Genomic DNA, 58704 nt, shown 5'->3' with positions numbered 1-58704 from the left:
ATTATGCATAGCACATGCGGTGGTGAGATTCTGTATGTGTATTTGTTCCGTTTGTAGTGAGAAACTATTGTAAAAGAGACATTGTAACAATAGAAATAGGGAAAATGTTTATCAATGAGCACATAGATGTTTATTTCCAGCACATGTGGGTTTGATGTTTATATTTATTGGTTTGTCTGCCATTTTTATAAATTCATACATGTCATGTTTGCATCCACCTGAAAGAGAGGACAGAAAATTGTAATGCACACTGTATAAGACTGCTACTTACCTATGCAGGAAAAATGAAAGTAACTAAGATAATTTTTGGAATATTGTCTTAGGACCATTGATGATTGTTACAGTTTTTATACTGATGTTTTGTACCTGTGTATATTTTTCAACAGTATTAATTCTCAATGAAGCTGCTGAGAGTGAAGCATTGTGTCAGAGCATCTTTATTGATTTAACCCCCTTTTTCAGGGTGTAACACTAGCTGGTCCACTTTATCCACCAAAGAGCTAACTAGCTGACACTTAGCACAAACACAACCACTATCATTATCACTAGAGGTGGAAAAGGGGGTTAAACTAAACATGCCATACTCTGAGCAGGCAAAACAGCCATCAGTAGCCATAGTATTAAAGGTACTTACTGCTTTTGGTTGATTTAGGAACTTGCAGGTGCATCTGTAATAAATAATCCTGTGGAGATAATCTATAAAATAGATCTATGGATGGTTAGTAAGTGATAAAGACAGAAATAAGTACAGAAATAGCAGTAGAAACAAGTAACAGGAAAACATTTTAACTTTTGTATAAAAGCAAAAGGACACTGGAGGTCATGTGTTATCATGAAATCCCAGACAGCGAGCATATATCGGTCCACTGGGGTAAAAAGGCTGGCACACCACTGACTGTAGACCACTGCTGGTCCACTATTGGACCACTCAGATTACTGTCCTGTACAGGATTTAACTCATTTATAATCTCCTCACACAGATTTTACATTCACAGAGACTTTTATTCTGGAAAACAAACTAATACAAATATTACCAACAACTGTGAAAGATATAATAATGAATATAAGCTGTGTAAAACACTAGTGGACCTCCAACTCTGACCCCTGAGTTAGAAGAATGTAATGCCTATAAGTGTGAGGCAGTCACAGTTTGGAGGGTCTGTGTTCTGTAACTGAAGATGATTGAGACTGGAGGCTGCATTGAGGTGTGGTATGTTTCTGTTGGAGAGGATATTGTTCTTTGAACATGTTTCCATTATCTTTACTCCAGGTCGTTGAAATGTCGTTTTAACAGATAAAACGTGTTGTGATGTTTGTGCTGTGTTCCTGACCGTATTAAAAACAGGATGTGGGGACTGTGGTGAACTTTATTCTAGGTTTTAACTTCTCCATCAATGTGGACTTGTGAGGTGCTGTGGTGAGCATCAGTATCTCTGAGTGAAAAGGTGCTATACAAGTGTAGCTATAAACACTCACACTCACTCGATACACACTCACACTTACATCTCACTTGTCTGTCTGACGTCAGTGTCAGGTCAGAGTACACTGGCGCCCATCTGGTGACTGCTGCTTCTGCCCGAATTGTTGTGTTTAATTTATTGCTGTTTGTCTGTGTGGGTGCCTGAGTGAGCTGGTTTCTCTGTCGCTGGCCAGAGGTTAGCTGATGCTAACAGCTGGACCGCTGACCAGAGGAGCTCTGTGGTTGATGTCCTGCTCTCACTGTTGTTGGCTGTGGCTGATGTTGACTGAGGGAGTTTGTTGTGTTTTACAGAGGAGCGCGTCCATGTACTGGTTCTCAGCAGTGGGACAATCTCCTGTCAAATCTCTGATATTTACAACATTTAAAGTCTGTGGCTCAGTGCTGCTCACTGGACGCTATGTATTTTAATTTTATTTATTTATTTATTTAGTACCTTTGGATTGCTGTCTTTTGATGTTCTTTGTACCGTGTATTTTTGGGTTTTTGAAAATGCTATAAAAATGTAATGAATAATTATTATTATTATTATAAATAAAAAAATATATATTTCACACAGAGATCCTGCACGTGACTCTCGTTCTCAGAGATGTACTGATGCTCACCACAACACCCCCATTCTGGGCTGCACAGTGGCTTAGTGGTGAGCACGTTCACCTCCCAGCGCTGGGATCTTGGGCTCAATTCCCATCTGGGTGGAGTTTCCATGTTCTGTGTCCATGTTCCCCGTGTCTGCGTGGGTTTCCTCCGGGGGCTCTGGTTTCCTCCCACAGTCCAAAAACATGGAGGGTAGGTGAATTGGCTTCTCTAATAACTGTCCTGCTGTGTGAGTGAATGAGTGTGTGTGTGAGTGAATGAGTGTGTGTGTGAGTGAATGAGTGTGTGTGTGAGCCCAGATATGGATTGGCGCTCTGTCCTGGGTTAAACCCTAGTGCCCGATGCAGTCCTCCAGGTGGACGGTCGTTCCTGGTTGAGAGTACGCTGTGCGCGTTTGGCTGCCGCTTCTCGCCAGTGTGTGTGTGGATTGAGTGTTCTGAGCGTTCTGAGCAGTGTGGATTGTAAAGCATCCTTGGGTGTCTAGAAAAGTGCTATATAAATGTAAAGATACAGATACATTCTATATTCAGTTGAAATGTTAAAATGAAGTGGACAAACTCCGGTCTGTGTTTATCCTCCAGCTGCTGATGTGTGTGTTGACGGAATAATCACAGATGACCTGATGTAAAGAACAGATTCATGTTTCTGGCTCTGGCCTAAAAGCCACAGATGAATTTTAAAAACCTGGGAGCTTCATATCATCATGGTTTTTAAGAAACCTTCATGTCTCCAACATATAAAATTTAACAGGAAAATTAAAAATGTCCTTAATTTTTAAATGAAATTTAGAGAAGAGGAATTTTCCTGAAGACTGTTTCTATTCTCTGTTGATCCTGAAACATCAGCTCAGTGCAAAGAACTGTGGACATTTCTTAAATATTAAAAATGAACAAAATGGAGGTTTGTTCTGAAGTGGGGATAAATAGTGTGTTTAAGGATCACTGACACATCCCTGACACACAGGGTTTTAATAAACAAAGCATTGTATTATTATTATTATTATTATTATTATTATTATTATTATTATTATATTATTAATAATAATAATTGGTGTAGGACTGAGATAAACTGAATGTCCAAAAGTTTGTTGACGCGTGTTATAAAGAGTGAATTCTGTAAGATTTCTTTCACATTCTCACCTTTTCTCCAGTGGAACACAGCTCTTGGTTCTTCATGAAATGTCTGAAACCTGCTTTTGTCAAAACACACAAGCCCCACAGCAGTGTACTCCCCCTGTTCAGGTCTGGTTCAGCTCTCCACATGAACGTGGGTCCAGGGCTGTGATTGGACATATTCAGATGAGGGGGTGCGGCAATTCTAAAGTCTCTTCCCTTGAGGTCAGGAGGTGAGCAGAATCTGAATGTCTCGTTTTGTCCCATGTTTTCTGACTTAAGCAGCCCAAGGCAAGGCTGCAATATGGAGAGAGATTAGTCTCAAAATACTTTACAAATGTGTAAATGTTAATCCACAAATTAAACACAAGTCACAAATATGTTTCACTGTTCACAAATGAACACATCCCAATCTGTGTCTCACGGTCTGCAATTTGTATAAATACAGTTACATACATGTTTTTTGTTTTTCATAGATATATCACAATTTTATGCAAAAATAAATACATTTGTTTAAATTTACATTGCAAATAATTGTAAAGTCGAAGTCTTGAAATTAAAAAGTATTTGTATGTTGTTTAATCTGCGTTTGGGAATCAAGTCACTCACGTGTTTTTCGTGACGTGCATTTGTTCATTTTCTCTTGCGGGTTTTTGGATTTTGAGACTTTTTTGAGATTTGTTTCAAACAGATGCTCTCCCTCAGACGGAGGGAGGGGCAGATACCCCACGGTTCCGAAACAGAATATACGCTTTTCATTGGTCATCACTTTTATTTAGCCAATCAGCAGCCAGTGTTAGCTGTCTAGTTACTGCGGCAGCCAATGGAGTCATAGTCCCGCCTACAGGGGGTTGCTTCGCTGCGGCCCTGAGAGAAACAGGTCAGTCCTGAGACACTGGGGAAAACAACAGTGCCACCTAGGTGTCTTGTTCGCCTGCTGGCCACATTTATGGATCAGGCTGCATTTGTATTTGGAGCGGGTGAAATGCGAGAGGAAAGTCTCAAAATCCAAAAACCCACGAGAGGAAATGAACAAATGCACATCACGAAACTTGATCCACAAATGCAGATTCTACAATTTACAAATAAATTTTAAATTCGAGACTTTACAAATATTTGCAATGTAAATTTATACAAATGTATTTATTTCCACATCAAAGTATGATATATCTATGGAAACCAAACACATGTATTTATGGATGTAATTGTATTTGTACAAACTGCAGACCTAGACACAGAGTGTGATGTATTCATTTGTGAACAGTGAAACATATCTGTGACTTGTGTTTTATTTGTGGCAGCCATCACCATCACCAGGGAGCAGTTGTGGGTTTGGTGCGATCCTCTAGGGTGCCTCAGCTGTGGATCACTCCCACCGCCCCCAATTTTCCTGCCGGAAAAAACAGTGGAGGGGAGGATGTTCTGGCTCTGAAATGGTGTCATCACCTTGTACTGTTCTCTCTTCCCAAAAAAACAAGTTAAAGTTATCAATGAAGTTCAGTCCATTTGACCTGCAGCTGTTCTGTAGCCAGGTGTTTAATCCCAGTAAAACTTGAGAACATATTGGTGCCTCCTGCAGGTAGAGGTCCACTGATGAAAGACTGTATGTTGAACTTACTGAGTGTGTTAAAGAGCTCATTAAAGTCTCTTTTTAAAACTTCAGACTTCTGTTTGACAGTGTCACTCTTTCCAACACGTGAATAATCCTCTTCAGCATCGTGTACTCAGTCAGTAGAAGCTCAGGGACTGTGCTGTTTGGTTCATATGGCACTATGAGTTTCAGGTTCATCACCCCATTAACAGTGTCCTCTCCAAAGAGCTGGGTGTCTGCTGTGGGTTTGTTAAGGTGCTGTGACCTGCTGACACTTCTGGCTCTTTCTGTGTTGTGTTCACTGTATTTGTGATTCTCACGAAGGGCAAGCAGTGGTTCAAATCTGTTTTTCAGCTGAAGGAAGTAAGACTGATCTTCTGGTCTGGTTCTGAGCTGTGGACTCTGATCAGCAGTGTTAGGTTTAACAGTTGAATGGCATTGTTCCCATCCACACAATCCTCTGCTCCGTGTCTTCTGTGTCTAATTATTAATCTGTTAGAGTACTGTTCCTTTTCATGTTGTTTTCTCGACACGTGCTTATTAATAAAACCTCACTGGAGCGTGAGCTACTTCAGAGTGAAGCCTGATGACTGATGTGTGAAACCTTATCACCTCTCACCACAAAGCCCTAGTAATCACCACAGTTTTCAGTTTCAGTTCTATATCTATGTGTGGTCCACTCGTACCAGCACAACACCCACTAACACACCACCTCTACATCAGCTCTGAGAATGATTCACACCTGCTCTGTGGAGGCTCAGTGAGGTTTCTGACAGTGAAAGAACAGGGTGAAAGGAGTATGCAGAGCAACAGATGGACTGCTGTCTGTAAACGTGAAGCTACAATGTGCTCCTGCCTTTGTCACAGTTTTATTTTCAAGAAAGAATAATGAATAAAAGAAAAAGATGGCTGACTACAGCTGCTGGTGCCTTTCTCTCTCTCTATGTGCGTGTGTTTGTTTCTTTCGGCTGTCAGATATATATATATATATATATATATATATATATATATATATATATATATATATATATATATATATATATATATACACAACAATAGAACATAACCATAGATATTAAATACTGTATATATTTAGAAGAACATTTGTTTAAAGATGAGTTTTTAGATTTTTATTATTATCTAATGGAGAGTCATTTTCTGAAATTTCTCCTGAAGTTTAATGATATTTGAATGTTCCAACTTTACTGATGTGATATGTATTCAAGTCTAAATATAGGATCAAAGTGTGCTGTCTCAAAGCGTTCTTTAGGGCATCTACAAGTGTTTTTTTTTTTTTGTTAAAATAATAATAATAATTCTGTATGTTTTATGAATGGCTACAAATATACGTTACATGGCTTATGTTTGGACCATGACAAGCCAATATTAGGCTCTAACAAGCGATAATGGACTTACTAGGTGTGTAACTATGTGACCTTTCAGCAAAATGTGGTTATAAATCCCGTGTCAAAATTGTATTAAGCAGTGCTCTATTGCCTTGAATTAGGTGTCGAATGAAAGCTTAGGCCGCCCTCTTGTGGCCAATATCAGATGTCACATGATTACTCGTCATTTACCTGGTTTGAGTAGTCTGTATAAATAAGGTCCTCATTTAAAGGTTGTATTTTATTACTGATGAATACTGTGAACTGTATTTGAAGGGAAGGTTGTAGAAGGACATTAAGGGTGTGTTAGTTTCAGGATAATCTCAGGAATTCTGTGATGCCTGCTTTATAAATGTTTATAAAACCACAGACATACTTTAGAAGTGAAATTCTATTCTTCTATTTGGAAATAAATAGTAATTTTTCACATAATAAATAAAATCTAAACAAATGACGGGTTTAAACTTCACAAATTAATAATCCTCAGAACCAGCGCTTTAATTAGATGCATAATTTATTGCAAATAGATGCATAATTATTTTATTATTTGTACAAATGAACAATGTTCATATTTGCTTTCATATCTCTTTCTTTTATTTTTGGGCATGTAGTTCCTTTGAGGCAGATTCCTCATTAGTGTTTTAATATTTACATGAATTACACCACTCCAGTGGAAAGAGGACATTTACAGCGTTCATATTCCACCTTCATTTTGTTTATATTACAAACAATATAAAAGTTATTAAGAGGAGAATGTGGAAATGACAAGTCTGAAACCACCAGAGGTTCAGTAGAGTATAGACATTTATAATTGTAATTTTATTTTAAAGTGGTACCCATTTCTTACATAATATAACCATGAACTCTTATGTGAAAACAGGAACATTTTAGTCAAATATAAATTTATTGAGGAATGACAACAGCTAGAATTGGCTTTCAGCAACAAATTAGGATTAATATGGAACCATCAATTAGTGTGAGTAATTAATTTAAACTGTAACATCAGATTATATTCTCAGAACTTTGGACTTTATCAGAGTTACAGATTTAACACAGTACTGCAGCTGGATGTGGCGCCCCCTCCAGGGTGTGTTCCTGCCATGTGCCCAGTGATTCCGGGTGGGCTCCAGACCCACCGTGACCCTGTACTGGATAAAGGTTAAAGACAATGAATGAATGAACGTAGCTGTATGTTCTGTGACATAAATATGATCTCATTTCTAACAGTAAGTGGTTTAGCATTGCCTCTGTGTTAGGGAGATCATCACTATGACCCCCAGTGATACCCCAGCTGTCTCAGGTGGAGAGTGTAAGAGAGCACACGTCTCCCTCTGCCCTTATCACAAGTAAAGTGCTAGAGCCACTCGGTGTAGTTTGGTGAATACCACTGCTGAATATAACTATGTAGAAAACCAGGGGTTATGTCCCCGCTCGGGTAATCACACCATTCTACACCAACAGGAGTGTCTGTGGAAGACTCCTAATACTGCAGTCGCTCACCACTGTAACTGTTATTAAATCTAGAGTCATTCTGAATTGTAGGAGTTTTCAAACACCAGATAAGAACATGTAGATATAAACTGAGGAGTCTGGGACCAGACATGTCATAAAAATTAATGAATTAATGAATATGTACACACACACACACACACACACAAGGTGCCGCCTGCGCCTTGGTCAGTCCACCTCTAGAGGGAGACCGAGCTCCAGTCCACCTCAATCAGTGCTAGTGAGAACAGCTGGTGCTGACCCTTAATAAGGGCTCCACCTCGCTTTCCCAGTGTGGAGTTTTGTTTTCTTTGAACTAGACCATGCTGGTGTTTGGGTTTCTCTTCTTTTTTTTTTTTTTTTTTTTTTTTAATTAACACTTTTACTGAGAAAACACATGATATTACAATAACATGAGAATTTACTTGCATTTGCTTTTATATTTTTAACTTGTAACTAGGAGAAAAAAAAACACATTTTAGAACTTTATTGATGGGGAGATCTCATTTTAAAGACATTTTTTACATTTTCATTTGTGTAGATCTCTTGTACAACATTTATCTAGTCTTCAGTTGTTGGTGATTCAGGTTTGAGCCAACTCCTCGTGAGCACTTTTTTACTTGCTGCCAGTAAGATGTACAACTATTTTTTTATCATTCACATTGTCCCTCAATACATTACCAAGAAACATGTTTTCAAATGTTAAAGGAAAGACAAATGAAATGACATTCTGTATATGATCATGAATTTGAGACCAATATTGGTGGATGACTTGACAGTCCCAAAAAATATGGATATGGTTTGCCCCTTTGCCCCCACATCTCCAACAAGTATCATCCATTCCCTGATATCTTTTCTGAACCGGAGTAATAAAGTACCTCATTATGCTTTTCCAACAAAATTCATGCCAAACATTTGATCTCGTTGTTTTTCACTGTATCTCACATATGTGATCCCAACTTTCGTCTGTAATTGTCAGGTTACCTTCTTTTTCCTACTTCCTTTTAACATAAAATGTGTTCTCTTTTTACATGTCAGGATGCTGTTGTACAATCTGGAAATTATTTTATTGTGCACTTCTGTTTTTGTTATTTTTGTAAATGTTTCCACAAATCCTATGTCTTTTAAATTCACTTTTAGATCCTGATTAAATAATTTCTGACTACTTTCTGAATATGCTTGCTGATCTCACCTTTCCCCACAGCAAAAGTTCTTTTCAGCTCCATGCTCCCTGCCGGACCATAAAACTGAAAAAGGGGGGAATGTAGTGGAGTATGGACCAGATCAAGAAATAAAAAATTAAGACTCTCCACTCTGATGATAAGTTTTGGGACAGAACCCACATTCCACAGAATGTGTGTGTGTTGAAAGACTCTGCACCCCCCCCCCCCCCCACACACACACACACACTCACGCACAGACCTATGTCTACAACAAAGACTAAGCAGAACGCACTTCAGTGACCCCAGGATGAATGAGTCACCATCTTCAAATTTACGACGCCAGATGACTACTCCCCCTTCTTCTTCTGGACAGTAAAAGCAGAAACCCCAAGTTTATGACTCCATTAAGTGTAAAGATCAATCAGAGCCTTGGAGACCAGGATTAAAGAACCCCAGTTTTATGGCCATCAGAGTTGAGATGGTGACTGCTTATCTTCTACAAAATCAACAGATGGCCCCAGAACTGAACCTGTGGTGACCTCTCGCAACCCTGGTTCAAACCAGACAAACAGCATGGACCAACAGTGCCCCCAACTGGACAACTGCGAAATCACGTCTCGCCCCCTTTCCCTCTAAACCTCGTATCATAAATTATAAACATGTTTTATGCAATGTGTATTAATGTTACCCTCTGTTATTATCAGGTGAATGTCTACTAACTAACAAAGTGATGTGTATTACTGTTTCAATCATGAGGAAAAATTCCTGTCTCCATTTAGGAAGGCGGATTAATTTCTAACGTCTAGAATAGTTGGCAATGTACTCGATATATATATATATATATATATATATATATATATATATATATATATATATTTTTTTATAAAAATAATCCAGTACACTCCATATGCTATATTCAAGTATGTATGAAGTATATTCTATTCATTATATTGTATTAGCCAAAAATATGTGATTTCTCTCTCCTCCCTGAAACGTGAAGAAAGTCACGTGAACCTAAGACCCAGGATCCAATCAGAGAAAAGAGACCTCCCAAATGCGCATGACCGCGCCACATCTGAAAAGGGAGTTGCTCAGCCCTCTTTTTAGCTTCTAACTTCTGCTCTTCACTTCTGATCTTCTCTTCTGGACCTCTTCTCGTACGGCTCTCGTACGCTTTTTCCGTTCTTTTGTCTTCTCTCTACACCGACAAGCCGACTCTCAAAAGACTCTTAAGAAAAGGACTTCACGCAACTTCCAAGGAACACCTTGTGTCAGTTAGCAGTGCAATACAGAAACTACATTATAATCCCTAAACCGACTATATTTGTCATAAGTATCAAAAACAGAGTGGGTAAACCTCAATTTCCAGAAGATGTAGGTGCTATCCTCTTGAAGGCTCTAAGTTTTCCTTTGTATCTGGGTTTCTGCCTCTTGTCTGCTGCGCTGTTCCCTGGTCCTCTGCCCACGTTGGTCCAGGTCAGCTGCTTTATCTTTTCCATAGTCGTCTCTGGCCTTTCACAATTAATATTTTTTAATGTATACATTTAGTATACATTAACTAAAAACAGTTTTTAGATTTTCATTTCAGATTTTACTCTTGAGAGAAGACCCAACAGTTTATATATATATATATATATATATTTTTTTTTTTTATGTACACCAGCCTTTGAAACTCATTTCCCTGAGAGCAGTGGACTGAAGGCTGGAGAAAAAAGAAAAGAAATGAACTTGAAGCCTGAGTACAGTGGAAAAAATATTATACTTGAATAAAAACCAAAGATGTCTCTAACACATGTTCACATTCACAATCAGGACCATTCATTCATTCATTCATTCATTCATTCGTTCATTCATTATCTGTTGCGGTTGGTGCAGAGCCTACCTGGAATCATTGGGCGCAAGGCGGGAATAAACCCTGGAGGGGGCCAATCAGAACCATCCAGCATTAAATAAAATGATTACTGCCCTGTCCACACACATCCACAGTGTCCTGTCCAGGTTAATAGCCCTTATGAGCCACACCTGTGGAATTACAAGAAATGGACCAGGGCTGTGATTAATGTAAATGGGTTATAAAAGCTCTATTTAAGTGTTTCCTGAATTTTAAAACTTCTGAACAGTCTCTGTATTAACAGAACTATTATTACATTACAATAAGTGAGAATCAGCAAAAGTGTGAATGTAATAATTACACCAGAGTAGTTTTTCCAGTGTGCCGTGTCCAGATGAGTTCTGAATATATCCTGATTTATTTTGAATACATTATTATTTTGTGCACTGTAATAGAATACATTACATTATTAAGCCATTACTATTTTTTAAGCATTCTGCCCAAGCTTCTGTATAATTTTGGCAACAGATGCCACTACTGTATTTTCTCTGTAACTAAACCCTTTTTCGGTTTAGATAGGAGCAAAGCTTCAGTGCTTTCAGAAAGATGTGGCTGTCATCATTAATCCTCCACAGCTCAACGTCCTGACGACATCGTCCCAGGTCCCAAAAGACAACGACAATAACAATAATGAAACACCTTCTTAGCGCAGACTGGAAATGGCTTTCATGTGGAGCTCGACCCCTCCTCCCTGAATAAAAACAGGAAAAATGTTTGGTAAAGCCACGCCTCCATGGAGCTGGAATAAAGAGGTTACTTTCTGTTTCACCTCGAGTTGAAGTTCGTTCCAGTGTGAGGTAAGTTTCAACTGCTACAAAAAACACACTTTCATCCACTAAGATCAGCAGCAGGTTTTAACACTGCATGCCGTTCTCTCCGTACAATGCAGTGAATAATAACAGATTATAGCTCCATGCAGAGAGTGGGCAGATCTTATTGTCTTCTGGTGCATTTACTACATTGTGCTTGTTTTGTGTTTAACACTGAATCATGTGCACAGTTTTGCAGTGTGTTCTCTGCAGCGAACAGAAACATGACTTTATTCTGTATTTTTTTGTTCAGTTTCTGAAAAAGAGGAAATAATCAGAAATATCTGATTAACGAAACTCATTTCTTCACATACAGATTCCAAATCGCTCACCACAGACTGTAAAAGATGTACGTGGGACCCCCATCTTCTCCAGTTTACAAATAGAAAATATGGGAAATCTAACTTATAATCTGTGACGTGTAATCCGTTTCCCCCTTTTTTTTTTTTTTGCTGAAACACGATTCCAGATTAAAACGATACTAAAATATTCTACGCAGATCTGAATGCACGTATAGGCGCGTCATTACGGGGTTTCACCACATTTGCTTATGCATGCAATACTAAAACGGACTAAAATTAACAAGTTATTATGAATATTTTTCGTTTAAAGCAATCTAAAAAGAGGAAAAACAAACATTGATTATTATATATTTACGTATATTGTATTACTTTTTATATACATTTACATGAGAGAGAGAGAGTTTTGAATGGTTAATGATGTACATGTTGAGATACAGTTAAATTTTACTCTAAATGTATTAAACTCTTTAATTTATAATATAGAGTAATAATACCCACAACTTGTTCTGTATCATTTAGTGCTGCACTGTACCGTCTACGTAAACTCTTCACTGGTCTCGCCTGTACTGTAGGAATCATTTCTCCTTCCATCAAAAAATGTTCCTGTACAAGTTTTCCTTGGACAATCGACAGACTTCTAGACATGTTTGGTTTAACTTTCAGACCTAGCCAACCTTAGATCATCACTGACCCTTCCCAGCAACAGCTGTGTGCTAGCCTTGTAACCTTATCTGACATCTGGAAAAATTCAAAAGAGAAAAAGAAATCAAAAAAGAATCAATGTCCAATGCTAAAAAGTGAGCTAATTCGGCTAAAGTTACCAGGCGATAGCACTCCTCCTCGTTCATCTGTAACTCTCCAAACCGGATTGTAACTCAAAAAAGCTTGGGTTACACAGACACAAAGTGTAACTTCAATCATTTAATCCACATTGCAGCTGGTGAAAAGCACTTATTACGGATGTCCAATGATAAAAACTGAGCGAATCCGGCTAAAGTTAGCAGCTGGAAACCCTGGCTCATTGCTCAGTAACTCTCAAAAACTGATTATAACACTCTCGTCAACAAAACAATCACTAACTAGCACAGCAACACATGAAAAATGGCAACAAATGCTTACTGCTCCAACTTGTGTCCTCGGGTCTGTTTCAGCTCACTCTACTGTGTAGATTCAGTCCAGTATTAACACTTGTACGGCCGATCATTCTCTCTCTCTTTATCCTTCTTGCTCTCTCTGCCATAAAATGTCCATATTGGAAATATCGAGCTAGATTCTTCATGTTGGTGGGTCACCATCCACCTGTGAACTATGTGGTGTTAAGTGTTGCCCATTTCTCACAAGAGTCCTCTTCCCCCTGATTCAGAAGTTGCTTAGTGCAGTAAACCAGAAGAGGACCCGGCATAGCCACAACTGAGGCCATATTCTCCCTTTTACAGCTCTATGGAACATTACAATCATTTAGTCATTTTCAGGTTCAGTGTTCCTTTAATATTAAGTTTAATTATTAATTAATTAATTAATCTTTACTTAAAGTGTTTTATGCACCCTGCCCCTGGGTAATTTGAATGTTAATAAAGTTTTACTGAGTAATAACCCAGTTGGTATGAGCACAGTCCAGTTGGTATACTGAATTTAATGTAATTAAAAGCAAAATTGCAAAGCAAGCCATGAATGTGCTTTTAAAAGGGATGTTTGCCATGTGAATGAATTTTGTAGTTCTTCAGTTACAATGATTAGCTCCTTATAATTTTGTGCTCCAATGATCAGAACACCACAGAGCAGGTGGATGACTTTCACTGATGTGGTGGTGGTGGTGGTGAGAGTGTGTTGTTCTGGTATGACTAGATCAGACACAGAGATAATGAAGTTTTTCAACCCTAGTTTCAGAAGGCAGTTTTAAGATTAGTAAAGCAGGTTTTATGCCAAATCTGTCCTTTACCAATATGATTTAAATTGGACCTCAGACAATATTTGCTTCTTTTTAGGAGCAGAAATGAAAATTAGTCAGAAACTACTATGTTTTACACAGAATGTGCTGATTGGTGGGCATGGGGTAACTGGAGTGCTCACCCAGGGCATCACACGCTAGAACCGCCACTTCCTGAAGCGGATGTTGTGTTCTCTGCAATGAAAAACTGTAATGAGACGCACCTATACAAAACTGAAGTCAGTTTCATATTCACAGCTCCCAATTCCTTTGGCTCCTTATTCACAGACTGAAGTTAGCTCCTTATTCACAGACTAAAGTTAGCTCCTTATTCACAGACTGACGTTAGCTCCTTATTCACAGACTAAAGTTAGCTCCTTATTCACAGTCTGTTATTCACCGACTGAAGTTAGCTCCTTATTCATAGTCTCTTACTCACAGACTGAAGTTAGCTCCTTATTCACAGTCTGTTATTCACAGACCGAAGTTAGCTCCTTATTCACAGACTGAAGTCACCGACTGAAGTTAGCTCCTTATTCACAGACTGAAGTCACCGACTGAAGTTAGCTCCTTATTCACAGACTATTATTCACAGACTGAAGTTAGCTCCTTATTCACAGTCTCTTATTCACAAACCGAAGTTAGCTCCTTATTCACAGTGTCTTATTCACAGACTGAAGTTAGCTCCTTATTCACAGATTAAAGTTAACTCCTTATTCACCTGTCCAGATTCAGTGAGCCATGATGAAAGAAAGGGACTGTTCAATGTGAACATAATGCAGCGCACATTGCTTTTAACGCTTCATGGACAAATGAATAGCACTAAATACAGAGAGTAACAAACTGTTTACTCTCAAAACACAAAAAACAAGCTAAAAACATACAAAATCTTTTCTTTCTTTCTTTCTTTCATCGAGGCACAGTAGTCGTTAGCATCATCATGTCGTCCATGTAAGCTCTGATTGGGGGAAGCAGTGTACTGTCATGCAAGATAGACTCATTTTTTCAAGCAAACCCAAGTAAGTGAAGTTGACAAGTTGCTACCACAGTCTTGCAATGTGTAACCCCTTGTGTGTCTTATTTGTGATTTTCACTCAAAGATCAAGAAGACGTGGGACCATGCAGTGGTTTTATTCACCTGGCACAGAAAATAAAGTGTTGGGACTCCACACAAGACAGCATAGGCTGAAATGCATGGGTAATGCCAGTATGGGGAGAGAAGGAACATTAGCTATCCTCACGCATGATTTCAATATGTCGACAAAAAACACAGTATTTCCATAGGGCAGGCCTTAATGTACCTAAAATGTAGAAATTCCAGAAGATACAACTGGAATGTAATCATAATGGGCATCATGGTGGTGCAGCAGGTAGTGTCGCAGTCACACAGCTCCAGAGACCTGAAGGTTGTGGGTTCAAGTCCTACTCCAGGTGACTGTCTGTGAGGAGTTTGGTGTGTTCTCCCTGTGTCCACATGGGTGTCCTCCAGGTGCTCTGGTTTCCTCCAAAGGTCCAAAAGCACACATTGGTAGTTGGATTGTGTTTACAGACAGTGAATGAATGAATGTTTTTATAATTTGACTATGATGATTTCAGAGGGTTTTTACTTCCCCATTTTTGAAAAGCTTGATACACACCTGCTCTTGTGAGTATCTGGTGAAAATCAAATGCTGAGCCAAATTTACTGCGATAACAAACCAGCTTAGAGTTACCATACCCTGAGTGTATTCAGGTCCTCTGATTAACTTTTTTTTTCTGCCTCCTCTGATGAAATATTCTTCACCTCTGACTAACCAAGAGTAATGGCCTATCACACAAAATAAGATACATATCATGTGAAACATAAAAGTTCATATTTAAGACATGGTGAACACTATAATTTATTCTAAGCTGACCTCACTTTCTAGCTGTAAATCTGAGCATCTACTGTATGGTTTTCATCCTGTCACTCGCCACCTGTGCATGTGAGTAAACTAGTTTTCATTCATTATTCCTGGTGATTCTGTTTGTTAGTGTTTATTCCACCTGTTTTTTTTTTATCCGTTCTTTGGAGTTGTTAAGACATCAGAGATAATTGCTGGTGTGTTAGTATGTGGTTCCTATAACATTCCAGGGCCTTGGTTGTTTGATGATTGTGGTCTTTATATTAGGGTTACTTAGTGTATTACTAAGCATATGTTTGGGTATTAAGCTATCAGTCAATGACAGATGACGTAGCAAAGTTAACAAGAAATTGTTTTGGCTGGCATTTTGGAAGTACTCTGTGGCCAAGGCTCTAAACTCAAGCCTTGAGTGTATTATTGCTTAAGTAAACAGTGTGTAATTAAAATTTGAGACCAGATTGTTGGGATGCAGGACATCTGCACTTTTGCCTCAAGAAACAGGTTTCCCCATGAGCTCTGACACGTTTTACCATAAGCCTCAATGTAAACATGCACAAAGAAACCTTAGTGTAGATTGCATTACTGTGTTTTGGTGAAGGGCAGATTGCTTGACCATGGTAGACAGGTATGAGTTGGCACTGCTGCTCTCTGTGTGTCTCTGTATAATGCCGGTAGTGGACGAGGACATAGATGTTATTCATTGTTTTGTGGAAATTATCTAAAGGTTTATGTGCAAAGAGCATGTCTCCCCCACTCTGGTGGTCCAACCACTTTCATTACAACATGCAGAAATGAAAAGTAAGAATGTAATAAAGAGTCTTTTTATTTATTTTACTGAAATTCAGATTTTGAGGAGCAGTAATTAAAAATTTGATACTTGGGGGAACTAGGGAAATCCCATTACTTTTCTTACGATACCAAATAAAAAAAGGGGGGAAAACTGTAAATTGCTGTAAATCTAATTCTATTCTCTAACTTCTTTTCTGAAGTGCCCTAACGAAGTCCCCAAAGGGAAACTGCTCGTGTTGCTCTATTTTTAATTTCTGTTCACTCTCTCCTCTGTTCTGTTCTCTGCTCAGAACATTTCTTTTTTAGAACACTTCTCCTGTTCTTCTCAGCACAGTATTGCTTGAAACTCTCCAATTCTTAATTGCTTAGAAATAACACAAACTGACTAAAATGCTTCAACATCAATGGTTTAAACCAGGCATGATGACCAACACCTTAAAGGTATGATGGGTACTGAGAGACTGAGGGTTGGAAAATCCCTCCCTGGTTCAGATTCTAATTGGCTGTTTTCAGAGGTCTTTTAGACTAGAATCTCCCTGAAGTAGTGGCATCACTTATCATTAACATTTACATTTGACAAGACAAAGACTTTAGGAGTGAACGGCCAAAATTGTTATATCTCTGAAACATGCTTTAGCAATAACGAACAAACAACATTCCTTATACAATCTTCATACACAAGTTTCTCACATGAATGCAGTCATTTCAAGACTTGCCTCCAACAAGTCGATTATATGAGAGTTTGATTAAGATGCAATATAAAGATTATATGTTAACACAAAGTAATATTATTCTGACAAAACAATGTTTTACACAATTGAAATATTTTAAATTGTGTGATAAAAATGTCATTTTTAAACACATTGTTATAATTCCAATGTTTGCTTGTCCAACTGGAATTATTTTTACAAAATGATATAAACCATATAAAACTTTTATAAACCAATGGGAATTAAGGAATGTTTAATTTTTTAGTTTGAACAGTCTTTTAATAAGTAATCTCACAAAATATTTCACAAATACATTCTCTGACTTCGTGCCTTAAACAGGGCCTGGAGTATAGTTTTTGTGACACCTTCTCCAGATTTTAAGGCACCAAAATGTTATCTGGATTTCGATTCTGGGGGAAGGGAGTAATCAGAGTGGTCACAGAGAGTTACCTGGCTAAGTTTCTGAAAATTGAAGTCCTAAAAATCAAATTTCTAACGAGAGAAATTAAAGCATATTCATCTCACACTACAGCAATATTTGTCTGTGTTTACTCTCAATTGGACAAATTATAAATAACCAATATCTGGACTACTGTGACACTGAATGGATTAAGTGGAAAAGATGATGATCATGAAGAAATATCTGGAGCGTTAACCTGTAACTGTGATAAACACTCAGTTAAAAAGTAAATAGCACTCATTAGTTTATCAGTTACAGGTCCAGGTCCAGGTCTGGGCAGGACAGCTTCTGGGTCTGGACCCTGACCTCTGTTCACATATTAGTGACCCCTGCTGTATATCACAGATTCATAACTTAGCATTATCCTAGCAACCACCTGGAATGCTACAATAATCATTCAGTAACCACCCACAATATCTCAGAAGCACCCTGTAACAACTATCCACCAACACCCTGCACTCATTTAGCAACCAATTACTGAGAACCTACCACTGACTTTGAATTGAATTGATTCTCTAATCATTTATATTTTATGTATTACATAGAATCTGCAGAATCTCAGATCTCTGTCAGTGTCAGAGAGGGCTCCTCAGCTCTTCTTCCTTGTTACTGGAGAAATATATCCAGTGAACAATCACACAGTGATAGAAGTTCCTGAAGATCAACTGCTGAAGGGAGACTGTTCTCTGGTGTTGAAGGACGTTAGAGCTGAGGATGGTGGAGTTTAAAAAAGCTACCTCAAGGTGAAACGAAGGAAGAGATATCTCCAGTCTCTTCCTCCAGGGTGTGCTACTCTCTGTTGATGGTGAGGGGATCAGGGCTGATGTGGAATTGTGCAGAGATTATATTATAGCTATTTAAAAATAATGTTTTAAAGCCTAATTCATTTTCTTTCTAATTGTCCTGAAGGGTCACCTGAGGATGACCAATGGGAATATGCAGAGCATGAGTAAATATGTTGTCTATTTCAATCAATGGTGTTATTAGTGTCATTGGTTTCTAACAAAACCTCATTATATATATTTTTCTACTTTATTTCACAGACGTTTCAGAGGCGAATCAAAGTGAGGAGTCTCCAAGTGAGTGAATAACTCATCTATTCCTCTCTTTGTAAAAATGTTTGTGTTATAACAAGGGGATATATTATTGCTGGATGTCTCTGTGACACTTGGTCATTCATCACCAAAACACAATCCTGTAACTGTAATAGTGATCAAATGTTGGTATAAAAGTTAACATGGATCTTTTTTGATCAAGACAAACCTTTAGACAGCGTGGACTACCACAGGGACCATCCGTAGTGTTTATAACCTCCCCCTGTTTGATATCATAGAGCAGACTAATGCTTCATTTTTAATAAGTAGTCAATAGTGGAATGAAGACAGGTTGCCATGGTGACAGCATCAAAAATACAGTCACACATTAAGGTGTGTGTAACCACTGTTCTGTCCAATGAAGTCTGTGAACATTAAAGCTTTTTCTTCAAAGGTTGTGTTTTGTTTTTGAATCAAAATAATGTTATAATTTTTTTTTAATAATAATGCGCTCACTGCGTAAATAAATACCACAACGCTCCGTAAAAACTGATCAAACGTGTTTATTCTCGTGCATTTTATATGTGGAAAGAAGCCTCACTCTTTCGTGGTTGGGCCTGGATCGGCCCGTATTTTATCTTATACCCATTAAATCACCAATCCCCAATGGGGTTATAAAGAAATACCCTTTAATTATAATCCGACTACGCCACCTGAGGAATTTCACCTCAGGAAATGACAGGTAAACACTATCCATTAATAAAGAGCAGCCCGGGTTCGTTTGTTGGAGACAGAGACCCGTTTTCCACAATCACAATTATATTTTCAGAAAGACTTGATTTTATTTCAGTGGTTCACACATTTAAACTTTGACCTAAATCACTAAAATACTGCAGCTATTAAATTAATAAATCAACATTAATTAAAAAGATCAGTCAGAATTACTGTACACTAAAGGAGTGTGCTATAAACTCGCTGTCACAACAGTTAAAGAAAATAAGACATACCTCAACCACAAAGAATAGACATTTAAACAAAAACTGAACAGAGAACGGAAATTCCTCCACAAATAAACAACAAAACCAAAATAAACAAATCAAATAAGGCCATTATACACTTAAATGAACCCAAACCCAACCAAATAAAACAAATAATAAAGCAAACACGAGGAAGAGGAAATAAGGCCTACAGCGAAGGACAAATAGACAAATAAGGCCTGCTCTTTGTAAACAGGTGAAGAAACAACATAAAATAATTTAAAAAAAAAAAAAAAAAGTACAAAATTGGAAAATAACCAACTAACCCCAAAATACTAAAAAAAAAAATAAACAAATTTCAAAAGATGTCTATTAAATGGGAATAAATAGAAAAAACACTACAGCTCTTTTGTATGATTCTGTTAAATCACTATTGTTAGAAACATCCCTCTGGTTTTAAATAAAAGATAAAATACACCATTCATTCATACACTAATTATTTTCAGCTTGCACAATAAATAAGTAAATAAATACCCAACAAACAAAAAAAAAAGTCCCTAGGACATCTCCAGAACAAACACTGCGAACGTCCCCTGGGCGTTAATTTGTAGGGTCTCCAAAACGTTCTCATAGGCCCTTTATAGGACCACCAGGAAACATTCAGAAGACTATGACTGATGTTTGAGGAAAGTACTTTAATAGTCTCTTTCAGCGATCTTAGGACATTTTAAGGATTATCAGGAAACATTCAGAGGACTATGATGGAATAATGATCAAAGGTTTTTGATTATTACTGACTTTATTTAACAAACATAATGTATGTAACTGGGAGGCACAGTGCTGCAGCAGGTACACAGTCACACTGCTCCAGGGACCTGGAGGTTCTAGGTCCGAGTCTCACTCCGGGTGTGGTGTGTTCTCCATGTGTCCGCGTGGGTTTCCTCTGGGTGACTGTCTGTGAGGAGTGTGGTTTAGTGATTGGAATTTTGGCTCTTTTTGGGGAGCCGGCTCTTTTGGCTCCTAAATGGCTCTTTGTTTTACCCCTTATTTCTACTGGTACAGAACAATATTACCTACATTTTACATGACTATATGGACAAAACATTGTTGTGGGTTTGATTCTCGCTCCGGGTGACTGTCTGTGAAGAGTTGGTGTGTTCTCCCCGTGTCTGCGTGGGTTTCCTCCGGGTGCTCTGGTTTCCTCCCACAGTCCAAAAACACACGTTGGTTGGTGGATTGGCGACTCAAAAGTGTCCATAGGTGTGAGTGTGTGAGTGAACGTGTGTGTGTGTATGTGTGTCTGTGTTGCCCTGGGAAGGACTGGCGCCCCCTCCAGGGTGTGTTCCCGCCTTGCGCCCAATGATTCCAGGTGGGCTCTGAACCCACCGCGACCCTGAATTGGATAAGGGTTACAGATAATGAATGAATGAATGAAATAGTGTTGCAATAGCCAATTGTTTTATGGCTGTTTTGTAATAACTCACTGATTGCACTCACACATTCAATTGTATAAATAACTGGATTTTTATTTAAACACCTTAATAAAAAATCACTTGTAAACTCTGAAATCTTCTTCTCAGAACATCTTTTTCAACTATTTTTTGGAAGGCAGATTGGCATTCAGGAAAACCAAGTGTCTCAGCTTGGAAGGTTGGAGGGTTGGAGTTTGCTTGTTGTTCTCTGATTGGTTGAATGACAAGCCTTAGAAAAAAATGGCTTGGTCTTAGACGGGAACCGGCTCTCATCGTTCACTTACTTCTGCATGGTTTCCTCCGGGTGACTGTCTGTGAGGAGTGTGGTGTGTTCTCTCTGTGTCTGTGTGGGTTTCCTCTGAGTAACTGTCTGTGAGGAGTGTGGTGTGTTCTCCCTGTGTCTGCGTGGGTTTCCTCTGAGTAACTGTCTGTGAGGAGTGTGGTGTGTTCTCCCTGTGTCTGTGTGGGTTTCCTCCGGGTGACTGTCTGTGAGGAGTGTGGTGTGTTCTCCCTGTGTCTGCATGGGTTTCCTCTGGGTGACTGTCTGTGAGGAGCATGGTGTGTTCTCTCTGTGTCTGCATGGGTTTCCTCCGGGTGACTGTCTGTGAGGAGTGTGGTGTGTTCTCTCTGTGTCTGTGTGTGTTTCCTCTGGGTGCTCCGGTTTCTCCCCACGCTCCAAAAACACACGTTGGTAGGTGGATTGGTGACTCAAAAGTGTCCATAGGTGTGAGTTTGAAATTGAATATGTGTGTGTTGCCCTGTGAAGGACTGGCGCCCCCTCCAGGGAATGGATGAAATGTATGTAACCATTACATTCTCACTTACTGGAATAATTACTAAAGAATATTAAGTTCTTAAAAACACGTCTAGTGTGAAGTTTAAATTAATCCTTCTATCTACAATATTTCACCCTCTAGAGGAGACAAACTGCACATTAGTAGTGGGTATGATGTAGATTTGTAAAATATAAATAAAGCATGTTCCTTACAAATGTGGCATAATTTAAAAGTGAAATTAACTGGCTTTCCAACAATATAAGGTTTATTATCAAGAAGCATTGTTACAACAAAGAAATAATCTACAAATCACATATTTCCTTACTTTTTGTGCTATGTTTATAATGGAGGTTTTAAGTAAGGTTTAAGATGTTAAAGATGTCTGTTTATTTGGCGTTGTCGTTTACGTAATGTGGAAGCCTAAATAAAATGGCTGTTATTTTTTTTATTTTTTATTTTTTAATATGGCCTGCAAAATATAATGGGAGTCTTTTTAATGTGGTATTTATTTTAATGTGACTGTTTCTATGAAGTGGACACTTAAGGTGGAAGCCTAAATAAAATGGCTTTGTTAAGGCAGCCTGTGAAATATAATGGCAGATTTTTAATGTGGTATTTCTTTTTAATGCCACCATTTCAATGAAGTGGTCACTTAAGGTGGATTATTTTCAAGGTGGATTTTTAAATGAGCTGTTCAATATATCTTAGTAGGGTTACTTGAAATGGTCATTTATTTAAGGTGGAAGTCTAATTTAAATGACATTTTTTTAAAAGGTGGGATTTTTCTTAAAGTCCAGAATCTATTGGCCATTTATTAAGGTTTTAAGGGTATTTTGAAATGGTAATTTATTTGAGGTGGGCATTTTTTAAAGGTGGAATTTTTAGTAAGGTGTCAGTCAAAGTATATTGAAAGTCTTTTTAAGCTGGTGGTATTTTAAAGGTAGTATTGGATAGATTGTTCTATAAATTTAAAGTAGCTATTAAACAGCATGTAAGCTAATGTTGCAATGATTCTAGCAATACGTGACAAGCCAAATTCACGTAAGTTAATGAACTTTCAGAATTTCGGAATATGAGCTTTCACAGTGGGATTTTTGCTTATAGGAATGCACTGGCCAAATAACCTGCCTTAGTCTATTTTTAAGCTACACTTATGAAATTTCACATGGTGAGACCTGGCCATACTGGGACCCATCACATCAAATTTCAGGCAGATCCCACTCATCCGTCTCATTTTAGCCCTCCATTCATTTGAATGGGGACAGCTAGAGTTTTTCTGTTTTTCTGAATAGGCCTTATTCGTCTAAATCCTTCTATTTCACTAGAAACTTCATTTAAACTGTAACTCATAGTAACATTTCCCCTTTAACACCTATAAATATGAAATAATTTCATGGTAGAATGTTTGTGTTATGAGTGTTTGTTCAGCACCAGGAGGGTCCCAGGCCCCACAGACTTCAATGTTCAATGACTTCAATGAAGTTTATCAAAATTAAAGTATATTTCCAGTCTTTTAAAGCTGGTGGTATTTTAAAGGTAACATTGGATAAATTGTTCCATTAAGTTAATCTCATAGCTATTAAGCATCATATAAACTAATGTTGCAATTTTCACCCCTTGTTAATCAGTAAAGATTAGTTTTCTAACACATCAGGGTCGTCTCAATGATCCTCTATGGACTATATCTTAAAGACAAAAGTGAAAATATGATATCAGTTTGGACAGAAGATGGCGCTTTCGTGTAGAAATCTATTAAAAATGATACATTAAAAAATCCAGCCAGGACCTTAAATCACATTTGTTTGAACACAAACAAGCTTTACTTTAGTGTAACTTTAGCTTAGATTTTATTACAAAATAAATCCTCATTTCATCTTCTCCACTCACGATTCTACCATCACTCGCCCTGTTACATTTAACAAATACTCGCTCAGACAAACACTATACTACAATAATCTTTCTATAATTTCCCAACTAAATAAATGATAAAATGACATTATGAGAAGGTGATTCTGTTTGTTGTTATGATTATACCTTACTCAATGACCTAGAGCCTAATTAACGGGTAACGTTCTAGAGCACCCGGAATAAACACACACAGACACAGGGAGAACACACCACACTCCTCACAGACAGTCACCCGGAGCAGGATTGAACCCACAACCTCCAGGACCCTGGGGCTCTGACAGAGACACTACCTGCTGCACCACTGCCTGGAATTATATTGTATTGAATTAAATTTAGAAATGTATCATAATATAAATTTTGACCATGCCGTCCAGCCCTATTTAAACCCCATATTTAATTAACAATAGATAATTAGTGAAGCATATATACTATGTAGGCTGAGTCATGTATCAAATATCAAAAAAATCAAATACAAATTAGTGAGGCATGATGACGCAGGAGGTCGTGTCACTGTCACATATCCAGGGTCCTGGGGTTTTGGGATTGAACCCTGCCTCTGGTGACTGTCAGTGAAGATTGTGGTGTGTTCTCCCTGTGAGGGTTTTTTCTGGGTGCTCTGCTTTCCTCGTACGATCCAAACACAAGTTCAGAGGTGGATTGGATATGTGTGTGTGTGTGTGTGTGTGTGTGAGTGTATGTTGTGGCCTCTAATGCACTGTCTACACGTTATGGGTGTGACCCCCACCTTCTGGGTAGGCCCACCACGAGACTGAACTGGATAAGCGCTTACAGACAATGAATGAATGAATGAATGAATGAATGAATGAATATAACAATATTTGAATAGAACAAAGGCAATATTTCAAATGTTGAGACATTGTTTTTCGAAAAAAATAAAAGTCACAGATTGAATATGACACCAGTAACATGTTTGAGAAAATAACAGGTAAAGTGATGTAGTGCTACACACAGATGGATGTGTGTAATTTGCAGCGGGTTGGTGACATGATTGGGTTTAAAAAGTGTCTCAGAGGCTGAGTTTTCAGAAACAAAATGGGGAGGGGTTCCCAAACTAGAACCACCACTGTCCAGTTTATCAGTTTGTGCAGTAGTATTAGTTTCATATGTGAACTGCACTATGTAGTGAGAAAGGCTCTATTTAGGACAAAGATATAGTTTACATGTCATGCCAAGAAAGAAGCAAATACAACCATGGCACAATTTCCCCCCCTGTGTCCCTCTACTCAGTGAGGTGACCTTCTTGTTCCTTCAAGTTCTTCTCTCTCCTTTTGTATTGTGACATCCAAAGCTGTCTTTTAGTAGAGTGTCGAGGAGTTCATGTTTCTGGACATCCTTCCTTAATGTTCATATAACTGCCAACCAATCACAATTATGATCTGTGTCATTTCAATAAGTATTTACATTTCTGTGGAGGCTACAGTGTAGGGAACACATTTACACACTACCTATGCACTGCTCATGGGGTAGAGTCCACAGAAGCAAAAATTGACCTTTAGTGTCACAAAATAATGTCCCTTTCCAAGTTTTGACTCTGAAGTGTTAAGATGTTTTCTTAAACTGACTGAGTTTCTCAATTGATTTTTTTTCTTTTTCAGTGAAACATCTTCTAGATCTAATCATGAGCTGTTCCTTTTGGGTTTTTGTCCTGATCTTCATCTTCTGTCCAGGTGAGTCAACTAGCTGCCCTTGGTAATGGTTTGTTCATGGGGTGTTGCCAGATGGTTGCTATGCTGTTCCAGGTGGTTGCTATGGTGTTACAGTGTGGTGCTCATTTGTTCCACCTGAGTGTTCAGGATTTTCCTGGTGGTCGTTAGGTGGTTGCTAAGGTCTGGTCATTGCTAAGGTGTTACTCTGTGGTTCCTGTAGTTTTCTGAAGGTAGTGGGGACAGTGCTGGGGGTGGGTGGCTTATGGCAGGTATTTACACTGGTGTCAGTAAAAAATACAGGGGCATCTCAATAAATTATCATCAAAAAGGAACACTTTATAAACAGAACATTTGTGTGGCATCTCAACCTCATCTCTCAATATTCAAATGAACATCTAAAGTCCATGTTTAAATATGTTTAAGACACAGGTTTCAGTGGGGGTCTGAACTTTTCCCCATAATTGTACATTGAACAATATTCAGTTGTAAAGCAAAGATAAACAAGCTGTGAGAAAAACATTAGTATTTATCAAAATAAAGACTGAAGAACATGTCAAATGACTTTATTAACTTACAGACCTACAGCGTCTGTGATACAGTGCTTTTAAGATCAGTGTAAAGGCTTTGGCTCTGTGCTCCCAGTGTGGACTTCTGACCCTTTGCTCTGTAGTAAACTACCGCTTTAGTAACACCACGCCACTTTGTACTCTTCTTTTCATAAGGCACAGCGTTAGCTAATGAAGCTTGCAGTGCTGTCTGAACTGGTTTAGGGAACTGTACTGGGACACGAACACTTCAGAACAGTAGCAGCAGCACCTCAGAGTTTAACAGCTTCATACAGAAGTGTGTGTTGTTGTTGTAAGTGGTGAAATACGCTGGGAGTACACCCTCATTTTGATACTACCTCCTTTCAGTATTCCCTGCAGACAGCCGTTTCTGCTCCTCATCTGACCGGTCAAATCAGAACCAGTTGCAGATAACAGAACCACTGTTCTTCTTTTTCATGCTCTGTGTTACTCGGCTCGTGAGTGTGAGGGAGAGAACCAATGAACGGGAGCAGGGCTGTGAGCAGAGCACATAATGGCCCTGTACGAGATTTAGACTTTTAAAAACGTAAATATTGATATAAGAGCCTACTAAACCAGACTAAGAGATTATTTTAAAGGCTTAGAATCATGAAATAGGGACTAGTTTAATGCAGAGAAGGAAGTAAACACAAGTAGAGAGAGAAAGAAAGAGAGAACAGTTCAAAGAATGAGATTTTTACCTCTGGATTAGCTCAATTTTACATGAAGTTTCCTGTCGATGTTGGCGACTGAAACTGTAGTACAAGGAGAATATGGCTGCCTTTACAGAGACTAATGGAGGTTTGGGCAAACACAGGCCACTTGTCCTTCCACTGTCAGCAACCATCTTGCATTGGTCAAAAATTCCACTGTAATTACAATTCAAATGTGTCTTAAACTTTTGTCATTCTGGAATACTTTGACAAATCTTACAGTTATAAACACACCCAGAATAATCATCTGAGGACTCACAGGCAGGTTAAAGGCTAAGCACCACTTAATGGACCTCCATGAATATTCCACATTATTGTAGTTACTGACATATATAAGTATGAACTAAAATGAAAACAGCAGCTTAATTTGCTTTAAAACTGACAATTTTATTACATTGATGGAAAAACCCGAGCTCGCTACGGAAATTCTTGAACGCATTCTTGGAAGACAGAATATGCTAACGCTAGCGGAGACGAGGCGTGTTTGCCAGACTGAAAATGCTAACACTAGCGGAGACAAGGTGTGTTTGCCAGACTAAATATGTTAAAACTAGCGGAGATGAGGCGTGTTTACCAGACTGAATATGTTAACACTAGCGGAGATGAGGCGTGTTTACCAGACTAAATACGTTAACACTAGCGGAGATGAGGCATGCTTGCCAAACTGAATATGTTAACGCTAGCGGAGATGAGGCGTGTTTGCCAGACTGAATATGCTAACGCTAGCGGAGACAAGGCGTGTTTGCCAGACTGAATATGCTAACGCTAGCGGAGACGAGGCGTGTTTGCCAAACTGAATATGTTAACGCTAGCGGAGATGAGGCGTGTTTACCAGACTAAATACGTTAACACTAGCGGAGATGAGGCATGTTTGCCAGACTGAATATGCTAACGCTAGCGGAGACAAGGCGTGTTTGCCAGACTGAATATGCTAACGCTAGCGGAGACGAGGCGTGTTTGCCAAACTGAATATGTTAACGCTAGCGGAGACGAGGCGTGTTTGCCAGACTAAATATGTTAACACTAGCGGAGACGAGGCGTGTTTGCCAGACTGAATATGCTAACGCTAGCGGAGATGAGGCATGTTTGCCAGACTGAATATGCTAACGCTAGCGGAGACGAGGCATGTTTGCCAGACTAAATATGTTAAAACTAGCGGAGACGAGGCGTGTTTACCAGACTGAATATGCTAACGCTAGCGGAGATGAGGCGTGTTTACCAGACTGAATATGCTAACGCTAGCGGAGATGAGGCGTGTTTGCCAGACTGAATATGCTAACACTAGCGGAGACGAGGCGTGTTTGCCAGACTGAATATGCTAACACTAGCGGAGACGAGGCGTGTTTACCAGACTGAATATGCTAACGCTAGCGGAGATGAGGCGTGTTTGCCAGACTGAATATGCTAACACTAGCGGAGACGAGGCGTGTTTGCCAGACTGAATATGCTAACGCTAGCGGAGACGAGGCGTGTTTGCCAGACTGAATATGCTAACACTAGCGGAGACGAGGCGTGTTTACCAGACTGAATATGCTAACGCTAGCGGAGATGAGGCGTGTTTGCCAGACTGAATATGTTAACACTAGCGGAGACAAGGCGTGTTTACCAGACTGAATATGTTAACACTAGCGGAGACAAGGCGTGTTTACCAGACTGAATATGTTAACGCTAGCGGAGACGAGGCGTGTTTACCAGACTGAATATGTTAACGCTAGCGGAGACGAGGCGTGTTTACCAGACTGAATATGTTAACGCTAGCGGAGACGAGGCGTGTTTACCAGACTGAATATGTTAACGCTAGCGGAGACGAGGCGTGTTTGCCAGACTGAATATGTTAACGCTAGCGGAGACAAGGCGTGTTTACCAGACTGAATATGTTAACGCTAGCGGAGACGAGGCGTGTTTACCAGACTGAATATGTTAACGCTAGCGGAGACGAGGCGTGTTTGCCAGACTGAATATGTTAACACTAGCGGAGACAAGGCGTGTTTGCCAAACTGAATATGTTAACACTAGCGGAGACGAGGCGTGTTTACCAGACTGAATATGTTAACACTAGTGGAGACGAGGCGTGTTTGCCAGACTGAATATGTTAACACTAGCGGAGACGAGGCGTGTTTACCAGACTGAATATGTTAACACTAGCGGAGACGAGGCGTGTTTGCCAGACTGAATATGTTAACACTAGCGGAGACGAGGCGTGTTTGCCAAACTGAATATGTTAACACTAGCGGAGACGAGGCGTGTTTGCCAGACTGAATATGTTAACACTAGCGGAGACGAGGCGTGTTTGCCAGACTGAATATGTTAACACTAGCGGAGACGAGGCGTGTTTGCCAAACTGAATATGTTAACACTAGCGGAGACGAGGCGTGTTTGCCAGACTGAATATGTTAACGCTAGCGGAGACAAGGCGTGTTTACCAGACTGAATATGTTAACGCTAGCGGAGACGAGGCGTGTTTACCAGACTGAATATGTTAACGCTAGCGGAGACGAGGCGTGTTTACCAGACTGAATATGTTAACGCTAGCGGAGACGAGGCGTGTTTACCAGACTGAATATGTTAACGCTAGCGGAGACGAGGCGTGTTTGCCAGACTGAATATGTTAACACTAGCGGAGACGAGGCGTGTTTGCCAAACTGAATATGTTAACACTAGCGGAGACGAGGCGTGTTTACCAGACTGAATATGTTAACACTAGCGGAGACGAGGCGTGTTTACCAGACTGAATATGTTAACACTAGCGGAGACGAGGCGTGTTTACCAGACTGAATATGTTAACGCTAGCGGAGACGAGGCGTGTTTGCCAGACTGAATATGTTAACACTAGCGGAGACAATGCGTGTTTGCCAGACTGAATATGTTAACACTAGCGGAGACAAGGCGTGTTTGCCAGACTGAATATGTTAACACTAGCGGAGACGAGGCGTGTTTACCAGACTGAATATGTTAACACTAGCGGAGACGAGGCGTGTTTGCCAGACTGAATATGTTAACACTAGCGGAGACGAGGCGTGTTTGCCAAACTGAATATGTTAACACTAGCGGAGACGAGGCGTGTTTGCCAGACTGAATATGTTAACACTAGCGGAGACAAGGCGTGTTTGCCAGACTGAATATGTTAACACTAGCGGAGACGAGGCGTGTTTGCCAAACTGAATATGTTAACACTAGCGAAGACGAGGCGTGTTTACCAGACTGAATATGTTAACACTAGCGGAGACGAGGCGTGTTTGCCAGACTGAATATGTTAACGCTAGCGGAGACGAGGCGTGTTTGCCAGACTGAATATGTTAACGCTAGCGGAGACAAGGCGTGTTTGCCAGACTGAATATGTTAACACTAGCGGAGACGAGGCGTGTTTACCAGACTGAATATGTTAACGCTAGCGGAGACGAGGCGTGTTTACCAGACTGAATATGTTAACACTAGCGGAGACGAGGCGTGTTTGCCAGACTGAATATGTTAACGCTAGCGGAGACAAGGCGTGTTTGCCAGACTGAATATGTTAACACTAGCGGAGACGAGGCGTGTTTACCAGACTGAATATGTTAACGCTAGCGGAGACGAGGCGTGTTTACCAGACTGAATATGTTAACACTAGCGGAGACGAGGCGTGTTTACCAGACTGAATATGTTAACACTAGCGGAGACGAGGCGTGTTTGCCAGACTGAATATGTTAACACTAGCGGAGACGAGGCGTGTTTACCAGACTGAATATGTTAACACTAGCGGAGACAAGGCGTGTTTACCAGACTGAATATGTTAACACTAGCGGAGTCAAGGCGTGTTTGCCAGACTGAATATGTTAACACTAGCGGAGACAAGGCGTGTTTACCAGACTGAATATGTTAACACTAGCGGAGACAAGGCGTGTTTACCAGACTGAATATGTTAACACTAGCGGAGACGAGGCGTGTTTACCAGACTGAATATGTTAACACTAGCGGAGACAAGGCGTGTTTACCAGACTGAATATGTTAACACTAGCGGAGACAAGGCGTGTTTACCAGACTGAATATGTTAACACTAGCGGAGACAAGGCGTGTTTGCCAGACTGAATATGTTAACACTAGCGGAGACAAGGCGTGTTTACCAGACTGAATATGTTAACACTAGCGGAGACAAGGCGTGTTTACCAGACTGAATATGTTAACACTAGCGGAGATGAGGCGTGTTTGCCAAACTGAATATGTTAACACTAGCGGAGACGAGGCGTGTTTACCAGACTGAATATGTTAACACTAGCGGAGACGAGGCGTGTTTGCCAGACTGAATATGTTAACACTAGCGGAGACGAGGCGTGTTTGCCAAACTGAATATGTTAACACTAGCGGAGACGAGGCGTGTTTGCCAGACTGAATATGTTAACACTAGCGGAGACGAGGCGTGTTTGCCAGACTGAATATGTTAACACTAGCGGAGACGAGGCGTGTTTGCCAAACTGAATATGTTAACACTAGCGGAGACGAGGCGTGTTTGCCAGACTGAATATGTTAACGCTAGCGGAGACAAGGCGTGTTTACCAGACTGAATATGTTAACGCTAGCGGAGACGAGGCGTGTTTACCAGACTGAATATGTTAACGCTAGCGGAGACGAGGCGTGTTTACCAGACTGAATATGTTAACGCTAGCGGAGACGAGGCGTGTTTACCAGACTGAATATGTTAACGCTAGCGGAGACGAGGCGTGTTTGCCAGACTGAATATGTTAACACTAGCGGAGACGAGGCGTGTTTGCCAAACTGAATATGTTAACACTAGCGGAGACGAGGCGTGTTTACCAGACTGAATATGTTAACACTAGCGGAGACGAGGCGTGTTTACCAGACTGAATATGTTAACACTAGCGGAGACGAGGCGTGTTTACCAGACTGAATATGTTAACGCTAGCGGAGACGAGGCGTGTTTGCCAGACTGAATATGTTAACACTAGCGGAGACAATGCGTGTTTGCCAGACTGAATATGTTAACACTAGCGGAGACAAGGCGTGTTTGCCAGACTGAATATGTTAACACTAGCGGAGACGAGGCGTGTTTACCAGACTGAATATGTTAACACTAGCGGAGACGAGGCGTGTTTGCCAGACTGAATATGTTAACACTAGCGGAGACGAGGCGTGTTTGCCAAACTGAATATGTTAACACTAGCGGAGACGAGGCGTGTTTGCCAGACTGAATATGTTAACACTAGCGGAGACAAGGCGTGTTTGCCAGACTGAATATGTTAACACTAGCGGAGACGAGGCGTGTTTGCCAAACTGAATATGTTAACACTAGCGAAGACGAGGCGTGTTTACCAGACTGAATATGTTAACACTAGCGGAGACGAGGCGTGTTTGCCAGACTGAATATGTTAACGCTAGCGGAGACGAGGCGTGTTTGCCAGACTGAATATGTTAACGCTAGCGGAGACAAGGCGTGTTTGCCAGACTGAATATGTTAACACTAGCGGAGACGAGGCGTGTTTACCAGACTGAATATGTTAACGCTAGCGGAGACGAGGCGTGTTTACCAGACTGAATATGTTAACACTAGCGGAGACGAGGCGTGTTTGCCAGACTGAATATGTTAACGCTAGCGGAGACAAGGCGTGTTTGCCAGACTGAATATGTTAACACTAGCGGAGACGAGGCGTGTTTACCAGACTGAATATGTTAACGCTAGCGGAGACGAGGCGTGTTTACCAGACTGAATATGTTAACACTAGCGGAGACGAGGCGTGTTTACCAGACTGAATATGTTAACACTAGCGGAGACGAGGCGTGTTTGCCAGACTGAATATGTTAACACTAGCGGAGACGAGGCGTGTTTACCAGACTGAATATGTTAACACTAGCGGAGACAAGGCGTGTTTACCAGACTGAATATGTTAACACTAGCGGAGTCAAGGCGTGTTTGCCAGACTGAATATGTTAACACTAGCGGAGACAAGGCGTGTTTACCAGACTGAATATGTTAACACTAGCGGAGACAAGGCGTGTTTACCAGACTGAATATGTTAACACTAGCGGAGACGAGGCGTGTTTACCAGACTGAATATGTTAACACTAGCGGAGACAAGGCGTGTTTACCAGACTGAATATGTTAACACTAGCGGAGACAAGGCGTGTTTACCAGACTGAATATGTTAACACTAGCGGAGACAAGGCGTGTTTGCCAGACTGAATATGTTAACACTAGCGGAGACAAGGCGTGTTTACCAGACTGAATATGTTAACACTAGCGGAGACAAGGCGTGTTTACCAGACTGAATATGTTAACACTAGCGGAGATGAGGCGTGTTTGCCAAACTGAATATGTTAACACTAGCGGAGACGAGGCGTGTTTACCAGACTGAATATGTTAACACTAGCGGAGATGAGGCGTGTTTGCCAAACTGAATATGTTAACACTAGCGGAGACGAGGCGTGTTTACCAGACTGAATATGTTAACACTAGCGGAGATGAGGCGTGTTTGCCAAACTGAATATGTTAACACTAGCGGAGACAAGGCGTGTTTACCAGACTGAATATGTTAACACTAGCGGAGACGAGGCGTGTTTACCAGACTGAATATGTTAACGCTAGCGGAGACAAGGCGTGTTTACCAGACTGAATAAGTTAACGCTAGCGGAGACGAGATACTTGTTTCTCCTACTATATTTTAAATCTCATAACCCAGGGTAAAGGGAAGCCAGTAAAAAGCGTCCGCCACACAATTTGACTGAAATGTATTTAACAAAACCACCTTCTTATCTGTCCAAACCCGTATTTCCTACCAGAACTTTAATTATAAACTAGAGCAATGTATATGGTATATGACGTATATGTATATGTTTAGTGTGTATTGATTTTGTTTACCCCACCTGTAACACGGGGTGTAAAAGGAAGAGACGGTGAGGCAGCGTTGTCTGTTTGACCTCTCAAGTCCATCTGAGAGCACTTCTGTGGAGTCAAAATAGGGTCAAAAAGATTTTGAGTTTGTAAAACAATACTCACAAATGTAACAGATTTTGTAACTGCACTTGAGCAACTACAGACACGTAAAACTAAAATCCACAGATGTATTGAAATGATCAAATTTAAAACAACAACAACAACAATAATTTAAATTCCCAAATATGAAAAAAAGATTTGAATTTGTAAATCAAATGTCGTGAATGTGTGAATCAGTACCTTCTCAAATGGTTTAAAATGTTTCAGAGTAAGACCCAATTGATGGACGGCTTTAGCTCGAACAAACAGATCGTGAGGTTTCTGCGGTGTCGATTGCTGTAGTGTTTTCAGGTGATTATTATTATGGTTACTCTCACTGCTGCTTGAGGGTTTGCTCGGTGTCTGCTGGTGTGTTCCAGGTGGTTGCTGGGGAATCTCAGGGGGTGGATGTATGATGAAATGATGAATGTGATTTTGAATTTTGAACCAGTGTCATCAATTGTGGCCTTTAGATTTAAACTTTTGAAGAATATTCATTTTCTGTGGAGGGAAATATGAACACTCCATCCTCTAGACATTGTTTGTGCTATTCACTTACCACCGAGATACAAACACAGATGTCATACATCAGCAGTGTAGGGTACCATGGAAACCGTCCAGTGACACCCAGGCAATGATGTGGGATACAATAGCAATCATTGAATATATCAGAGCAGTGCCAAACTAACACCTCAGCCGACTCCTGGAAAACTACTGCAGCCTCCTTTGATAAAACAGCAACATCCTCACAACCTCCTAACACCACCGTGGAACACCTACAAACCACATGGAAATCATAGCACTCCAGCAACCACTCGGGACACAAGGTTTTCTCTGATCTACCTCCTTGGTACAAAAGCAGCCACATGGAAGTTGCTTGAGTGAAGTTATCACTTTTTTCAGTAAATGAACTCATGTACATTGTGTAATATTTTTGTATGTAAACCTTCATATCGTCTCTGTCCAATGAAAAACATGTATCTCCGTGTTTGTGGATGTGTAGTTTACTGCATCGTTTGAACACAGCAGCTGTACTTCACACTGTGTGAACATTTAACGATGAATGAACCAATAGAAATGCTCCAGAATGACTTTAAATAAAATATTTTTACATTGATTTCTCCTGATAGTTAATAAAAGATTTTCCTTCTCCTGCTATTTTGGAGCTGCGTGTTTTTCATTGGTCAGTGACGGTATGTTTTATATATTTGAGGTTTAAATGGCTTGTATTTTATGTATTACCCAGGGGCTCTCTCTGAACAAATCAACATCACTGCCAGAGTGGGTTCAACAGCAGTCCTTCCTTGTGACTGTAGTAATGAGACCAAAGAACATTCGTCCAGTCAGAGTCCTCATGTGGAGTGGCGCAATGTATCTGACACAGTGTTTGAGAGAAGTGGAGAGAAGGTGTATCAGAGTGAGGAGTATAAAGGCCGTGTGGACGTTCCTGAAGATCAACTGCTGAAGGGGAACTGTTCTCTGGTGATGAAGAACGTTAGAGCTGAGGATGAAGGAGTTTATGAGTGTAACCTTTTTGTGAAGAAAGATGGTGGTGGTGAATCTAAACTTGTCATCCTGCATGTATAGCTCTCATTTGATGGTAAGGAGATCAGACCTGAGGTCTTATAGAGTCATTCATTCCTGATTTCATGGAGTTTGATGTTAGAAATTGTAAAAAACATATTTCTTAAAAACTGAGCATGAAAAAGGAGACAGTGAATGAATATGTTCTTAAACAGTGTGTTTATCAGTAGAGAGTTATTAGTGTTATTTGTGAGGCTCCAACTAACACTCATTATTCCTCTTTCTGCTTTTGTTTCCACAGAAACCACAGAAACTAATGACAATCAAAGGAGTGACTCATCAGGTGATTTATTTCATTTTATCTGTTACTAAATTTCTAGTTTAATTTGAAGGGCTGTGGTGATAAATGTTCTGTTTGGTTCCCTGTGACTCTCGGACTCTTAGACAGTGAGTAACACACCAGAGGAAGGTCTGAAAGTGTGAGTGGTTTGTAGGGGATAAAGAGGTCAGACAAATGTCAAGGGGCAAGGTTCTGTAGAGCTTTGTAAATGAGGAGAAGGATTTGTGATGTTATGCCTGTTGTAGAGGGAGACAGTGGAGGTTTTGAAGGACAGCTGTAAGATGATGATGATGATGATGGAGTGTGTACGGTTGAGGAGGTGAGCAGCAGAGTTCTGTACCGTCTGGAGCTGGTGTAAGTGAGAGGAGCAGGTACCAATGAGAAATGATCTGCAGGAGTCCAGGAGGCTACAAATGAGAGCATGAATAAGGGTTTCTGCAGCAGACTGAGGGACATAATGTTGATGATTTGTTGTGGAGTGTTATGGAGGTGAAAGGTGTTTTTAGTAGAGAGTTTATGTGAGAACAAAATGAAAGAGTGGAGTGAAGGAGGACGTCCAGATTTGTACCAGATCAAAAGGGGAGACAGTTACATTTTCAGTAGAAACTGACAGAGAGGGAGTTAAGAGGGAGATCCACTCTCTCTCCTCCATCAAAACATTCATCCTCCGTTCACTCGGACTCCTCCAGTGTCTCTGAGGAAACACAGAGCGTGGGGCGTACTTTGGGGATGATGTTCATGGCTCTGTCCTGACAAGCTGATGATTTATTCAGCTCTACCCTGTGGCAGCACGTCACTGTCAAAAGTAGAGGCTCAGAAACAGCAGGTGGAAGCTATAAACCTGTAAGTTTTAACATTTAGTCTGTGTAAATATCCCTCTCTGGAGCTCAGAGAGAGGAACTACACAAAACAACATGAACGTACACTGATTCCCTCCCGGTGTTCAGCTGAGGAGTTTATCTTCCTCTGATTCGGTCGTTAACACATCTTTAAAGTGAAAGTACAGCTTTGGGGCTCATGGAGGAATCAGACAAATCCCCAATAGAAAGGAATCACCAGCTACAGATCAGCTCCGGACAGTCCAGCGGTTACCAGCTGTGTTCCTTTTAAACTCTGGTACAGAACACAAGTGAAGTTCTAGAGTCTGAGCTCAGATCCATTTTCTCTACACTGAGTTATTGGAGCCTTTATTAGGACGTTACTGTAAGATCCATGATGTTCTCACTCCAGCTCATTTAAACACTGATCAGGGGTCAGTCAGTCAGTGACTCAGTAAGAGTCGTCAGCTCCTGTAGACAGACTCATAGTGCAGGAAACATTTAGTGCTGGGATGGGACTGATTTTCACCACTGCTCTGTTTACAGACGGAAGATGGAGTTGGGGAATGACTGCAGGAGTGACTGCAGGAGTGATTGGAGGACTGGTTTTACTGGTTTTACTGGTTGCAGCTGTCTTTTTCATTTGGAAAAAATGTAAGACTGGTGAGTACAGACCACATCCACAGACTCTGCTCAAAGACACACAGTAAACACTGAAAATCTACTGAAACATACAGCATTTTCTGGAGAAATACAATGTTTTGTTGACAGACTTTTAAAGTAAAAATAATAAAACAACAAAAAAGTGACTAGAGCAGAGATTTGTACCTAGAACTAGAGCCAAAGAAAGGGGGTTTTCTCAGGCTTCAGCCATGAGCTCTTCAGCCTTAAAACATCATTCACAGTGTGTGAGTGAATGAGTGAGTGAATTATAGTCTAGTTCTATGAAGTGCAAACAACAGTGTTACTCTGTGTGCAATGTTTTACGGTGTGGTGTTCTGTGAGTTATATATTTTGTTTATTTCATTCATGGCGGTCCAGTCTGTAGAAGACGTGTGAGAGATCAGGAGAACGTTAATGAACCAGGTGAGTGTCTGTGGTTGTTTCTCACTCTGTGCTGTGTGTCATGAAAAAGATATATACACTGAACCATCACTGGATTAGGAAACACCAACCTTGTATCTGCACTCACTGGGCCTCATTCATTAAACCTTTGTAAAAACCCTGAGAAAACTGTGGGTAATTTAAGAGTAAATGGACATTCCTTCTTTCCTCCAGATTCATGAACGCTGTGTAAACACTAGATGTATTTAGTAGAACGTGTGAATGTTAGTGAAAACATAATGTGTTGTAAATGGTGAGAGCGTTCATCATCATCATCAGTAAGATCTCAGACTGAGGAACCACAGCAGAAACCTTTAACATCTACAGAAAAGAAAAAGAAAATAAATGTTCTGTGCAGAATTCAGTATTTTATTTGAGTTCAAACTGGCACCTGTTTATTTTCATTCTGTGTAATTTTTACTCCGTCACTGGAACTTACAGTGAGACGTTAGATTGTGGCGTCTAAATGTTTTCAGCACCTGAGGAAATGAGATTTAAGAAGATATTTCTCTGAGCAGTAAGAGTTTATTTCTTCAAAACTCCCTGATATTAGAATAAAATCAAATACTTTATTACAGTAAACAGAGAGATTCTGTGGGGAATGTATTGCTTTAACACCTCTCCTTGTGGCAGTGCAGTTTTATTTGAGGTTATCATCATATCCCTCGTTTAATAAATACTTCATTATGTTAAATCAAGTGAGCTGTTGAACACCTGGAGACTCCCTCAAACTCTCAACACATCTACATTTAGAAAAGAAAGTCCCTTTACTGTGTTTGTATTTACAGTAATTATAATTATATATGATTTTATAGAAGCACCACAGTTATTTAGGAGATAAATGACTTTAATAAAGATAACTGTAGGGTCTAAGACACTGAGAGTACTGCAGGTTCACTACAGTTTGTCTCGTCTGATTCTGCTAAAGGTGCAGGAGACCTGTGTGGTCTACAAAGATACTGAAGACTCTCTCTAGTCTTTCACAGAGGGGTAAATACCTGTGGATTTGTACCTACTTTACTAGAGGCTAGAGCTGCTTCACCTGCGTTCGTCATGTTTCAGGAACACAACCACACACAGTGACGTCAGGGCACAGGTAAAGAACAAGGCTCAGACTTTGATTGTCTCAGTTTGGAGACACAACCTTGCACCTGTTGCAGTGCGTCAAGGAAAACAGCTTAAAACTCCTGGGATGATGCTCTGAAGAATGGATAGTGAACAGCTAATAAACTCAGCTAATAAACCTGTATGGTCTCCAAAGACAGTAAAGTTATCTGTAGAGCTCTGTCTGTTAAACCCAGCAGCAGCGCAGCATCAGTCATTTACACAGGAGGGTGTCTCACACCTTAACTTTTATAGTGGAATAAGCCACAGTGAGTGAGTGATGGTCACGTGAGGAACAAAGTTTAACAAACAATCACTGTTCATCTTTTGGAAGTTGCTCTGAATAAAAGGCTGTATTAGTGTTACAAGGGGTGCTACAGTGGCAGGTACCACCCCTTGTATTTTCTTTATAGAATATAGTTAGAGTATCTTGACATAGCTTAGGTGTTAGTCATGTTTTGTTATTTTCTTTTCTTTGGTACTGTCCATGTTCCTCCCTCCTAAGGTTTGTCCACCTGTCGTGTGTTATTGTGGTATGGTCGTTTATATTAAAGTAAGGTTTATAGTCCTGAACCACTTGGTCTCTAGCTTTTTGGCTGGCTTTTCTTTTCACCTACACATATTGTTACGTTTCCCTTACTATTACCACCCTAGACCCTGGAGCCCAATAGTAGGGGCGTAACAATTGGGGGCTCGTCCGGGATATTTTTTTTCTCTTTTCTTGTATGTGTAGAGTTGTAAAGGGGTTTGCTGGCTTTTGTTGTTGGACATGGCATCATTTGATGTGGCTGCTTTTGTTGCTTCACCTAGCTTGGAAGTGCTTGAGAAATGCCGTAAGGATGAATTACTAGAAATAGCTGCACATTACAACATTTCTGTATCTAAACAGATGTTAGTAAAGGACATAAGGGGTAAACTCATTGTGGCATTAAGGGAGTTAGAGGTGTTTGAAAGCTTTCAAGCACAGGTTCCCACAAGTACTGGGGTGGGGGAAGTTGAGAGGGTTGTAACTCCTGTTATTGAGTCTGAGGAGCAAGAACAACTAGAGGAAGAAGTAAGGGCGACATTACCTCGTTTTGACCCTTATTCTCCATCTACTGCCGGGTCTTATGCTGAAGCACGAGCTAAAGTGCGAATCGCTCGTCTCCAATTAGAGGCTCAGGAAAAGGCCGAGGCACGTCAAGCTGAACGGGATTTACGTTTGGCTATCCGGAAGATGGAGTTAGAAGTTGACCGGGAGGTCCGTCTAAGGGAGTTGGAGATAGGAGCAATGAAGATTGCTCCTCCTTCCACTATCCAGCCGGACATTGCACCGTGTCCTCCTCCCACTCTGGTGTCTTCTCCAGCTGTTGTTTCAGTGGATTCTGCTTCTGCTCCTCCCGTTTCTTCTGTCAACCCTCCAACATTTGATGTGAGTAAACACATTGCCTTAGTACCGCCTTTTAGGGAAACAGAGGTGGATACATATTTTGGGGTTTTTGAGCGTATAGCTACAGCTTTAAATTGGCCAAAAGATGTGTGGTCCCTTTTGTTACAGTGCAAGTTATTAGGCAAGGCTCAGGAGGTATGTTCATCTCTGCCATTACAGGACAGCTTGAAGTATGATGTTGTTAAAGCATCTATTTTACGTGCATATGAACTTGTGCCTGAAGCATACAGACAGAAATTTCGCCTACACAAAAAGAGCTCATTACAAACTTTTGTGGAGTTTGCTAGGGAAAAAGAGACTCTGCTGGATAAGTGGTGCTCGGCTAGCAAAGTCACAGATTTTGCATCCTTGCGTGAGCTGATTCTGTTGGAGGAGTTTAAGAACTGCTTACATGAACGTGTGGTTATTTATCTTAATGAACGTAAAGTTACATCTTTGTCAGAAGCAGCAGTATTAGCGGATGAGTATGTTTTGACCCACAAAACAATCTATAAGACCGCTAAGACCGACTTTCCAGTAGTAACTGACCGACGGCCTAAGCAGGTCCAATCTGGTCGAACCTCAGATGAGTGTTTTTTACTGTCATAAGCCTGGTCATTAATAGCCACATGTCCCAACCTTAAACGTAAGCAAGAAAAGCAAACATCCTACATTAATCAGAATCACAGTGTGGCATTGGTAGATAAACATTCTTCGGTTTATCCTGAAATTGCCACTACCATTCCAGATCCTAGTTATCAGCCTTTTATAACTCAGGGGTATATTTCGTTTGCTGGGTCTGAGGAAAGTCAGTCACCCATAACTATTCTTCGTGATACGGGTGCCTCACAGTCATTTGTATTAGCAGGATGAACAGTCATTTTGTGGTTCATATGTGTTCTGTCGGGGCATTGCTATGCAGTATATTAAGGTTCCTTTGCACCATGTTTATTTGACTTCCGGTCTCGCCACTGGCAAATACAGAGTGGGTGTCTGTCCTTCTTTACCCGTGGAAGGGGTTACATTTATCATGGGTAACGACATAGCGGGAGGTAGTATTCTTCCAGTATTAGAGGTCATAGATAAGCCGTCTGACAGTAATGTGTTGGCACTTTCTGGGGTATTAGAAGATCATCCTATGGTCTTCCCTGCTTGTGCTGTGACACGTGCTAGAGCAAAATTGTTAGAGGACGTGGTTGACCTAGCTGATTCATTTTTAGCCCAGGATGACTCGTCTTGCTATACGGCTTCCCATTGTTCAATGGAACCATCTACAGTCTTTGTGCATAATGAAAAGACTGGGGATCAGGGGATGGGTAATTTGAACATTAGTCGTGACCAGCTTGTAACATCCCAAAAGGCTGACCCTAGTTTGAGGAAATGTTTTGCTGCCCTGTCTACAGAAACACGAGATAAACAAGTGTTATTTTTTTTAGATCATAATGTATTAATGAGGAAATGGTTACCTCGTACAAATTCTGAGGCCGCTTGTGTTTATCAAGTTGTGATACCCAATGTTTTCCGACAGCATGTGCTTCAATTGGCACATGATCACCCTTGGTCCGGTCATTTAGGTATTACCAAAACGTATGCTCGTATACTTAAACATTTTTTCTGGCCCGGACTTAGAAAGGATGTAGCAGGCTTTTGCCATTCTTGCCATGTTTGTCAGTGCTCAGGGAAACCTAATCAGGTTATTCCTCCTGCTCCTCTTTGTCCCATTCCAGTGATTGGGGAACCATTTGAAAGAATATTACTTGATTGTGTAGGTCCCTTACCAAAAACCAGGTCTGGAAATCAATACTTGTTGACAATAATGTGCGCTGCAACACGTTTTCCTGAAGCTATCCCTTTACGGAGAATAACTGCCCCAATTATCATTAAAGCTTTGATAAAGTATTTTACTACTTTCGGTCTGCCGAGGAGTGTACAGACTGACCAAGGTACTAATTTTCTCTCCAAACTGTTTTCACAAGTTAAGGCCACTCTGAATATTGCTCACCACGTTTCAAGTCCATATCATCCTGAGTCACAAGGTGCTTTAGAAAGGTTTCACCAGTCCTTAAAGTCAATGCTTTGTAAATATTGCTTGGATACAGGGAAAGACTGGGATGTAGGGGTACCCCTTGTGCTCTTTGCTGTGCGTGAGGCTGTTCAGGACTCATTAGGATTTAGCCCTGCTCAGCTTGTATTTGCTCACTCTGTGCGTGGTCCTTTGAAGGTTCTTAAAGAAACATTTCTAAATGAAAATAGTCACAGAATATATTGGATTATGTAAGTACCTTTCGAGAGCGCCTGCATAAAGCTTGTGCTCTTGCTTGTGAGAATCTTAGTGGTTCTCAGGAACGGATGAAACGTTCCTATGACAGACGTGCAGTTTCCAGACAGTTCCAACCAGGGGATAAAGTAATGGTGTTACTTCCTGTCCCTGGTCCATCACTTTCAGCCAAGTTTGCTGGCCCATATACGGTTGAAGAAAGACTTAGTACTACAGATTATGTTATTCAAACCCCTGATCGAAAACGTAGGAAACGTGTCTGTCATGTTAATATGTTGAAAGCTTATCGTTCTCGTGTTAGTCCTGCTACTGAGGGTAAGATACCTATTGACACCCTTGTTTCTGTTGGTACAGTAGTAGGTAGCCCTGAAAATGATAATGTACATGGGTTAATATTACAAGACTCTCCACAGATATTGTGTCGACTTGCCAATTCTGAAATGCTACAGAGCTTGGCCTCCATATTAGGCCACTTACCAGATTTGCAAAGAATAGATCTTGAGAAACTAATCTGTGGATTTCCTTCCATCTTTGCTGATGTTCCTTCCCAGACAAATGTATTAAAACACGATATCCAGGTTACTACCACCACACCAATTAAACAACATGCTTATCGTCTTAATTCTGTGAAGAGAGCTGCCATGAAGAAGGAGGTTGACTATTTGTTAGAGCATGGTTTGGCAAAACCAAGTTGTAGTCCTTGGAGTTCTCCTTGTCTTCTCGTTCCTAAGCCTGATGGGTCATACCGATTGTGCACTGATTATAGGCGTGTGAATTCTGTCACAATCTCTGATTCTTATCCTTTACCCCGGATAGATGACTGTATTGATAATGTTGGTTCTGCTAAATTTGTTAGTAAACTGGATTTGCTAAAAGGATATTGGCAAGTTCCTCTGACTGATCGTGCTTCAGACATCTCTGCGTTTGTAACGCCAGATGCTTTTGTACAGTACACAGTGATGCCATTTGGTCTTAAGAATGCACCAGCTACATTTCAAAGATTAGTGAACACTGTGCTATCTGATATACCAAATTGTTCTGCTTATTTAGATGATCTTATCATTTATACTTTGGACTGGCCCACTCATGTGAAGATCCTATCATCCGTGTTTGATCGCCTACAGCGTGCTTCCCTGACACTCAATTTAGCAAAGTGTGAATTTGCTCAGGCCACCGTAACCTATCTTGGTAAGGTAGTTGGTCAAGGTCATGTGCGTCCTGTTGATGCACTAGTTTCAGCTATATTAATGTATCCTACTCCTTCTTCTAGGCGGGAACTACGCAGGTTCCTTGGTATGACTGGTTATTATCGTACTTTCTGTAAAAACTTTTCAACCATAGTTGAACCACTGACTTCCTTGCTCAGTCCCTCTCAATCTTTTACATGGGATTCTGGTTGTCAACATGCATTTGACAATGTGAAAGCTCTTCTCTGTAATACCCCTGTTTTGGCTGCTCCTAATTTCCTAAAGCCATTCAAACTAGATGTGGATGCTAGTGCTGTGGGAGCTGGAGCTGTACTGCTACAGGAGGATGATTTGGGCATAGATCATCCTGTATGTTACTTCTCTCGCAAGTTTAACAAACATCAACTAAATTATTCTACCATTGAGAAAGAGACTTTAGCTCTACTGTTGTCTTTACAACATTTTGAAGTTTATGTTGGTTCTAGTTCATTGCCTATTACAGTTTATACTGACCATAATCCTCTGACATTTTTGTCACGTATGTATAATCACAACCAGCGTTTGATGAGGTGGTCTCTGATACTACAGGAATACAATCTAGTTATAAAACATAAGAAGGGTTCAGAAAATGTTTTAGCTGATGCATTATCTCGTATCTAATTTGTAAGCAATCTTTGTTAGCATACATTCAGGTAATGTCTTTCCTCCTATTACAAACATATTACATATGTTTGTTCTTTGGGGTGGGCGTGTTACATGTAACAATTTTGTGCATGTATTTGTTATCTTGTTTTGTTTCCTGGTTCTTTCTTTTTCTCTCTCTCTCTTCTTTTCATGGGTAGATTGGACTGTCACTTCATGGACCTGGCAACCCTTCCAGCTCCAGCCAATCCCAACCAGCCACATCAGCTTACTGCTCCTAAAAGGGTGGGGCTTAAAGGTTTTAAGCTGCACCAGGAAATCAGAAAGGCAGCCATCTTTGGGCTCACTTGTTTTGTTTGGAAATTGTTTGACTCTGTCTGGTTGTATGGTCTTGTGTGCTGGTGTGTGTCTTAAAAAAAAACTAGTTTAATGAGGTCTACCTTATGTTAGTGTTGTTTTGCCTTTGAAGTATTTATATTTTTGTGTTTGAAACTGTGTCCTAGTCCTGTCAGGTTGTCTGTTTGTTTCTGTCTCCCTAGGAGGGTGAGAGCAAGTTAGATGTGCGCGCACTTACATGGTGCACACGTAGACTCTGTATTGTATAGACACACCAGAGTAGAGGGCAGGTACCACCCCTTGTATTTTCTTTATAGAATATAGTTAGAGTATCTTGACATAGCTTAGGTGTTAGTCATGTTTTGTTATTTTCTTTTCTTTGGTACTGTCCATGTTCCTCCCTCCTAAGGTTTGTCCACCTGTCGTGTGTTATTGTGGTATGGTCGTTTATATTAAAGTAAGGTTTATAGTCCTGAACCACTTGGTCTCTAGCTTTTTGGCTGGCTTTTCTTTTCACCTACACATATTGTTACGTTTCCCTTACTATTACCACCCTAGACCCTGGAGCCCAATAGTAGGGGCGTAACAATTAGGAAGAGGACTGTGTGTGAAATTTGGATTGATTACTAATTAATTTAATATTTATTGATGTAGTTTGTTCATTTAACAGCAGCAGCACTGCTGTGTCTGATCCACTCGTACCATATGGAGCCAAAAAAGGGTCAAAAAGATTCAGAGTTTGTAAAACAATACTCACAGATGTAACAGACTTTGTAACTGCGTTTGAAGAACTACAGACACGTGAAATTAAAATCCACAAATGTGTCGGAATAAACAAATTTAAAACAACAACAATAATTTAAAGAAGAATTTATGTTCACAAATGTGTAGAAAAGATTTGCATTTGTAAATCAAATGTGAATCAGTACGTCTCTCAAACGACTTAAAATGTTCCAAATGTGACAGCGGGAGTTTTTGAACGAGGAGGAAACAATCCACACATTCACTTTCTGACACATTTTGATGGACAATTGATGGACCAATAGGAAAGCTTTAGCTGGACCAATCAGATTGCAAGGTGTTTTTAACCAATCAGAACACTGATTTGTTGCTATCACTCAACTTTGGCATGCTGTTGTTTGGCCTCGCTCTACAGCCAATCAGGGTGAAGCTCCCACCTCCCAACACGTCTGACATGTAAAGAGGTAGAGTGGTATTGGTACCAACTTATACATTTCTGGTGTCGTTACATCCCCATCCACCACCGGGGTCCGGACCATTTGAAAACAGGGTGAAATGGAGATAAAGTATGCAGAGCAATGGGTTGACTACAGTCTGTAACTGTGGAACTGCGTAGTGTTCCTGTGTGGTCAGAGCTGAGAGAGAGGACAATGAGTGTAGATACAAGTGATATATCTATAAAACTGTATATGTTTATTTTAATAAAATGTAACATTTTTCACTTCAGATCCACAGAATCAACCACTTCAACCATTAGCTCCAGGAGGTGAGAGTTACTCCAGTTTCATCTGGATTTCTGTTTTAATGCAGTCTTACATTTTTAAAATCATTAATAACTTTGTTAAACTGAATTTCAGTGAATAGAACTGTGTTTGTAATTGTGGCAGTTCATTAACTGTGAATTAATGAATGAATAACTGTTGTAAATCAGTCAGTGAATAACTGTGGTGTATTAATGAATCAACACTGATGTGGGTTGATTTTATTTTAGAAAGAAGAAGTAGTGGATCAAATAATGGAAGCAATGAAGATATTGATGAAGCTGAAACAGAGAGACTCTGATGTAGAGGATATATTTATTCACATGTCATCATGTCTGGTTCTGGGGAGAGTCTGGTACATTTAATGCACAAAGAGCCAGTCTGAATGCAGCTAGCAGAACAACTGCACTACTTTCCTGGACTAATGTGAGCTGATCTGGCTTCAGCAGAGCACTAGGTACTGAGATATTTCTTCTGAGAACTCCTCCCTTCAGTGACAGACTCAGACCAGTCACCGGACTGTGACAGGATCAGGTTGTGTCTTCATCACACACTTCAGTTTGGATCATTCTTAAGAACTCTATGTATATAGCTATTAAAGATAAACATACACAATAAAGAATTATTTAAGCTTTTTAGTTTATATTTGTTGATCTAATGCAGTGTTATTCGATGTGAAACCTACAAAAACCTTGAAAACCTATAAATCAATAATAGGAATATGTTTTTGCTGATGACTCATATTTTTCTGCCCAGAGACAGGGCTGACATTATGTGAGTCAAATCGAAACTGAAAGTAAACACTGTCTTTCTTGTTCCTTTGCAGCGTCTTCATTTCTGATTATAGTGAATATGATTAGAATCTTTCATGACGAACATGACACACAAATTTTGAAGGAGCACCTTGATTTTTAGATGGTTTTTCACACTGGATTACTCACAGAGGCTTCACAGCACCGCGATGAGAGCGCTATTTTTAGAAACGGTAGGAGCTGCGCTTTCTAACGGTATACGGAGCTCACAGACGCATTCAGACATTCAAGACTTACAAAGCTGATTATATAAGTTGTGTTAGGGTTGAGGGGGTTAATTGCATTAAAATATAGCATTCGTACATTCCATTTGTTCACATGCTCCTCCTCAATCTCTGCATTTTTAACAACGTAGCACCTGAGATAAACATGTGATCTACAAACTAAAAGATTTGAAAGTGTGTAGAAGATGGTTGTGGTTAAACACTAGGTTCATTGCTGTTAATCAGAAAACTCGAGGAAACTCAGCTAAAACCATCTACATGCATTTTATATGTGTTTCCTACACACTTTATGAAGGATGTGTTCTGTTGTCTATCTGAGGACATACTCCAACTAGTGAATGGGTCTCTACTGTCAGGGATATTCTCTCAAACACTGGAGACTGCAGTAAATAAGACTCCCTTAAAAAAGAACAACTAAGACACTATCCTGAACCTCTACAGTCCAGTCTCTAATCTTCTGTTCATAGTCAACGTTATTGAGAAAGTAGTTTTCAGTCGGTTCAGAAAGTTTTTTAAATTAACTTTATCATAGTGACCTCCAGTCAGACTTCCGTCCACATCCCAGCACAGAACCTGCCCTCAAACATCCTACAACCGTCTGAACTGAGACACTGGTAAATATTCATTGTAGTGCGTCTTGATCTTAGTGCTGCGTTTGATACTGAGGATCTAGAGGATATACGTTACTTTATCCTCAGGTCAGTGCACTGTCTCCCAGTTAAACACAGGATGATTTTTAAAGTGCTACTGATTATTTGTAAATAAATAAAGTGCCTCAGACTAAAATATATTTCAGATCTGTTAGAAGTGTATGAACCCCGTCACCCCTCAGATCACTGGGGACCGGTCCGCTAGTGGTGCCCCGGGTCAGAACCACACAGGGGGAGGCAGCTCAGTCTCTATGACCCCTGAACCTGGAACAGACTCCCGAAAGACATCAGATTAGCTCCAAATATTACTGTCTTCAAATCTACACCAAATACCTTCCTGTTCTCCTGTGTCTTTGATTCACGCTGCACTTAGATCTACATCTTTACTTCATACATCTCTAATTTAGTCTGTTTCTTTTGTTTTGCTTTTCTTTTATTGCACATTTTATATTTTTTATTTTCATTCTAATTTAATAGCTTTTAATTAGTACTAAGTGCAGCTTTGAGAGGACAGTTAGTTCCATTTTAAAAGAGTTTGAACTGCTTTAAACTTAAACATACCATCAGTTTATTTCCCAGTGATTCTCCATCTTCTGCCACAAAGACATCTGCCGCGGTGGAGTGGATCACCGCTGTCTACAGAAGCAGGAATTCACACCCCAAACAGACACCTCCTGTACCTCTGATGATGATGGCTCTGGTGAACACGAGATCACTGACTTTCATCTTAAAACCAGTCACTAGTGAACAGTGTTTAAATTTACCAGTTGGTTTTAATTAAAGGAATAATTTTACAAATGAAATAAACTGTTCATAGAGAGACCTGAAGATATGAACATGACAAACATACTAAAATAGTGGTCTATTCAACATCATATTCCTATTAAAGGGATAGTTCTGTTGTTTTGAAGTGGATATGAGGTACTTAATCCTAGTGAATGTATTACCCACAGCAGACAGTGTTCAACCTTCTTCCAGTTCACAGTCTTCTTCCAGTCTGCTCCTGTGAACTGGAAGACTGCTGATCACTGTCTGCTGTGGGTAATACATTCATTCATTCATTCATTATCTGTAACCGCTTATCCATTTCAGGGTCGCGGTGGGTCCAGAGCCTACCAGGAATCATTGGGCGCAAGGCAGGAATACACCCTGGAGGGTTGCCAGTTCTTCACAGGGCAACACAGACACACACACACACTTACGGACACTTTTGAGTCGCCAATCCACCTACCAACGTGTGTTTTTGGACTGTGGGAGGAAACCCACGCATTTTATATTTTTTGCTGTTAACTCTTCACAGACTTTCTATTCCACCTTAAACAGTGCAGAGTTTAAGAAGAAATGGATATTTCGACCAGGACCACATTTAAATCTCTGCTTCATTTGAGGTTGAATGAAAAGTTCTGCAGACGAGGGAAAAAAAGCGCCACCATTTAAGGTGGAATGGAGAACTTTAACACAGTTAGTTATTTCAGCTATATTTAATGTGAAATGGAGAACTTTAACACAGTTAGTTATTTCAGCTATATTTAATGTGAAATGGAGAACTTTAACACATCTACTGTTATTTCAGCTTTATTTAAGGTGGAATGGAGAACTTTAACACATCTACTGTTATTTCAGCTCTATTTAAGGTGGAATGGAGAACTTTAACACATCTACTGTTATTTAAGCTCTATACAAGATGGAATGGAGAACTTTAACACAGCTACTGTTATTTCAGCTCTATTTAAGGTGGAATGGAGAACTTTAACACATCTACTGTTATTTAAGCTCTATACAAGATGGAATGGAGAACTTTAACACAGCTACTGTTATTTTAGCTCTATTTAAGGTGGAATGGTGTACTGTTATTTCAGCTCTATTTAAGGTGGAATGGAGAACTTTAACACCTACTGTTATTTCAGCTCTATTTAAAGTGGAATGGAGAACTTTAACACATCTAGTGTTATTTCAGCTCTATTTAAGGTGGAATTGAGAACTTTAACACATCTACTGTTATTTAAGCTCTATACAAGATGGAATGGAGAACTTTTACACAGCTACTGTTATTTTAGCTCTATTTAAGGTGGAATGGTGTACTGTTATTTCAGCTCTATTTAAGGTGGAATGGAGAACTTTAACACATCTACTGTTATTTCAGCTCTATTTAAGGTGGAATGGTGTACTGTTATTTCAGCTCTATTTAAGGTGGAAAGGAGAACTTTAACACAGCTACTGTAATTTCAGCTCTATTTAAGTTGGAATGGAGAACTTTAACAGAGCTACTGTTATTTCAGCTCTATTTAAGGTGGAATGGAGAACTTTAATACACCCTGGAGGAGGCGCCAGTCCTTCACAGGGCGACATAGACACACACACACACACACATTAACTCACTCACACCTACAGACACTTTTGAGTCGCCAATCCACCTACTAATGTGTGTTTTGGACTGTGGGAGGAAACCGGAGCACCCGGAGGAAACCCACGCGGACACGGGGAGAACACACCAACTCCTCACAGACAGTCACCCGGAGCGGGAATCGAACCCACAACCTCCAGGTCCCTGGAGCTGTGTGACTGCGACACTACCTGCTGCACCACCGTGCCACCCACCTTTAACACAGCTACTGTTATTTCAGCTCTATTGAAGGTAGAATGAAGAACATTAACACAGCTACTGTTATTTCAACTCTATTTAAGAATTTAAATTTACTCTGTCTAAAGTGGCGATCGGAATGAACGTGGTACATGGTGTGAGTTTGACTGACTAGAGCTGCCTGACTACGGCACTACACTAGAGCAGAGCTCCTCCATGAACACAGAGGGAGTGATGGAGGTCTTAGAGAAGGGGGTTGATTTTTCAGACAAGCCAAGGCTGTCAGTTCATTCCTGAGTGTAACCCCTCCTTCTTGTGATACAACAGAATAATGCTTTAAACACTGATTCCTGGAGGACTATAAAATAACGTGTCAATATCAGTACAAGGAAAACTGCTGGAATTAGACACTGGAGATGGAAAGACAATAATTCATGACTTTTAATAATTTCGTGAAACTCTAAAGGGATATTTCCAATGTTTTCACTGAGAAACTTGATTGTGTTTTGTAAATATAAATACATGTAGAAACTGATCTCTGCATGACATGTGTTCTGATGATGTAATTGCAATATTAAGAAGATTATCAAAGAGTTCAAGCAACATTTTCAATGTAAAATTGCAAAGAATGTAGGTCTTTTATCATCTAACGTACATAAGAGTGTGTCAAGTGGTAGTGCCTCTGATGGCCCTGCTAGAAATTGTCAGGCTACAGTGATAAATAGGTGGGTTAATAATGGGTTTGGGACGACTTGAAACTGTTGTCACTAACCAGTCTGTCTCTGCATCAGGAAATTCAACATTCAACTCTCTCACACAAGGAGAACACCAAACGTCAACTTTCTGTCGAGCCGCTAAAGGTTCTCTGGGCCCCAGCTGATCTCTGATGATCCACAGTAGAAATATATGCTGTGTTCAGAGGAGGCCATGCATAAAAACTAAACACTGTGTTTTCTGTGCTAATGACAGAATGGACCATCCAGACTGTTAGTGGAAATAGGTGCAAAAGTAATCATCTGACATGGTCCTGAGGGGGCATCAGTGACCACAGTGTAGTGGAGTATGAGCCAAATATGAATATCGGACAATCAAGAAATGAAAAGTTTTGAATTAAAACTTTTCCAGTCTGCAGAAGACTTTTCGTCTGCAACATAGCAGCCCCCACACACACAACCAATCTAAAGACATCAAAAGAACCCTTTTAAGTAACACATGGCCCCAACACCCCCCTTCTCTCTTTTAACTAACAGGAACTGTCGAGATAACTAACTTAAAGAGACAGGAACCTCAAACAAAGAAGAGAGCTTTTACGGCCCGTTTTTATGACAATGGCACCTAAATGTCTAATCCTTATCTTTCACGGAGATCAACAGATGTTCAAACCAAAGTGACCTCGAGTGAACTCCCGTGAACCAACAGCTGAAACACGGATTAACAACGACACCAAATGGACACTGGCGGAACTACACCTCGCCCGGAGTCGCCGCAAGACAATAGCGAAAATAGTCGTTCTCTGAGTTATTTGTGTATAAACGAACGTATGAATGTCACTTTCTGTACCCTCAGATGAATGCCTACCTTCTAATGAAATGATGTATAATGCCGATTGTTTCTATTACAAAGATCAGTTTTGTCTCTGAATGAGAGAAAATGGATTAATGTTTTATTTTTCAGCGTATCATCACGAATTGGACGTGAACAATGTACTCAAGATGGGACCTTATGTAAATGTCTGATATTAATAGTCCAATGTACTCATTGTTATAGGTTGATAACAGGTATAAGAATTTTGATACGAGAAACTCATATTCCTTATGTATGAATCACAGAGTCAAAACCCCCTCCTCCTACTCTCTCTCTCTCTCTCTCTCCCTCACGAGAGTCACGTGAGTCTGGACTCGCGTCCAATCAGAAAGAGGACGCCTCCCATTAGGGCGTGACCGCGCCAGCCTTGAAAAGGCCAAACAGCAAGACAGACAAGGAGTTCGAAGTTTGAAGAGTCGCGAGGACTCTGCAGAAGTAACGGACCACGAAAGGAACTGGAAAATAGAGGACGCCGACAACAAACAAAGAAAAACCTCTCAGACTTCAGAAAAGCTTACGAGAGACGTCTCGAAATTAGCTAAGAGTATGAAGTTTTACTAATACGTCGAGTAATTTGAATATCTTTCTTTTCCTTTAATCTTGTTTATGTTTATTACCTATCGAAGTGTGATCTCACGAATGATCAAGGCGGGTGAAACTTATTTGTGGCCAAAGTAAGGTATCAACCGTTTGAGTAATCGATAACAGATATATTAACGTTATAAGCTGATTCCTGAAGACATCAATCCTGGAAAGCTGGACAACGAGACTAGCTAATACTCTGAAAAAGCCTTTCCACTACGGTGGAAACCAGCCACGCCTGTGAAAAACCGAAGAAGGGAAATCTCGATCAACGCAGCTCAGCTCGGAATCGAGGGTCTTCAAATCGACTGTAAAGAGATCCTCCATAAGCGGGCCTGCTTCTCACCACGTGGGAACGACGAGAACACCCCGGGACACGGAGATTAAACAACAGGACGCGACGGCTTGGTGAAACGGCGAACGAGTAAGCTAGCGTATTTAACACCTTTTCAGTAGCTGATGTCCAAACAAACCCTCTTTATAATTTACCATTTATTAACCTTAGTTAGCAACAATTTAGTCACAAGTTAGAAGTGCCTAGCTCACCTTAAGGTCAAAATCAGTTCCCCCTGCCGGACACCGTGAGATTACAAGGTTGTGCTATGTTAACTAAATATCTTCTTTTTATTAATAAAACTCTCATTATTTGAAGTCACAGTGTTTGCAATTTATTCATTAGAATTTCTGAAAATCCTGAAGAACTCATTTAGCATGATTATTATTCATTCTCAAACTAATTATTAATGTTTTAATTGCTTAAACCAATTATAAATCTTAATTAATATCATTAAGTCAAATATCAGAGGTTGGAGGAGTTTGAATAAGGTCAAGGCTATAAAACAAATTATAAAATTATATGTATATGTATCGGGGTGTATGACCAACATCCACTACATATAAAATATATATATTTTATTGGCGCCCACGCGAGGCCGGAAAAAGGCTTTTAATGAACAAACTGCAAAACACTGAATATCAGCTTGGGTTTATGAAATACTTTCCGCTGTTTGTGTTGCTGAATAACGATTGAGATTCAAAGCTTGATGTGGGTAATTTCGTGTTGTGTTTGTTACTGCTGAAAAACTGTTCTGTGATATATACCGGTTAGAAAATAAGCTTGGTTGTTTTTGAAAGAGCGCGGCTCTGCGCCATTTTGCATGCATTAAATTGAGGCCTGGGCACGTCTGAACTGCGCGAAATTCCGCTGTGAGACTTTGCCGTCGGATTCGACCTCCCGCCGCGAAATCCCGGCGAAGAGAGACCACCGAACCGAATACCCCCGTTCGTTTTAAACTGGGTCGCTACCAGCGTTAATAACGAGATCGCGCGCTAGGCGATTGGGAGGTTATTAAACAGCCGAAAATACGGCTTGTATGAAGAGCAGTCTGCTCTCGTCAGCTGTTCCTGTTAAACTGAAATCATATTCAGAAAGGAACGAACCCCTTTGAAGGGGCGGAGCTGAAACTAAGGAGGGAAATTCAAAACGCCCCCAAAACAGAGGAAGACAAATTCCCTCTTGTGGTATAAGTGCGTAATTGCAGGGAAAAATACTTCATAACTAGCGTCTATTGAAGCGTGTCCTCCCTTGCTCCTCCTTGTGGTCAAGCGGTGCTACCCTTGACGTTTGATTCCCGTACACCCTCTAGTGGTTGGGAGGTTGTCCGCCGAGACAACATAAGTGTTTAGCAGCCCTCTGGTGTTTAAAAGTTGTCATTACAGATGAAATTCTTTTAAAAATACCTTAGTGTAAAATCTCTGTTCCCCTTTTAAAATTTTAATTTTTATTTTTTTGATAGAGTATCTGAGCGTTTAAAATCTTTATTCCATTTTAGATTTTAATCTGATAACACCCTCTAGTGTTGAAACTTCCCGCTACAGTGGAAATTCCCATTTGTGTTAGTGTATCTGCTGGTACCGTGTCTATTGGGACTCTCACCAGCGCCGACTGGTGTCCATTGCTGCTATTGCATTGTAACTTGCTTGTCGCCCTCTGGTGTCCTAGTCTGGTATTACAATTTAAGTTCAACTTAAATACTGAAGCTCGCTGTTGCCATTCAGACTTACCTTCAGTACCCTCTGGTGGAGAAAACTTGCTATCGCAATTGAAATTGTCGACCAGTTCACACTGATAAGACCTGGTATCACAGCTCTAGTGGCTGTCTCTAAACTCTGCACATCTGAATAATTACAAGTAAAGGCTTGGAAGCATAATAAGTTGATACAACTACAGCAGACAGTGTGCAGTAATTAGAGATTTGCACTTTAACTTGATACCAGATCACAAACGCAGTTAAAAGAGAGAGTCTTTTAATCTCGCTATTCTTAATAATTCTGTAATTCGGAAAATTCTTTTACTTTCATAATTCCTTAATTGGAAATTATATCTAATAATAAAACTCACTTAATATTAAAATTCCTTCATCCAAATTTTTCGACAATTCTTTAATTCAAAATTTTTAATAATTTTAATTATTGAAAAAAAAAAAAAATTTTTTTTTTCTCTTTCTCTCTTCTTTTATTCACTCGCGCATAGCAACTTTCACTCCACCCTCTCCTACTAACAGACTTCCCTTAGAGATTCACAAGTGAACTCTAACACCATACATACTAGCAGTTACTCTTAGAGCACTCGGTACAAGTGAATTTAGTTCAGATTTAGTTAGAGAAGGGATTAACGGAATTAATCCTAACTAAATAGAAGTAAGTTACACCTCGCAGTTAAAACACAGCTAACATGGCAGAAGGGACTTTTTCTTCGGAAGTATATGTAGAAGGTTTGTGGGATGAGGCATTCTCTGTTCTGACCAGCATCACCAGTGATGTGATGCCTGGACTTGCAGAAACTGTGCAGAAAACCTCACAGGCCCATCGTGACCACATGGTGGCTAAGTGGGTAGAGAACCACTTAACCGACATCCTCAAGGGCAAGCCCCTAACTGAGGCATTAGGTCAGATAGCCCTCCTCGCTGTAGTACAGCTCAGAGCCAGCGAACGTGAGCTTGAGGTATCAAGGCGACAGCAGGCAAAGGTAGAGGCAGAGCTAAGTCGACTTCAAAGCGAAATAGCTGAAGGGAACACGCTGCCCCAGGTCACACCCGATGTGCCACCTAGTGCCGCTACAGAAAGACAAGGCCAGCAGGAAGATAGTGAGGATCAGGAACCAGACTCAGGGACCGTAACCTTTAGAGCTGCTGCAGCACCTCCTCTGGTATCAACGGGTATTTCCCCTTCCCTTGTGTCTCCTGTCAGTCGTCCCTTACAACGCCCTGCTAGACCCAGAGCACTGCAACCCAGTGTCTGGTCCCCTCAACCTTTACCCTCTCATGGTCCCTCATACAAGGACCTAGATAAAATCGCGCGTAATATAACCCGCTTTGATCCCAAACCTGACGGTTCTAATGATATCTTTTCCTACCTAAAAGATATTGACTTCTACCTCCAAAGGTTCCCCGGGATCACCATAGATGACAGACTATATGTGATTAAACTGACCTCCAACCGAGACGTCAGTAACTTCATTGAACGTCAGCCAGACTATGTAAAAGCGCGATATGATGTGCTGTGCCAAGCATTGGAGGAAGAATTCTCCAATCACCTGTCACAGACCGGACTGGCCGCTGCTTTGAACATAAAACAGCAACGCCAGGAATCCCCTCAGCAATATTATAATCGACTCAGACAGGCGTACTTCGGACCTAGAAATGACTCCGGAATGGAGGAAGAGTTAAATTTCAAATCACTATTTATCCAAAACCTCCATCCCCACACCAGTCACCAGTTGGGAGTCTCAGCTTGCCCTCGCACCCTGTCTAGCAGGCAGCTGCGTGATTTAGCACTCAGAGGTTTCCTCAAAACCCAACAAATTCCCAACAGGCGGTCCGAAACACCCCAAGTCTTCAATGTCGACTCCAGTTCCCCACATTTAGAGTTAGAAGGTGCCACCCAGGCCGATCCACAAAGATCCGCCCTGGACCCTTCCTCCACTCCGTGGACCAGTGAGGGCCCGAAACCTCATCCGCCCTCACACCAATACAAGCGCTACCCTCCTCGCAGGCCAGACAGAAATCACGACAAAGATTTCTGGAACCCTCGGGACAGGGCTGGGTATGGTCGTGACTATCACCCTATAGAAAACCGCGGTGCGGGCCGTGGAAAACCATCACATCCCCATAAGGGATATGAGCGAACAGCTCCGAACCAGCTTTCTAATTCCTATAGAGAAAAGAAAGAGAAATACTGGTATCAAAATAAAGAAAATCACACTAAAGACAAGCTTAAAGGCACGGAACCCAGCTCTAAGGAGTTAGAGGACATCCGCCGAATGCTTGCAATGATTTGCAAAGAGAAAAAGAAAAAACCTGACGTTCTTTCTATCACCTCTTCGCGGTCTAACCCAAAGCCATCCTCTAACACCCCAAAGATGTTAGAGAGTTATGTAGGAGAAGTGACAAGCGAAGCTCCGTCTTCTAGCGCACCGCGCAATCTCCTAGTGACCCAAACAAACACTGAAAACCCGATGATACAGGGGGGTGACTTGCAACCACCCTCCAGTGCTGTTTTGGTTGTTCAGTTAGACGGTAAAGAAGGTTTAACGCCAAATGACCCCTCAGTCATTGAAGGCGACACACCCGTCCGACAATTCATGGGACACCTAACGGAAAAAGGGGTTGCACGCAAATTCTACTTGTCCACCATTGTGGAAAGAAGGCTAGTACATGAGGCCCTATTGGACACTGCATCAGATGTCACGCTCATGTCTTCCGCCTTATTCCACCAGGTTCGAGCCATTGCGCGGCGTGAAAATCGCGAGATACAGCTCCAAAACTGCCCTCTTAAAATTCAGCCGTATTCACATGCAGGCCTCACTATCCAGTCTATGGCACTAATACACTTAGCCATTGGACCAATGACCTTAGTGCATCCAGTCCATGTGTCTCCTCTCGAAACAATTCCCTTCCTCATCGGCAAAGATCTCCTTAATCGCTTCGAACCACTGATTGACTTCAAAAGGTCAAAGATCTGGGCACAAGTGCGTGAGCCGTTACCCATCTGCACCCCATACCACCGGGAAGCTCAGTGTTGCCGCCTCGAAATCCGGCCTGAATCAATAGGAGATCCACCCAGTCAGATCCCTCACTTCGAGGAAGAGGAAACTGAGCCCATGGCAGCCACACCAGAGACAGCAGTCTCTCCCTGGCCCCCTAGTGCCATGTTAGAACAACGGAACACATTCCTGTGCACTTTCACACAGCCGTCCACAACAGACGCTCCAGGCCTTCCCATCGTGAATGGTCTCACAATGCAGGACTATCGTGTAGACAATGCAGTTCTGGCTCTATGGGCCGACCAGTCCGCCATAAGCCAAACCCTCTTTAACACTCTGCGCCTCACTCAACCAAATATTCCTTTGGTGAGCAGTCCTTGTCGCTTTCCTCTTAACCTGGCATCAAAAGCAATGTCACCCACTGATGGAATTTGCGCTTTAACCGTCCAGTGGAACAAAAGGGTAATCACCCATTATTTCTTAGTCGTCCCTAACTTGCCGCACGACGTTTACATTGGTAGTGACTTCTTGGTGCGCCTCGACGTCCACGTAGACACCCTCAATAGTGTACTGTGGTCTTTGACTGATGTTTCAACGGAAACCTGGTCCTCCGATCTCAGCAACCTAGGCTCAGGACAAACTATTCCCGAGGTATGTCAGGTCACTAACCAAAGTTCACTTGTGGTACCTGCGAACGCAGCAAATGTACCCATCCGCTTAGTCATGCGACCTGGCCAACACTTAAGCCACGCGCATGCACTTTTCCAACCGTCACCTCAGTTCTTCGAACTAGGCCTCACCCTCGAAGCCACACCTTTGGTGGAGACGCGAGCAAGATCCACCTATCTATTCGTACGGAACGAAACCACTCAACCCTTGACGATCCCTCACTCATCTCCTCTGGGTTGGTTAGTCAGTACGAAATTCCATGACTTCGAGTTGCGAATTCCGATCATAGGACCAATGCCTGAATCCCTGCTTCTTGATCATGCAGAATCAAAGGTGTTCTACACTCATCCGACACGAGCTGTTGCTCTCTTCTCAGCTCTGGACATGAGTAATGATGCCATTTGCAGGATAGATCTCGCTGACGACAATCAAATGACGATCACGGTCCTTTCCATAGATTCATCCCCGGAATCCTCCCGGGAACCATCTCTTCTTCCCGAAGCGGGAGAAAACACTTCAAATCCGCGTACTTCGAAAGAACTATCTGACTCCGAATTTCGTATCCAAGTCGAACAAGTTCTAAAGGAGGCCGACGCCCTCCAAAGCAAAGAAGAACGTGAGAAACTCTGTGAAGTGCTCCTTAAATATCAAAAATCT

The 58704-nt window shown here is 40.7% G+C and overlaps 1 protein-coding gene across 1 annotated transcript; it reads left to right on the top strand.

Moving 5' to 3' along the window:
* Window positions 1-18264: 18264 nt before the first annotated feature.
* LOC136695691 (butyrophilin subfamily 1 member A1-like) lies at window positions 18265-44836 on the top strand. The gene is made up of 9 exons (XM_066669912.1): window positions 18265-18389; window positions 18494-18533; window positions 18628-18663; window positions 25368-25439; window positions 34905-35258; window positions 35484-35525; window positions 36887-37003; window positions 37382-37426; window positions 44264-44836. The coding sequence occupies exons 1-5, from the start codon at window positions 18387-18389 to the stop codon at window positions 35243-35245; spliced, it is 492 nt and encodes a 163-aa protein (XP_066526009.1). The 5' UTR covers window positions 18265-18386; the 3' UTR covers window positions 35246-35258; window positions 35484-35525; window positions 36887-37003; window positions 37382-37426; window positions 44264-44836.
* Window positions 44837-58704: the final 13868 nt, after the last annotated feature.

This window comes from Hoplias malabaricus, chromosome 4, assembly GCF_029633855.1.
Source record: "Hoplias malabaricus isolate fHopMal1 chromosome 4, fHopMal1.hap1, whole genome shotgun sequence".
In the NCBI taxonomy this organism is placed as follows: domain Eukaryota; kingdom Metazoa; phylum Chordata; class Actinopteri; order Characiformes; family Erythrinidae; genus Hoplias; species Hoplias malabaricus.
This window is presented reverse-complemented; position numbering and strand designations above follow the sequence as displayed.

Excerpts from the sequence above, each read along its gene's own strand:
- LOC136695691 (XM_066669912.1), top strand. Across the intron at positions 18,534-18,627 it reads TGGGAATATGCAGAGCATGA|ACGTTTCAGAGGCGAATCAA; the intron begins GTAAATATGTTG and ends TTTATTTCACAG. Across the intron at positions 18,664-25,367 it reads TCAAAGTGAGGAGTCTCCAA|TGAAACATCTTCTAGATCTA; the intron begins GTGAGTGAATAA and ends TTTCTTTTTCAG.